The sequence below is a fragment of the Scomber japonicus genome, chromosome 9 (genome assembly GCF_027409825.1).
Source record: "Scomber japonicus isolate fScoJap1 chromosome 9, fScoJap1.pri, whole genome shotgun sequence".
In the NCBI taxonomy this organism is placed as follows: Eukaryota; Metazoa; Chordata; class Actinopteri; order Scombriformes; family Scombridae; genus Scomber; species Scomber japonicus.
The window spans coordinates 14,220,525-14,292,613 of record NC_070586.1 but is presented as its reverse complement, the minus strand read 5'-3'; the positions used below and the strand labels follow the sequence as shown (position 1 = coordinate 14,292,613).

Genomic DNA, 72,089 nt, shown 5'->3' with positions numbered 1-72,089 from the left:
CTTAAAACATTTATTTTTAGCAGAACCTTTGACTTTAATTACAGTACCTTGCTGGTTGCTGCTTTTATGCTCTTTTATATTATAGCACTTTGAGATTTGCTTCAAATGTAAAGTGTGTTGCAAGTCAAATGTTTTCTTCTTCTCATTATTATTATGATTGTTATTATTACTATTAGTATTATTATTGTTATTAATAATAAACATGGTTGTAGGGAACCAGTACATAGTTAAATGACTGACAGTTTACTGAAGTAGTAATAATAATAACTTTATTTGTATAGCACCTTTCATACAATAAATGCAGCCCAAAGTGTTTTACAACAAAAATAAATTACATGCAAGTGCTTCACATAAAAGAAACATAAAATGAGCTTAAAGCAATGTTAAGGAAAAGAAAGAGGAAAGAAATAAAAACATTAATATAAGATGGAATACACAAAAGAAATAACCACACAAAAAAACAGTACATAGTAAAAGCAGTTTTAAAAAATGGAATAAAAACAATATATAGTCTAGTCTATAGCACTTAGTTTTTTTTTTTTTTTTTTTTTTTTTTTTTAAAGCTGTCAAAATACATGTAGGCTAGTGGAGTGGAAGTATGACATAACATAAAAGGGAAATACTCGAATGCCATTTGTACTTAATGGCAGTATTTGACTAAATGTAAGTGGTTAAAAAGGTGATTAAATATCTGTAAGAACTCCTGACATTACATCAATGCAATTTCTACAAATGTAGTCCTTTTATTTAGCCACCAGGTGGCGATACGGAACCTCACATCTACTGACATTAACCACAGAACAAGATCACTCACTGCTAGGTTAGCTAGGTGGCTAGCAGTAGCAGATTTCAGGTTCAGGCTGACTTGAGCATCAAAATGCTTCTTCAGACGGTCAGACCGTGGCTGCTTCGTTGCAGGAGTCTACCCTTGGCATGCACAAGATCCTACTATGCCGATAAAGTAGCTCGAGTCGGCTCTCAGCTTGATAAACAGGCTGCTGAATATCAGGTAGGTTAGCCTGCTGCTAACGTCAGGCAGCCAGACTGTAACGTTAAAGTCAGATTTCTCCTCGCTGCTAAAGTTAAGTGTGCTAATAAGTGAGGTGGCTCACAGTAGAAACACGATGTGGTCAGCAGTTTTGACAAGCATTGACATGTAGTTAATTTGGTCTCAGTAATGTTACTGTGATGGTAGCCAGCTGGGTGTCCACTGAGGTCAGAACCTTGAGCTTTCATTTGTTGCTCAGTCTCAAGGTCTAGCATCACACTGCTGCTTCTGTTCACTGATCTTCCTGCTCATGAGTTTTATCAGTGGTGGAAAGTAATTAAGTACCATTTTGAGGTGCTTGTGCCTTACTTTAGTGTTTCCATTTAATGCTACTTTATACTTCCACTCCACTACATTTCAGAGGGACATATTGTACTTTTTACTCCACTACATTTAGTTGTGTTACTTTTCAGATAAAGATTTGACACAATTGATAATATAACAAGCTTTTTAAGAACAACACATTATTAAAGATGAAACCAGTAGTTTGCAACAGTTTTGTCTTTTGACGTCTTACAAAAAGCAGTGTCTAGTCAGGGTCACATTTCAGATGTCTACTAGTTGTTAACAGCTCTACCAAATAGTGCTTTACCTCTAAACTTCTCACATGCTTTCATTTCAATACATGTTCAAATGATCCAATATTTCTGTAAACATTAAAAAGTTAGAGAAAAGTAGAACTGAAAACAGATTTTTGTACCAGAACGTTTTTTCTTCTTACCTCTCCCATTGATCATCTCATCACCCCTCAGATTTATCTAGTGACCCTTTGGAGGGGCCCGACCCTTAGGTTGGGAACCATTGGACTAAACTAGTTTACTGTATATAAAGTAGTGTAAACTAGCTCCACCTCCGGCAGCCACAACAGTAACATGCTGCTTGAATACTGATGCTTCACTATTAATAATCTAATGATGTCATATAAACCTATAAAAATCAGCAGCTATTTTTATAGCAGTTTTTCAATCAAAAATACCCAACATTTTTGTGGTTCCAACTCTCATATCGATGCCCGAAATGCAAAACCTCCTATCTGGAAAATTATCTTGCAGACAGACTGAATATGAGCATCCTTCCCTGTTCTCATTATCCAAAGTGAAATCCGCCAATCAGAAAATCCTGCAGATAGGAGGTTTTGCATTTTGGCCATTGATGTGTAACTTTTTAACTGCTCTTCTCTCTCATATATAACAGTGAACTGAATTCCTAATATTTTTTTTTTGGACTATAAGTCAGACAAAACAAGCACATTGCCCTCACAAAAACCTATCCACTATGTATTTTTAACATTTTATAGACAAAACGATAAATAGAGAAAATAATTGTCAGATTAATAGCCCTACTCAGAAAGCTTTAATTTGAAACATATTCCTACCATGTTGAGAAAAAATGCAAATGAGAATTTTCATCATGTTTTTAGATATTAAAGATGGGAATTGATAATATTAAGGGATCATTTTAATCATTAAGCCAATCATAATAACTCTTGGTACTTGGTGTTTTAATCTCATAATTGTTTTTTGTTTTTATTCTTTTTTTACTGATGCAGCACCAAAAATAGTCACTCGATGGCACCACAGGCACATTTTCTTTACATTCCAGCTTGTAGAAAGACCAGTTTAAACCAGCATGAACATGTCTATTAAGTGATAGAGTCCCATGTTAAGTCAGTGCTGTTGCTGCCATGTTCTTTACATAGATGTGTTGAGATGGTTGTCTGTCACTAACACTTTTTTCTCAATGTGTTTTGGTTAAATTATTGCAGGCAAATTAACTCCAGTTTCTAGATCTGGGTTTCTGTTAAAAATGGTCATCATTTAAAATCATATCATCTGATAAACTAAATAAACTCTTTTTGCTTTTCAGGAGAATTATGACCGAATGCAAGTTATTGTTGATGAATTGAAAAGCCGAACAGAGAGGATTAAATTGGGTAAGTGTGAGCTCTTGATGGATTTTCCACACTATACATAGTTTCTTCAATTCAACATTGTGTGTTTTAATTTCACATGTTCAAATGAATGTCCAAATCTGGATTACATATGGTGACATATAGTACAGTGCTCATACTTGCCTAACTCATGTGATAAGTCACAACAGATAATACAATAAAATGGAACTTACTGACAAGCTTTTGTGATTTAACACAAGATGGTCAGTTCAATATCAGGATTCAAATTGTCAGTTTACATGTTAATTATTTTTATTGTTCCAGGTGGAGGAGAAAAATCCAGAAGACTTCATACTTCTCGTGGGAAACTCTTACCTAGAGAGCGTATAGACAGACTCCTGGATCCAGGGTAATGTCCTCTCCTTCCATCCTTGCTTCTTTTTTTTTATTTTCTTGTTGACAGATTAAAAATTCAAGGCTGAGTCATACCCAGCAGACCAGATGCATAAAATTTTGTAGTGCTCTGGTTTGACGTCATTACACAAACCATTGGGCATACACATCCCTGTGCACTGAGAACGGGGAAAGGGGAGGCCATTGCTGTCATTTTAATTAAAAAAAAATCTATTTTTGTGCTCCCAATTCTTCACATCTGGACTTTAATAGTATTTATAAATTATGATCCAGGACATTAAGCTCTCTCTGTCCAAATGAGTGTATTACATGATTGTATTTCTTGATTGTTGTTTTTTTGCAGGACACCTTTCTTGGAGTTATCCCAGTTTGCAGCATATGAGTTGTATGGAAAAGAGGAAGTCCCTGCAGGTGGAATAATTACTGGTATCGGACGGGTTTCAGGGTAAATGTTTTTTTAACACTTTTTAAGGATTACCAGGTTGTTGCCTTATTAAAAGTCGTTTGATATGTTTCAAAGAATAACAATGGGTTAAATTTAACTCAAGTATTTTGAATATCAAACTGGGAGAAATACTTTCAAAATATCTTTTTTCGACTATGAAATAAACCTTGATGTAAAACTGCAGGATCCACTAATTTGAATACTCCATATGTGCTGTCAGAAGATCCAAAACTGGCAAAATATGCCGATTTAGCAGTCTGATAATTGAGTGTTATTTTCATATTCATATCTTCATTGTTTTTTTTATATCTCACAGGGTAGAGTGTGTCATTGTTGCAAATGATGCTACCGTCAAAGGAGGAACATATTACCCAATTACAGTGAAGAAGCACCTGCGTGCACAAGAAATAGCCCAGCAGAACCACTTGCCATGCATTTACTTGGGTGAGTTTTTTTAAAAATATTTGCAAAGTCTTGGATAAAAAAAAGAAAATACCTACAAAAGGGTTCAAATGTTGGGGGAAATGTTGGTTATCAATAGTTGTGTAAAATGAGCACATTCAAATTCATGAACATAGCCAGTCAGGTCTCCTCTGCAGTTGTTCCAAAGTCAAAGAGCCCTGTCTGGGTAGACTTGTGGCATCACATAAGGACCTTGTTGAGGGTTTCAGGCTGCAGGTCATCATAAAAAGGATGATAAAACGTCTGTAATAGATCCAACAGCCAGATGTTATAAATATTTCTAAATATCCTGATGTGCTTGACTTCTTTAGTGGATTCTGGAGGAGCCAATCTACCCAGACAGGCAGATGTCTTTCCAGACAGGGATCACTTTGGACGCATTTTCTTCAACCAGGCCAGGCTGTCATCAGAAGGGATAGCACAGGTGATGGTTATGTTTGGTGGATCAGTTGTATTTCACATGTTGATCACATTACACGTTTACATACATAAAGTGGCATGATGGAACTTAAACCATGGCTTCATGTATAGCTTGTCTCCTTTTGGAAAGTCTTTTACTGAACCTTATTGTTGTTGTCTTGGACATAACTTTATGTTGATTTATGGACCTGTTCTCACAGTAAATGCTGAAGGGGTTGTCTGAAAAATTGTATTAGAGAAAGCAAGGATGGTAAATTTAAATGATCTGCAGGGCTGTAGGTTATTTGTCTTTTCATTGTCTGCAGCCAACAAAAATCCATCTTGCTATTGACTGCTGAGGAGACATCCTTTTTGTGTTTAAGGGGAGGAAAAAAAACAAGGCTGTTTGTTTGAGAGCTAATAAATGCAGATAGTGCTGTAGAGAAGTCAAGTCCTCTTGAACTCACATCTCCGTAGAAGACCTAGAGGTGGTGAACACACCTGAATATATTAAGACTTCATGAAATTGAATGCCCATTAATTCATGCCAATATAGTCTTGAGGCGAAACTTGTTTTCTTAAGACTTTTTTCCCCCTCCTAGTCATATTTAATATTAATACCACATTTACCACCGGATTACTGTATTAGAATTCACAATTCCACCTGTCGGTGCCCATAATGTTGATTTTAATCTCAAATACAATTCAGATATTTGCTGAAATACATCATAATAGACATGAGTATTGAAACAGAATTTCTACTGGTGTAGAGCTACAAGTGTATTTTGAAACTCAGTTTCTCTAATAGTGAGCAGGTTTTAAATGTGTTTCTTGTTCTGTCAAAGGAATCGCCCATTCATTTGAAGTCTTTCATGTTTTGTCAGTCTTAAATATTCACTCTGAATACTGAACATGTTCTGCAACTAGACTTATTGTATTTCTGCACTCTTTTAGATTGCTGTTGTGATGGGCTCCTGCACTGCTGGAGGAGCATACGTACCGGCTATGGCAGATGAAAGCATCATTGTGCGGAAGCAAGGAACCATTTTCCTGGGAGGACCTCCACTGGTTTGCCAATTTATCTTTTTCTGCAACTGTGTGATAATAGGATGAGAAAACAGTCCATTTTATACTCTTGTTGGCCCCTAATCCTGTTAATCAATAGGTGGTGTGTATGCAAGGCTATAGTTTTGAACTACTTAGAAAAGAAAGGTTAAGAAATGTTTGTTATATGTTACAGTAAATGATGGAAATATATAACGAGAGTAATGTGTCTGTTAGTATTATTCCTTTTTATTGACAATCTCTGCCTTTTTATTTACAGGTCAAAGCTGCCACTGGGGAAGAAGTTTCTGCAGAAGACCTTGGTGGTGCTGATCTTCACTGCAAGTATGAAATAATAACATTTCATCACATCACATCACATTAGATGTATAGGTCCATGGCCCTAAGTTTCTGCTTTTAAGGAAATTCATCTTCTAAAATACTAAATGTGCTGGTTTAGTCCATAGGAATACTGTTATCTCTGCCCTAACCCTGAAATCCCCCTTAGATCATATTTATATATTAAATGTGTATTCTCAACATAATTTTAGAGTCTGGGAAAAATATTCCATTAATACCATGTATTAACTGAGTTGACACAAACAGTAGGTTGTTGTGTAATTTCACAGACAGTATTTGGAGTAAGTTTTTCACTTCACATAGATCCCAGTATTTAAAATGGCATATGGTGATTAACCATCCCACCATATTTTCAAAAAGCAGCTGAGGACTGCACAGGACGACTGTAGGGGACGTGGCCTCGTGGGAGGTAAGGGGACACCAGTCAGAGTGACTTAGCGACAGTGTGAGGCTGACCCCCGCTCAGTGTAGCGTGAATAGCGATGTATAGCTGATAGTCAGAGCTAACCAGCCGCAAGTAGCTGCTGTCAGACTCGGCGTGTCCGGGTTGGAAACACAGAGAGTCTGCTGGAGCTTTGACAGTTACTAGAAGCACATTCATGGTCCTTTGTAAAAGTTTCTGTTTGCTATCTGAGTTCTAGCTGAGGTACAACCCTGCTTTTTATCGTGGTTAATGTTAATGTTGTCAGCACTGAATATCTTGTAAAGCTCTGAATATACTGTAGCACAGTTAGTTGTGTTTACTGCCAAAGGAATGGAATAAATGTTTTGTTTATTTGCATAAGCACGGTTCTCTGAGTGGCAAGACATTGTCTGTCTGCTGTCTCTTATCAGGCTTTTTAATGCTACCAGCAGCTCTGTGTGAGAGGAACAAACTGGGGCTACATTTAGCCACTGTTCTGATATTTGTACTTGGCGGCAGCTGATATGAAATAAACCTCGGAGTCTTGCCTATTTTGTCATGATTAAAGAGTTTAGCTGAACAGAATTTTCCAATCCAGACAGATGTAAATAAGCTATCATATGCCAATGTAGACCTATGTGATTAGGTGTACACTGTAAAAAAAAAAAAAAAAAAAAAAAGATTAGTGTTGCTCTTTAAATATTTTAGATGGTCAACAAATAAAAATCAACAAAACAAAAAAAACACAAAACTATTTCTCTTTTTTCCCTTCTTTATTTCTCTTTACTGTGCATTCATGAAACACATTGTCCTACGTATATAATTATCTTCTAAGGTGTGATTTATGTGCTGTGATCATCTCACTGTGATTAACTTGCTGCTTATTTCACAGAAAATCAGGTGTGACAGACCACTATGCTTTAGACGATAACCACGCGCTCCATTTAGCAAGGAAGACGGTGCGAAGCCTCAACTACAGGAAAAATATCGAGGCAAGTCCAACGATGACAGTCTTTATAAAGTCTCCCATTTTATTTTTCATTAAAGGATGATATCTGTACCTCATGTTGATGTGGAGTCTGTCTGTTTTTAAATATTTTACAGGTTACTACAGAACCGACTGAAGCTCCTCTCTATCCTGCTGATGAACTCTATGGCATAGTTGGAGATAACTTGAAACGCAACTTTGATGTCAGAGAGGTACAATATTTCTCCAGTATCCTGCACATTGCTTTGAAGGGAGAAGAAGAAAGGTTATAGGCTGCACTTGAGGAATAAATGTCTGATTTGAACAAGACTTAAATATTTTATTTTTCTCTTCTAATGTGTTGAGTAACTTTTAAAACACTTATGAGCTCCCACTTCTTCTTCCACTACTTAGTATTTAAACCTCTATTTAGATTATACTTTTCTATGATGTCCTTTTGTTTAATATGTTTACAAGAGCATTAATTAAACTGATTTGTTACAGTATTACGATATGAAAATTAGTTATTTAGAAGATGACCAAATTGACTACCACTGTTTTATACTTAAGGTTTATTATGAACACAAGCAAACCTTTTACAGGTTAAGAAGGCACTTTAAACCAGCGTTAAGCCGTCGATTCCCTCTATGGACGACTGGCTTCAATCACCCCGTTTTTGCTTTCTCTAGCAGGGCGTGCCAGATGTGCTTATTTGGTTTAAAGTCTGAGCCTTTGATTCTGGATGTGGACCTGGGAGCAAGAATTACTGCTAACTCTAGAGATGTCTAACTGTTTGTAGTGCAGAGCAGTATTGGCAGTCCAGTTAGGATGCAAGATAAACTGGCTGCTTGCTCTTTACTGAAGTTTTCAACTGTAACCACCTTTTTTTTAGCACAGTGTTAAACCTCTCTAATAAATATAGTTCAGCTCATATAACTGGTGTCTTAACATTTTTTTGCTGTTAATGATGTTTGACATGTTTTCATGGGTTTTAATTTAGTTGTATTCATTTAATTACAGGTCATTGCCAGAGTTGTAGATGGGAGCAAATTTGATGAGTTCAAGGCTTTCTATGGAGACACTCTTGTTACAGGTATGTTCAATAACATGTTATTATCTCTGCAGCTCAGATAATAATGTCCACAACATTATTATCTTGTTTTTTTGTGTGGAATCTGACATCAACATTATTTGACTTTCATTGTTTTCCCCGTTTTTCAGGATTTTCAAGAATATTTGGTTACCCCGTTGGAATCATTGGCAACAACGGAGTCTTGTTTTCAGAGTCTGCGAAAAAGGTAAATATCCTTTACACCCAAAGATAATTGAAACATTAACCTATGGAATAAAATGAAGCTCCTTTTCTACAGAGTCTTTGGAGCTATGATGCCTGTTCACACCATCACTACAGTCTTATTAGAAAACCTCAAATTTGTCTATATTTTAATGAAACATTCAGACTGCTATTGTTTGAACAATCAGAAGGATCACACAAACAACACCTGTGTAAAGAGAAAAAAAGCTATGCCACACGATTGTTTTGCATTTTCAAAACAGTGAGCAATGTACTGGAAATGTGCCTCTCTAAATCTCAAGGACTATATCACAATACTGAGACAGTTCAGACTAGGGCTGGGATGATCCACGAACAAATCATATATTGGCGATTGGAGGATTGCCAGGCGATTTGCTATTTATCAAGGCGATTTTGAAAAAAAACAAAAAACTGCGCTCTACTATGCATTAAGCAGATGTTTCTGAAGGAAATACATGACTGTTAGAGAAGCCCCGTTTACAAACAGACCTACAATCCACTTTCTCTCTTCTCTTCTCTCAGCGCATTGTACACTGTCAGCCAGCCCTGTGCTGACAGTGACAGGGTGCATCTCTTTGATCCGAACTGACACAGCCCATTTGCTCATGCTTCGGGGTCGTTCAATAGAGTAATTGCAAATAAATATTGTTTTAATGTGTGACTATTGAAATGTTCACACAAGGGCTCTCATAAATTCCTACAGTTTCGCAGGTTAAAAGTTAATGACAGCAACTTGAAGTGAGGAGGAGCAACATGTCTCCGGCTTGTCAGCGCAGCGGTGTCGCTCACTTTTGCATGCATGTGCACGTGCCCCCCCCCCCCCCCCCCCCCCCCCTGCTGATTTAATCGTGTATTGGCAATCTAGAGCAATGACAATCTACAATTTGAAATTTAGAGGCAATTGCACAGCCCAAGTTCAGATAGTATTTTCCACAGAGGTTTCCTGCTAATAATGCTGAATACTAAAAATGTCCCTCTTTAGGCAGCTTTAGTCTTCATAGATGTTTTATACTGACCCTTCACAGTCAAGGCAGTGAGTTTCTGTCATACAAGAGCTCCCAAATTGCACTTGTCTGTGCCATCTCATGAGTGCTCTGAATGGCACTATAATAATGTAGCATTTAAAAACCATGGACAAAGGACAATGATAATTTTCATTCAATATAATTCACTTAATTTGCAAGCCAATCTGCCGTGAACACAGCTGAACTTTACACAGGCTCAGGAAAGATGAGGTGATGAGTTTGTGATTATAGACTAATACGTTTTTCAAATGTATTTTGAATTTGATAACAAGCTTGACCTGGGGGGGAAAAAAGGCTTCTATGATTCATTTTTCTGTGAGGTCTCAATATGACAGTATGAGCATCGGTTATCTCGTCAGTGTTATTAGTTACTGACACAGTGCCTCAGACAGATGTGGAACAGACATGCTCACAGAGCATATCCAAGAAAAATCAATAGTGCACCTGCATTTTGAGATGCATTTTTGGAACACCCTGATATTACTTAAGACATGCCTAGGCTTCTACTATGCTTACTGTTAAATTGTTAAAAGCTTCTCCCATTGTATTTGTTTGTGAAAGGAAGAGGGACCAGAGAAAAGATGAGATTTCTATTGTTCTGTGCACATTTGGGAGCAAACTGATGAATCATTTTGCACCGAGTGACAGGGTCTAATAGGCAGCCATCTTTCACATTGTTTCCCACTTTGTTTACACTTTCCAATGCAAGGCAGGTGGCCTCACTGAAAGAAAGCCAGCATAGTAACCGCCAAAATAAAGAAAACACCTGAGTAATTCAGCAATACAAAGTACATGGAAATGAGGTTTCTCTTCACAGTGCACAGTCTTTTGTGCTTGTTTGCCTGTACAATAGTTTCTGGCAGGCAGCTCTGTGGTGCACAGTGCATTTTTCTGGCAAGACTGAAGGCCATTCAGCTCCTTCAAATTCAAAGTAAGATCTAGGAAATGCAAAGCGAGGGTGAAGCCAGGTGACCTTCCTCGCATGTTGATACATTTCTGGCCTAACTGGTCTCGTCTCAGATGAAGATGATGATTAAGGTGAGGCAAACACAGGACACACACTTAATGAATGATTATGATCATTATAATCTTTGATTCAGTCACCAGATCTCAAGCAGACTGATTGCTTGGATGACTCGAGAGCATCACTTAAAGCACCAGTGTATCAGATTTAGGGGGATCTATTGGCAGAGTACATTTTAATTTGTGTTTAATCACCTAAAAATAAGAAGTGTTTTTTTGTTATCTTAGAATCAGCCTTTTATATCTACATAGGAAGCAGGTCCTCGGCCACAGAGGCTGCACCATGTTTCCACAGTAACGGACAAACCAAACACTGGTTTCACAGCCACCACAGGTTACCTTAAACGCTTGGGGGAGGGGGGGGGGGTATTCAATTGATTACAATCTGCAACTTCACTGTTGAATGCCACTAAATCCTACACACTGTTCCTTAAAGATAGGAGTAGAACATGTCTACGTTTTTTCCCTCTGGACAGTTGTTTTTACCAGCGGGAATACTACATTCATTGAATACTTAATTTCTTTTCAGGGGACGCATTTCATCGAATTGTGCTGCCAGCGAAACATTCCACTTATTTTTCTCCAAAACATAACAGGTCAGTGGAAATTCTTAATAGATACGGCTGCTGTATTTTTCTTAGTCTCAGCAAAGCTGATGTGCAGAGCCACACAAACAATGAATTGATTCTACTTATAAGTATTGTGTGTGTATCCAAAGATTGATACATGGTATTCCTTTGTGCTGTAGAACTTGTCCAAATACTAAGAAAAACAAGTCAGTGAGCTACACTGTTGCACTGGGTCACATGTTTCTTCACCTTTTTGAGAGTTTGGGCATGTTTGTTTGTTTCAGAAACAGCTCCAAAATTATTGATGGGTTTAAAAGAAAAAATCTATGTTGATATTCTTTTACTGTGCTCTATGCGGAGTTTGTTCGATAATAATATTCTGGGGAAAAGGGAAACGTCTACAAAGACTAATAACAGTGATCATGATTTTGGTTTCAGACCCCAGTGTACATGTTGCTGATTGCTGTTATTAGTCTTTTTTGCCGTTTTCTAAACAAAACTAACATGTCCAAAACTCAGATGAAGGAACATGTCACGCAGTGCGATGGTCTCGCTCACTGGTCCATGGCACAGAAATAAGATATATCAGGCTTTGGATACACACACAACACTTGTAAGAAGAAGCTTTTGGGATTGTTGGTGTGTTATGGTCCTTTTTGTCCCCTGTTTTCTGGTTTCTGTTACTGCTCTCTATCCATCACCTCAGGTCAGATGGGAAAAAACAAGGAAGTTAATTATTTTAAGCAATCAATTCATCTAATGAATCCTGTATTTATAGATTTAATTGACTCCTGCAAAATCATATGAGATAGCAGTCAAACTGATAATATCTTAATTTGTTATTTCCATATCTTATGACATGATCTTGAAATCTATCTCAACAAGTCCTCAGGTTTGCCTGTTATCTATAGAATGTTTAATTTTAACGCATGTTCTCCCTTGACAACACACACACACACACACACACACATGCATATACGCACATCAACACAGCTGTTATTTGCAATCTCGCCGCTCTTTCTTTCTCTTAGGCTTCATGGTGGGCAGAGAGTATGAAGCAGGAGGAATTGCAAAGGATGGAGCCAAAATGGTGACTGCAGTGGCCTGTGCCAACGTACCCAAGATTACTGTTATCATTGGTGGCTCATATGGTGCAGGAAACTATGGCATGTGTGGCAGAGCCTACAGGTACAGTGTCAAGACTACAGAGTTGATAATAGATAGATATAGATATAGAGTCTTTGAACATAAAACATGAACAAAATGGAAGTCTGGTCAATACCTATTACATAAATATAAAGATCATATAGCTGTGCCTGAGTTGTGCATAATTTACATCTAAAGATTTTACTCTTAACACATGCTGTTCAGTGCATGTGAAATAATGAGCTCAGACCTTGAATTTTTATATCTAGGTCAAAGTGACCTTTTTAAAAGTCAGAAGAAGAAGCTTTCAGATTTGCATTTTTGTGGTAAAATGCATTTTTATCATTAAAAAACCATCAATTTAAATTGCATTTGAATTTTCCAAGTTAGACTGCCTCTTGTTACATTTATTATTTTTATTTTGTTCAGAAAATATCCTCTGACTGTGTTGTTTCCAGGGAATGACGTGGCACAAAGCATTATTTGACTGATGGTTTTGATTGTTTTGTGGCCAAGGCTGCTTACTTATTTTTGTCAGTGTTGTGTTTACATGTATACCTCTCATTTCAAAACAGTAAAATTTACATTAATTATAGAAATACATAGTAATATCAGATTGATACATGAATCGTTTCTCGTCTGTGTCTCACTCGTCTTTCTCTGTTCTGCTTTCCAACAAGTTAAATACATGAATAAATATCGGCATGAATGTTCTGTTAATGTTTAAATAAGCACAGATGATAGTGATTGCATTTTAGAATATTCATACTGGTGCTCACCTTTGGTTGGACGGTTTTTGAATTATTTAACATTACCAAAGTAGTACATTTCCTACCTAAGCTCTCATAAATCATATTTTGCTGTAGGTGTGATCACTTGGTATTAGATCTTCATCACTGCAGATTTCTTTTTGTCTTCTGTGGTCTGATCAGCTGCTCTGGCTGAGGAGAAACAAAGAAACTAACACTTTTATTCCGTCTTTCACAGCCCCCGATTCCTCTACATGTGGCCAAATTCTCGAATTTCTGTAATGGGCGGTGAGCAGGCTGCCACTGTCCTGGCCACCATTACCAAGGATCAGAGGGCACGTGAGGGAAAGGAGGTAACAATGCACATCATCCTTTCTGCGCTTCAATGAAAAGGCTTAAATTAGCTTTTGTGGATTTGCTGCCAAAAGCATAAACATTATGAAAGACACTTTTCTATCAGTAATGGTTTGACATAGCACTTATACAAGGATCAAATTATATAAGTGTTAAGTGTTACAGTGATAACTTATCCTGAGTAGTGCAGTCATCAAGTGGCTGTAATTAAACTGTGTCAGGTATGCTGTTATGAGTTTATTAAGAGCGCATTAATAGCTTCAGAACGACATTTCACATCAGTGCCCTGATGGTAGGTGTTTCAATCAGTGATGTTGAAGATGATTCAACAATATGCACCATTTAAAATGACAAAGTAGCAAAAACTAATTAAAGGTTAATTTTTATATATTAATGCATTTTAAATGTCAGTCAAATGTACTCTTTTTTTTCACCACATTTGTTCCACTTGTCTTTATAGTTAAGCTTTATAGATGGAAAAAATAGATAGCATTACCAGCAGTGTAAAACAAGAAAAACAAACTTCATGAAGTCACATCACTCATTTATTCTCCAAACAGATAGATAGTAATTAACCAAGATACAATCGACACTGAGTTTCCACATTTAGCTTAAATGAATAAAGTCTAATAGAAAAAAAAATCTACCCTTACAATGGTTATAATGTTTATTTTTAGTTTTAGGGAGGTGGTGATTCAACTTTATGCTCATTTTGGAGGTTGTAGTTTGTGTTGCTGTTGAATTCTGCTCTGTTTTACTGAGAGGTGTTTCTAATATTTTGTGTGTTTCATTTATATGCGTGACGGTATACTAGGAACACTTGAAAAACCTCTACTGCATTGACTCAATATTTTCATTATTCTTATCATGTTCACTAGAATTGATTCATCACTCTCAAGCCAAATAAACTAGCTTCCATGACACCACTGTACACCTTGCACACCTCAAATGACACCTTCAGAAACGTCTTTGGCATCAGTCCCTATTGCCTCACTTAGTGTTTAAATGCACATGACTGTAAACCTTTTTCTTTCAAGGATGTGTTTGGCAAACCTACCAATTCCTTTGTTTTTATCAATGAATCCACAGTTCACAGCAGAGCAAGAGGCTGCCATGAAAGAACCGATAGTGCGGCGGTTTGAAGAGGAAGGCAGTCCGTACTACTCCAGTGCCAGGTGACATTTGATAACGATTCATTTCATTTCTCAGGTAAAATGAGGTACTCATAATATGAGGGGCTGTAACCAATTGAAGTTTTTCTAATGCCAGTATGTCATTGCAGTTTAGCTCTGGTGAGAGATGTCACCAGCATGTGTATCAAATTTATCATGAAATCGTTTAAATACATTAATGCAATCTTGCTTACCCAAGACCTAATAAAAACCACAGGAGATACTCTTCATTCATGAGGAGTGGTGCTGTGATGTGTTGCGAGTGTTTTTCTTCTCCATTAGACATCCTATTGTTTTGTTTAAAATGAGTCGTCTTTGAGTTTCATTTAGCCGTTGGCCATTTTCATGGGTATATGTGAGCAGAGCATACATTAGATCATATAAGCAGTTCTTACAAAGGAAATATGCATCTCAAGGTGGAAAATTGTGTGGGTGTGTTTTGCAGCTCGGTGACAGTTCAAATAATTAAATGAGGCAGATTTTATATTAATTTTACAGGAGAGTCATGACCAAAATAGCAACATACAACATAAGGTTTCAAAATATAAAACTTCTACTTATAATAAGTGTGAGAACTGTCAAGAAAACAATAAACAAAATACATAAAGTGGGATCAAAAGTAATTTTAATAGCTGTGAAAACACAAAAAACAACAACAACTTGAACACTGTCAATCGCTTGTGCTCACTTTACTAATGAAGTTTGGGTCCTCTGGCCTACATCAGGCAAGATCAGACAAACAGACAAAAAGCCTAAATGTGTCTTGTCTGCACCAGCCGTGATCCTGTGGATGTCTCTATAAATAGAGGCTATTAACACATTTTATTGTAGAGATGATACTAGCAGGAAATGAAGATACTGACGTGTTTGGGAAAAGGGAATTTTCGAAACTGCTGTTAACTCTATTGAGCAATAATTAAGCCTAATTGAAGACTAACTCAGTTTTTGTTCCTGAATTTGGCCCTGGTATCCTGGTTGTGTTTGTCAAATGTGTGTAAGCCAATGAACAATTTACAATTAATAATTATTTTCATTATAGATAAATCTGTTAATTATTTTTTTTGATTAATTTCTATTAGTCATTTAGTTTATTTATAAAATGTCAGAAAACGGAAAAATGTCAATCACTGTTTGTCAAAGCTGAAGATGACATCATAGAAAACTATATACAGTAAACCAGCAAATATTCACATTTGAAGAGCTGGAATCAGAGATTGATTTTTAATCTATTATCAAAACAATTGGCTATAAATTATTTGCTGATCAATTAATCAACTAATCAACTAATTGTTGCAACTCTAGAACCTTCTTGCTTGTGTAGAGAAATAGTGAGAATAGATCAAAACAACATCAAAGGGTTTGTGTGTGATATGTTTGGTTTTTTGAAGATTGATGTTGATGATTTTCAGCACACTGAATTCTAATAAAATATAACAGGATGCTAGTATTTCTTATATTAAAAGTTGCAAAAATCATATTCCTATTAAAACCAAGATTATAGGTTTAGATGAAAAGATTAGTATGGTATGCAAATATCCTACTCATGGTAACTGATGATAGAATACATTAATCTGACCTTGAATAATGATGTAAAATGACAGGTTAGTCAAAAAGAAAAAAAGAACATGAAGATAAAGGTAGAAAAGACTTGATGTCAAACTTCAGTGAGCGTATTAGAATAGGAAGATGAGTGTGGGAGTTATTCAGAGAAGAGGAACAAAACATCTTGATACTCTATTAAAGAAACTGATACTAAATCTAGATAGTACAACAAGAAGCATAAGATAACATTTAATCATGCGATTTTTATCCTTTTTTTACAGACTATGGGATGATGGGATTATTGATCCTGCTGATACTCGTCTGGTTTTGGGACTGAGTCTCAGTGCAGCACTGAATGCACCAACGGTGAAGACACGTTTTGGAGTGTTCAGGATGTAAAGCTCTGCCTTCAGTGGTGTGGAGCTCACACTTTCCCATCAGAGATGGACATGTATTTTACTTCTGCTAGTCTTTGTAGTTTCATTTGTGGTGGTTAACCAGATTAACGGTAACAAAAAAAAAAAGAAACAAATCACAGTAGTGGAATTGCACAACCTTGTATGTACTGTATGGGGATGTGAGTGGATGATAGTGGATGATATACTGTTGTTGGACATTTACACTGTTAAGTTGTGCCTTACCTGTTACTGTTCCAAGTGTAAATGCAACTGTCATTATAAAACTGTTTCCAGGGATGGATATTTTTTATCAAATTATGTGAATAGTTAAATATAAAAATGTGAAAAAAAAGAGAGCTCTCGTTTTATTCAAGACCATTGTTGTTGCCAAGTGATACAATACCTGATGGAGGAACATCTGAGTGAAAGTGTTCATAAGGGGGCGCTGTTTAGCTATAAATATCTTTCGTACTACAGTCTAGAGAGGGTTAGTATAAGCACACTTTACATCTGTTAAACATTGTAGATGACACATAGTGTTCTGGTATTGACAGAAGCTGTTTTTAAGTTTCCTGAAAATGTCCAAGTTCAGTGCTATTGTCTCTTTATGGACAATCACTGCATACACTAAGCCAGACTTCTGTTTCCACTTCATGTTTTTAATTGTGCAAATATTGCGTTATAACATGAATGAATAGGAAGTGGTCTTATAGATGCCACAGTGCAGGCACTGTACTCTATCAAATCTGATCCACAGAGGAAGAGCACTAAACTTTACCAGCTGGCCACCCTTTCTTCCCCTCCCTCTCTCTCTTTTTCATTTTGTCAATTTATCTATTTAACTGAACATGCTGCACACAGTTGGTATGCTCACACATTAGTACAGACCATCTTGAGTTCACTCTTGCAACAAGTTACACTTTGTTTTTCCCCAAAGGACTTTGAGGCGGAAGATTTTGTGCAGATTTGCATTTCAATGTTTGAATGTCGTCTTATGAAGCCAGCTGGTTAAAACGCTTAAATGGAAACCCTTCATGCATCTCAGTGTATGACTATATGATTGGTACATTGAAGCTGTGGAGAGCCTCACCTAAGGGAAAGCAGAAATAACTCGGGCCATGATGTGTGTGTGCCGCCCACACATGCACACATTCTCCACCACCTCCTATACCACCAATTTTTAGAACTGCTTTGCTGGTTATGCCTTCATGCTCTTCTACCAAATGTCACTATGGGAGGTATTGGCAAACCGCAGGAGCTAGTTTTAAAACTTTAAATTGTATTGAAAAGCAAAACTTGGCAGAGATGAGACATGATGGTTCATAAAAGTCTTCACGGATGATTTTCATGGTATGTTTGTCCAAACAGGAAAATACACCTGTGAAATCCAACATGTTTATCAATCGAGGGTAACTACGATCATTTATGATAATACCTTTCTGATCTAATCTTTGAATTATCTTAATTGCTGTAATAATTACTCACTGGGTGGCTTCCAGGTTCACCATTACAAAAGGGGGAGGTTGTCTTTTTATCTGGCCAGAATATCTGGCAAGCTTTACCTCTGATGTAGAATATTTTGGCTTTGAAGTAATACAACACTTACAACTTAGATGGTGACAGCCTGTCCCAGCATACACGGGAATAAAAGACTTTCGCAGCAGGTTGCCAGGCACACATGGAGATATACTCTCATTAACAGCTGTGTGCCGTGAGTATGTCCAAACTGACATGTCTTTGGACCATTGCAGGAATCTGAAAGCTACTAGAACAGACTCACAAAACTAAAATATCACAAATTTCTGAAATCAAAAGAGTGAAAGGCCAGAAAACTTTCCACAGAAATCAATTTTGCATCTGTGTGTTCTGCTGCATATAAGCAACTTCAGTACACAACAGGCTGTCTCTATCAGGCGCAGTGAAGCTGCATTTCTAGCTGTGCTGATTACTGCAGTAAAGGCCAGCCATACTCAATGGGTTGCTATGCGTGGGTCGTGGTATCCAGGGGATCTGGCAATCTTTACTATTTTGAAGAAAACTTTAGAGTAAATTGACTGCTGTCAGCTAGTTATCACTACATATTATTTATTTCAGAGTGTGTTGTCGTTGTTAGTACTCCACAAATACAGGTCTAGATCTAATCTCAGAGTGTTTATCATTTTTACTTGTTATTGTCACAGTGAGGATTTTCAAAAATTGACCATAATCATTATCACCACACTTTTTACAATTTACAATTAAATTTTTAATTAGACTAAATTTGTTAGACGGTACTAAATAACTAAAATGGGGACAAAACAACACTATAATAAGCCGTGGTCTTGAATAATATGGTTTTATTCTTGATTTAAGATTTGCTTCATCTGTTCTCTAACCAACTGACCTTCCTGTGGAGGAGGACAGGGCGTCTCTTTTCACAAGCATATGAAAAGAAAACTTCTCCTTTTACATATTCCTCTTACTCAGTAGTCATGCAGACCTTTATGATATGGCTTCTGTGAAGCTCTTGTTCAGACTTTTTTTTTTTTTTTTACATGATATACAGAGATTTGGTTCATTCATATTCTACAGTCAGCAGCCTAAATGAAACAAAGCCTATTCACACTGTGACAATACTCTGAATTAATTTACCAGATAATTTACCCAAAACAAAAGTGTGCTTTGTTTTGCGTTAGTTTGATTTTTAAGCATTTGAAAGGCAGGTCAGCAGCAAATTGTCATAACCTGAAATTAAGCATACTTATCCTCCTGGAAATGTTCTTTATTCATGTGCTAACAATTCATAATGATCAATTAATGTCAAATGAACCTGATTCAGAAGCTCATTCACCCTCTGACAGATTTACATGGACTGTTATGACTCATGTTCATGTCACCCAGCAGCCTAAAAATAATCATGACTGAGAATTTGAGTCAGGCTTAATGTCCAGATCCTGGAGGGAAATGGATTATTGTCTGATGGAGACAATTGTAAAAAATTCATTTTCTTAAAAGAAATATTTTTCCCTCCCTCTCTCTCTATACGTGTACGTGACATCATATAGAGGGATGTTTAAAATGAACATTTAACAGGTTTACTGGAGAGGTTATGCATTTATTTAGAAGAAAATGTAATAGTTTTGATTTTAATACAGTTGATTACCAAATCTTACTTTTTTGCCCACGATAAACTTAATGATTCCAACCGTTATACCATTTATTCTCTTCTCTAGAGTTAAAAAAGAGTCTGTTTTGTTGCAATAGGCAGCTGCAAATTAAAACATTTTTGAGTGAACGTGTCTGAGTTCAGAGGGCTGAACAGGATCGGATTAGGTCAGATCATGTGTTACCCCCCCAACTTTCTGTCCCGGGTCTTAGCATGAGTAGCGGCTGCATCCTCCGGAGGCAGCTGCAGTCTCTCTCTCTTTCTCTCTCTCTCTCTCTCTCTCTCTCGGTCTGTGTGTGATGGCCCGGACGCCGATGTGACGAGCCTTGTGCTGCAATCTACGTGTGCACTGTCCCCTGGACTGACAGGGCCGGAGGTCCAATGAAATAAGTCGACATATTGAGGTTGTCAAATCAAAGCCAAAGAGGAGGCGCTGTCCCGTCGTCGTCTGAATTACGTCATGCACAAACAGCTGGTCGTTGGCAAAAAATCTGGAAAAAATGTAGACCAGCACAGCGACTGAGAACTGCACCCGGGCTGTAGCCCATCACAAATCTTTTTGCTTTTAACGATGTGGCAGCTGGAGCGTCTGGGCTCAGGATGTAGCCCTCCGCGGCTCCTCTTGCTTGTTTACACCTCTCTGTGCGCTCTTGGAGGTGAGTGCTTTCCATTCAGTGTGTGTTGCTTTGATTCACGGGGAGCTGTTCCTTTTGTCGGGGGTGCTGAAATCCTTCTCAGAGAAAGAGCGGCGTTGCAAAGCCCGCTTCTGGTTTGGTTTCAGTCTCCTGAGCATCAACAGCCGCTGCTTTTAGTCTGTGCTACCAACAAAGCCGTTTTCACCAACACAGACTGGCTTCTGACGCATGGGAAGGTTGCTGCTAATTATGGCACGCAACACATTGACAGATGCTCAGGTTGTAGGCTACGATACTGAGGGCTGAATGTGTGGCCACAAGAAGACACACCAGGCTGGACGCTTTCATTGTTGTTGCCTTTGGTTGTTTGTATATTTCTTTGTGGTTGTTGCTTTTTTAATGAAGGAGAAGACAAGTTCGGGCACTGGGCAAAAAAATGTGAGCAAATTCATAAGGGGACATTTGAGTCAAACCTTGTTCTTTCCTGCTCTAAACTCAGTTTAATTAACTTCAAAATGAACAGATTGTATTGGATAATTTGCCAGTATTATAGTTCAACCTTTTTTAAGATATAGTGTGGCTCCTTTTTTATCATAAAATATGACAAAGAAGTATATGTGTATTATTTTTGCTGTATATTTATTTCCTTAAACAAATCTTATGTAGACAAAGAAGTGTTCTTTGCTGCCTTAAGCGTGAAACAAAAACCTCAGAGCTCAATTGTGGGATGACAATGAATCCATACCTACAGCACACACTGTACTGGCTGTGGTCACTGAAGACCTTAAATATCTGTCTGAGGATGTTGCAGTCCCCTGACAGACTTGTTGCTGTTTTGCTTCATCAGTTTTGGTAAATCCGGATTTAGTTGAAGACCAAAAGCTCAATTTCCTTCCTTGCCATGCTCTTTCCTGGCTCAGGTTATTCTTTCTGGGGATATATACATGATAGTGAAGGGGAACAAAGTGATGTTTGTGTGCTGGTGCTCAATAACTGATGTTAATTTAAATGGTCAGTTTTTGAAATAAACAAAGATAGAGATCCATAAATAGATGTGGGATGGATGTCATGCAGCTCTGGCATCGACATCTCTGAGGTTTGAAGTGGAAAGTCCATCTTTACTGCTTTGTATTTGATTTTTTTGAGGTATTTATTGTTCTTGTTGGTGTGAGCACAGGAATGCCAATTGATGCCAGTTTTACATCAAATTCTTCTTTAAAAAAAAAATCATTGTTGTTACAGAAGGTCCTTTCTTTCACAGCAGATGATCATGCTAATAGAGGAGGAATTTAAAAAACAGCCTTTACCTACGATGTTCCAAAAAATAAAAAGTTTAAAGACTATCCGGTCTTAAGCACTGAAGGATAAATCTCTAGTTTAGGTGACAAAAAGCAGGATTATGTCTATATTAAGCCTCTAACAAAGTAAAACAGTGGTTGGGAGGCGCTCATTGAAGAGATTACTGAATAAGAACGCCTGTAAGCACTCTGCTGCCTTTATCTTAAAATGAAGTGTCTTTATTTAGCTGGCAAACAAACAAGCATATTTAGATATTTCGACATGCTCACACCTTCTCATTATGTGTGGTTACTGTGCGGGTGCTGGGTTGTCATGGAGGCATGTGGTGTGGATTTCTTTTTGGATAGATTTTTAAAAATCAGATTTTCATTATAGAGGGGTTTGAATATGGGCATATAGCTTTAATAATCTAATTATAGCTTGGATATGGATACTGGTCATGTATTTAATTTGTTGCTACAGCCTTAGTTGTTAGGTTTGAATGGCAGCCTTTTATGTCTGTTGTGTGTAATTGTGTCTACACTGTATGTGCCGTACATTATAAAACCTTATCATAATTGTGGCATGTCTGGCAAACAGAAGGTTGTACCAATTCATAATACTGACCACTTAAAATCCATTGACACAAGTAGCAATGCAATTATATATTCTTTGTCTGTATACACCCAGCTGTGTAAGGGAATAAGTGATGAGGAAAAACAACAAAAATAATCAACTGTAAAATTATTTAATAGCTATGTTTTGGTACACTGACTTTTAAGCATTACTACATACTGAAATGTGCTGTAACTATTTACACCATTTATTCCCAACTTTTTATTTTTATTTTTTTTTGTTGTTGTGGTTGTGACTGCTTAATATGAAGCAGTGTCTGCTTGCAAACCCCCTCGGTGCATGTATTTGAATTGTGAGCAGTTCAGTTGAAGAGTGATTTTCTCTTACGGAAACATTTTGAATATTTTTTGTGTGCTGAAGAGGTAATACCTAAAAAAAAGAAAGTAAAGATTGGAGACAAGTCTGAAATCTACTCAGCATAATTTTATGTTGCAATTTTTGCAGTTTCTGCCACCAGGAGTCACCTTATGACCCCCTATAGATTAATCTCTGGAGACCTTGTGGGGGCTCTGAAACTTATTTTAGATGTAACTGGGGCTATGTTGCCTTAATAATATGGTGATGAGCAATTAAAGATGTCTTCTGGATGTTTAAAATCCTAATCAAGTTAGAGTGTGTTGATGACCTTTAGTAATCTTAATTAATGTTTCTATAGTAGCTGCGAATAGGAAAAAGAAGTAGAACATATAGTGTGGGTGGGTGCCATACTCTACCTAATGAGATATACATACCAGCTTGTGACATGTGAACAGTTTAACCTTAGCCTCAGTCATAGGTATCCATGTGATAAAGAGGCAAAGAGGAAGCATAATGTAAAGGAGGCTCACATTTTTACGCAGATAGTGGACCAGAGAAAGGGCTGGCATGAAAGTGAAATAAAGGCTGGGCACTTTGTATGGGATTAGGTTTTAGCTGTTGATAGCAAGATTGCTTCATTCTTCTGAGTTTCTGCACCTTAGTATTCAAGGTTGCCTCCATAGGTGAGAGCCAGCGCGGGCTTTGAGGAGTGATAATAGTGTGGGGGAGAGGAGCAGAGCCATTTTCTTTTTTCACTAACACATATTAGAACACACTGCACATTCAAGAAAGCCTTTCTTTTACGCATTCATGCCTCGGCACCTTGTCACTGTAGGTCAGTTGGTTTTCTTTCCTCTGTGTCATCATCGTGGCAAAAAGCAGAAGCACAAGCAAACATTCACCTTTAAAATGACAGCATCACAGTACAGTGAGCTCACTTAGTGTCTTACTACAACTCTTAAATAAATTGAGCTCATACTGTTTCAGAGGTGCAGGCGTTTTCATTGCATCCTCAAAACAGAATTGTGCTGCTTTCTCTTTTTTTTCTTCTATTTTTGTACAAATTGCACAGGTGAGATAATTGTTCCCCAAAAGAGAGAGAACAGAGAAAGACATCGCCACGGGTTTTCCAAATGCAGGAATGGTTGACATGCATGAACACAAAGGGACTGTTTGTGCTACAAATGGAAAGCTTTCCCCTGCGCTGAGACATCAATGTGCTTCCACATTGCTCCCGTGAAATACTGCTGCCTTCTGTCTTATCTACATGTTTATGATAACACGTATCTAAGAGATGCAGTGCTGTCTATGCTAGTATAGCAATTAACTGACTCACACGCAATTTCCTCAAGATTTTGCCCACCCGCTGGGCGTGTTCGATGCCATGCCGGCTCATGTAGGTAATATGGCAGATTACACCTGTCACTTGTTCTGCTGCTTTTATATGCAGAGCCTTTCGTAGATGTAATCCTTGGATTTGACATTATGCGGGGCGTGAGTGAGCCTGCATATACTGTATACATCTCCCTTAGCTGCTTAAAAAGGAATTAAAGTCTGTGATCACATATTTAGATGATCTAGCTCAATCCACACAGTTTGCTGGGTTCAAGGAAAAGCTCGTCATTATAGACTTAATACATTGCCTCTGTTCTGTTTTCAAAAACTGTATTTCTGACTAATATGAAAATGTTTGTACCTGTTGGTGGATATCGCTCAGTACATTCAGAAATATTCAGGGACACTTTTCCTCTGCTTCTATACCCTACAGACTGCCTTTTTGTGACTGAATACTTCACCCGTACGCCTCGTAAGCTGAATGCTTTCAACTCCTTTGCCAGTGTGGAACTGTTCCACTTCAATGTGCCTGACGACACCATGATGGCCGTATGGAACCTCATCACCTTCAAGGAGCAAGGGGGCACGTTTGGAGACAGCTGCCCAAACCGCAATGTGACTGTGTAAGACTGTGAGAATGAGTGTGTTAGAACAATTTTATGTTTTATGTTTGTGTTTGGCTTGCAACTTTCCTCTTAGCGTACTTAGAAGCTGAAGTCTGCTCCCCCTGTGAGGTATAAATAGATAATAGTAAGCATCTCATATACTCCACCTTAGGGAAAAAAGGTTACAGCAGCTGGTTAAACCTGAGCGGTGTCAGATATTACTGGCAGCCTCGACATATGGAGTAACTCCTGTTGCAGCATTAGCCGTATTTAGCTTTTAATTTTAATCTATATTTATCATACTGGTAAGCAGCGTTTGTCATGAGAGCTTGAAGCCAATCTGAGGTGACTCTTCAGTATCCCTATGATGTTGTGATTGATGTGGACATGGTTATCACATTTATATATTTACGCCTGGGTTAGGATCATTAATGTTTTGGATTTGAATTTTTCATATTTTAGAGGGTGAGGAAAATAAAGGTTGTCATCTGTGCTCAAATGCCTGTTTTTATGAAAATATTAGGCCTAACATGGATTGCATTTTGGCTTTGTGATTGATAGGTACTTCAGGTCCGGGGCTCCTCCTGTAATCAACCCCCTGTACACACGTTTCCCTCGGGACACAGTTGTCCCAGGATCCTTTGCAGTGACTCTGACCTGGACTCTTCCAAACCGTACAACAGGAGCATTCAATGTGACCAGCCCTCTCCCTGGAGACTGGTTCCTAGCTGCACATCTACCCAAGGATGAAGGCAAGATTTCAGTCAAGGTGAGACTGCACATTTATCTCAAATACACATCATAGTTTTATTTTAGGAGTGGAATCTGTGAGTTGTTATTGCAGGTTTAGGGTTAGCGTGGGTGAACCACTAGATTTATTCTTTAACAAAACAAAGAGTCTACAGCCATACTAGCAGCTCTGTGAAGCTGTAGTCCAGCACACAGGCCCTTTGAGCTACAGTACATCTGCACGCTAACATACTCACAGTAACAATGCTGGCATGCTGATATTTAGCTGTTATAATATTCACCTTCTCAGTTTTGGGTGTCAACATACAAACATTTGCTTATTGGCACTAAATAAAAAATGCAGCTAAGGGTAAGAGTCGTAGCTCTGTCAGTACATAGAAATAGAAAATAATAAGTTAAATTAAGACTTTTAACCTAATAATGGCACCTATAAAATAAATGATCAGCTATTATAAGTTATTGTAAGTAATCCTGCAGGGGATATGAATGTCTGAACTAAATTTCATGGTATAACATTTAATAGCTATTGGTAAAGGTTTCGAAAGCGAAAGGTGATGTTGGTAGTGCTACATGGAAAGTCAGGTGATCGCTAAAGTTAATAGGAGTCATCCTCTGGGGACCATTAATGTCTGTGTAAAATTTTATGGCCATCAAGCCAATAGTTGGTGAGATAATCACTCTGGACCAAAGTGGCGGACACCAGCATCCCTAAAGCCACACTGCTAGCATGTCTGAAAATGCAAATCATCTCATCTGGCATCAGCTGGTTAGAGTGCAAAATGAAAAACTTGAGTTGTACATCACTCACTAATGGAGAGTTGGAAAGACGGAAGCTTATTTATGTGAAAGTGTTATATAATATAACATTAATGAGATCTACATCTAAGATATTTTCTTCATGGTTACTTAATTTCACTTCAGTAGATAGGGGAAAAAAAATCAGATGAAAATGATGTAAATAGTCATTGGGATTAGTATTCCAGTGTGTGCCGCACAGCCTAAAGAGGCATAGCAGTGTCAGAGAGTTTTTCTTCATCTCATCATGTTCTCCTGTTTGGCCACATAAACACCTGCTGATTTCCATTTCAGGCAATTTATTTGTCACTGGCATTGTGTCTGGTTGTGCTTCCTTTGTGGACTCTGCTGGCTGGCAAAAGTGCACCTGGAATACACAATCAAAAATATCATCAAAAGTTGCCATCAACATTGCATGTACAAAAGAATTGGTTTGCTGTGGGGGCACTGGGAATAGAAACCGCTGTGGCTAAAATGTGACCAGCTTCCAATGACATACTGTATAGATAGAAAACATATAGACTACTTTCTTTTTTCCAAATTCTGCTCTCTGAAGCAATTTTCTAGCAACCAAGATGTGATGTTTTCGATTCAGAAATGAGACGCGGATAGAGGCGATGCAAGCAGAACAGGCTCACACTGCATTCCTCAGTCTCAATCAACAACTGAAATGAACGCAGCGTATAAGGATTTAACAACCAAAAACAGCACTGTCAAACTGTATTTAATGTCAATCACTGATATCTCCATATGTATCTTGACTTGTGTACACATTATTTGCTGTCAGCTCCGTTGGGGTTTTTTCATAATTTACTCAGTTTTCTCTTAAAATGACTCTAAAAAGGCACCAATTTTCTCAAAAAACAAAACTGAATAGCATCCAAACAATTTTCCCCTACTTATTGCTATCAGCTCATCGAGTACATCTTATCCTTATTTGAAGTCATTACACATCATACAAAGCTCAGTGTAAATGAGGAAACTGAGGAGGAGGAAAATGATGAGAGTTGTAAAAGATATTAAATGTTTACCCATCCATCCCACCATCTTTGTACTCCTTGGCAATGGTTGCTATGACTTCACTCATCACATTGTGGGGCAAACAATCCCTCCTGTATGAGTGACTAGTTAATACACTGAACTATGATAAGCCGTAGTTTTGGAACATTTGAATAACAGTCACTGGTTGTGGTTAAATTAAGTAAAAATGACTGCAAAAAATATGTATGATATACTACAGTTCTGAGTCAGGTTAATAATTGAATTCATCATTGATCGTTCATCGTTCTTTATTTCATTCACTTTTCTCAAGATTTTACTGTTTTATGATGTTAATAAAAATGGAGGGTTTGACATATAGACCATTATAAATTAGCCTTTTATTAAATTCTGGATATCAGCCAGTCAGTGTTGTCCACTAGCAGTAAAATGGAGCTCAATCCATGGTCACAAATATTTAAAAACTGACTCTAAAAACCTGCTATTTTCTAAGCACATATTACTTACCAATTCAAATGTTCATATGTTTTTATTCTTATGATAAATCCTTGCTTTGTCAGCATTTAAGTTGAAATATTGAGAGGTTGTCCCTTTTTGTCTCTGTCTGTAAATGGGATAATTCAAAATATTAGAAACACCTCTCAATATAATGTTATTCAGTACAACACTTCCACCTAACTACTGACTCTAAAAATGAGACTTTTTGTCAACATCTTACTGACAGACTGTAAACAAAAGCTGAACATAAGATGGCTTCATTTATTGCAGCAGTATTGCGATGTATTGCGTTATAGAGTGTACAGGTTTAATAAACTGGAAGCTCAGTGTATACCCTGGAGTTTTCCCCTAAAATTGCCTAATCTCAGTGGGTCACTCTGACTGAAGGAGCTAGAAGAATGCAATTAGTCTAGTCAGGGTTTCAAAGGGGAGTTTTACTGTTCGTTGGCCTGAATGGAGTTTTAGAGGCTTTGACATCCTGCCAACGCCGAAATGCTGGTAGAAAACAGATTAATTCCTATATCTTTTTTTTGGTGTGAAAACAGTCAAATTTAAAGCTACTGGATGACATCAAAAGCTGTCTGTGCTTATAGTCTGAAAACATTGGCCTTCAAAAAACCCATATTGGTTGAGCCTTAATTAAAACACAACCTCCTCTACAAGACACATGTGCAGGTCCAACTTGACAGGCTGTAATAAATCAAAGGGTCACCCCCGCACCTCCCGGACTAATGGCATGCCACAGTAATTGTGACTCGAGCAGGACGGGTTAGTGATCAGTTGACAGGAATGAAGGACCTCATTTGTTATTCACACCTGTCCTTTGGAATCAGGTGCAAAAAGGCTCTGTTTCTTTTTTTAATAACAAATATAGCAGTAGATCATGTGTAGAAACAACGTACGGCCTCCTGGCTCTAAGTCACGCTGCCCCCTCGGCTCATCTCACAGTGTAATGCACATCAAGCGTTAATGGTTCAGAACAACATGTGTGAAATAGTGGGTGCATGTTTCGCTGTGTGGCAGGCACGGAGGACGGAGTGATATTAATCCGGGAAAGCTGACAGGCTTTATGCACACAGTCCATTAGGAATTTTGAGGCAGTCTGAATGATATCTAGTCTCCTCTTTACCAGCTCTTATGAAATATTGGTGAGTTAACCACTAAAATACCATCTAAACCACTGCTGTGTTATCTTCGTAGGGTCTATCTGAAGAATGCCAGTATCTGTTCCAACCTCAGCTCATTGTCCAAAAGTTGATTGGGATTTCAGTGCTGTATCCTGGATACTTCATCGACCAGATGATCCCCGTCCACAACAGATCTGCACTTTATAAGTAAGTCTTCTAATGAAGCTTCCATACACAATAGCAAAAGTCGGGGGAGTTGGTTTTAAAATGATGTGCTATCTAAGAGAAAAATAAGGATTTTTGCACAATCTGCTCTCCCACTTCTCCTCCTCCTCATCTGCTTCGTGAATTATGATTTTTCCTGGAGTCTTCCCCATAAGCTTATCTTGCATTTTCATTTTAAAAAGATTTGCAATTTCCAAGTGAGTGCCAAAAGTCTGTGCGCTTTTATTAACTTTCCCTTCTTTAAAAGTCACCTCAGTATTGTGAGCAGAGCAATATGACTTTTTTTTCAAGGTTTATGTTCATTTTTTGTGATCTTTTCGATGTACCTGGAGGCAGAAGAGTCAATATTATGTGGCACTCAGATGTTAGATGATGATTTTAAAATGTTGCTTCCGTATTTAAATATCCCACATATTTGCATCTAAAGTAAGCTGTTAGAGGAGTCAACCTGTGTTGGAGATTTATGATCATAATATACTTGGAATATAAGCACTGATCTTTGCAATATAACAATATTTTCATTACAAGTGATTTCTATGACCATTCATTCAAATAGAACTTGCATTTCCGTTAGATATGAAGTTACTGCAAACGTATGGACTTAACAAAACCAAAATAACAAAGCATGTCCCATCATAAAGGTCATTTTTATAATACATAATATTTTCTTATAGTTCTTAAGATAAAATGTTTGGACCTTTTGTAAAATTAATTATTTTTGTCAACATTACATTAACTTTAATTCATTTTACATATAGTACTGTTGTATACTGTGCTGCATAATGTAGTGTATAGAATAATGGTGTTATTTCTACCTGAATCATTTATCTCTGACTCTGTGTGTACTTGTGTCTGTGCTTGTGCAGAGTGTTCATCCCCAATTATATATCAAAGGTGAAAGTTCAGCTGGTAAACTGCAGCACCAAGAACAAGAGTAGCGACAGTTGTCCTGTGGTGCTGAAGATAAGAGCACGGGCGCCGCCGGTGCATAACTCAAGTGCCCTCGACTGCAGGGAGTGGAACCCTTGTGAATTAGACACCCTTGTTCCTGCCTGGGAACAATGGTACTACATCCTGGTGGAGAGATATCTAGGAAACTCTGATGTCTACTTCCGCATCGGAGTGCAGGTGACAGGTGAGTGTAAGGCAAATTGTGACTCATGAGTCTTCAGATTATTCTCATTATTATTTCTGAATGGTTGAAAATCTATTTTTTTTCACTTAATCAAGTGTTTTACAGCAAGTTAAGTAAACCTTTCTCATTTAAATCAGCTATAGTCATTATATTTATTATTATAAAAACAAATATCGAAATATCAAACAAAAAACAATAAGCATACTATTGATTGGGCATTATCAGTCTGGCCATGTGGGAAGAGGTATTCATTTATTATTCATGTCGGTCACTGTGAACAGGTACATTTATACAATTTAAAGTGAGCCTATATAACTCTGGCTGAACAGAATAAAGCCATAAATGGCTGTAACAAGCTAATATTAAATGGAGGCAAAAGTAAGCAGTCATAAATAACAAAGCAATATCATTCAATGTCATTTTTGCTAATATTTGCTGAGTGCATCAGTTAGTAAAGGGTGCAGACACTAGTGCTAATTACTTTAACCTTTCCTTCTTACCATCTGGCTTTAACGGTATTGTAGGCTTTAAGATCATGAAATACTATTTTACATTATTCATCATAATATAAAGAAAAATAGCCCAGGAATATATAATTTCATTACATGGATATCAGTTTTGAATTAATTGATATATCGTTGGTTTCTATTATAACCATGTCCAGTTTAAGGATCAAGGGTCAAGGATATTTAGATACATGAAAGAGAACGAAATACTGTATCCAGGTCCCGATGATTTTAATAATATATTAAAATGATGAACATCTACACAGTCTTGTAAAAATGATTAAATGGCAGAAAGCAATAAAAACGAGTGCAACAACAGACTTGTCTTACGGAGAAGAAAGGAATAGCATTATAGTATAGTGTAGCATAGTGTATTGTATAGTATAGTATTATAATAGGAATGTTCATCTATTTAGTATACCTCATTAAGTCTGTGAAAGGTCAGAGACTTGACCTTAACTCGACCACAGTGTTAATACCCCATAGTTCAGATTACCGATATCTAAGATATCATCCCACCATTAACATGACAAGTACCAACACTAAGAGCTGTCTGTATGCAATAGTTTGCATGCATTGATAATAATATGCTACATGAGATTCATCACCATCGAAGGCCACAGAATTTCAAACTAGTAATGAGTTCCTGGTTTTCCATTGTGGGTCATTCTGTTTATTTGTCTAATCACTATGTGGCACAAAGTCATGGATAGGTTTTAGATTTATAATGTTTTATTGACTTAAAAGACAAGCACAACATTTGAACACCTTGATGTTCTTGCCTTTTGTTTTAATGTGAAAATTACTTAAAATTACTTTCCTTTACAAGTCCCATCAGGGCTTTTCATACTGTGAAGTGCAGAACGTTCCTGTAAATCAGTTTCCTTTTTTTTAACCAATTTTGCCAATTAAACAAAATTATTTGATCAATCTTAGAGGTAATGTGCTGAATTTTCCCCTGTCTCTCATCATTTTCAAATAAATTGCTATGATGTTTATCACCACAATCTACGAGCTGTTTGCTTCCAACGTTGTTCATTATTTTCCCTCCTGCTGCTTCTGATGTGTAATTTAAGATGATGCTGGGGTGGTTTTCCATAAACCTGAGAACTCATAAATTAGGCCAAGCAAAAGCTCAAAGCAGATCTCAGCAGCATATCATATCCAAAAATCTAACATTATAAAGTCAAATTATAAAGGATTGTGGTTTTCAATTTGCACAGGAGCTCTTAAAATATTCCCAGGTGTTATTTCGTCCTTGTATCAAAGCAGGAATCACCTAATGTCTTTGGAAGCATTTCCAAGAGGCTCGTGCTTCTTACCGATGTGGGGCAGAAATCGAATTTGGATTTGTGTTTTGATTTGAAAAAGGAGCCAGACACAGTCGGTCCATTAAAAGGCTTGTTCAAGAAAAAGAGTGGAGCCCAAAGTGAGGAGATTCATAAGCGATTGCTAAGAGGCCAGTGATATCACCCTTAAGTGCTACATGCTGTTTTTGGGTTGTGGAGAGTCGAGATATTCTTTATACTCCCTCCACAGGGATGGCTCACAAATCTGTGGGAAGTCCACTCCCATGAAGCAATCCCCTCCCTCTGTTCGACACTGTACAGTGCACTTTGTTACCATGGCAACACCGACACTAATTATTCACACTCTGTCTTTCCCCCTGCCTACGAGGCAGATCTTACTTGACCTTTTGTGGATTTAAATTGAAGAACACCTCAGGTTCAGGGAAGAGATCATTTGGAGTCCTCACCTTCTTATTCTTTCTTGCCAGTATTGGTTATTGTTGTTATAAGCTTCCTCATAAATATTTGCCCTTACTTGAATTCAGTACAATTTACAGGTGTTGCAGCCGCTGGCTAGACAGGTATTGGTAAAACTAGGCTACACTTTATTATTTATTATTGTTGTTCATTCAGTATTTTCACTGCGGGTGTCTTGCCCTCTAACTAACTTTAATCTATATACTGTAGCACCTTTCATACAATAAAATGTAGCTCACAGTGCTGTACAGTGTGGGATTAAAAGCAAAATACAATAGACACAGTATAGCATTAAAAACAGAATGCATTAGTAAGTGAGTACAGCATTATAAAACAATAAGAACAGCTTAAAATAAAATCAGAAGTAAGCAAAAAAGGTAAAGTAGATACAAATACAAAAAATGAATATATTAATTAAGATAGAATTAAAAATCCAATGAAAAGGCAGAGAGATATAAAGAGTTAAAAATGTACGATATTAACCGAATGCCTGAATAAGTATGCCTTCTGTTGTTTCTTAAGATCTGGCACATTTAATGTACAGTAACTGGACAGGTTGTTCCACAGTCTTGTAGCTAAAAGAAGCTTCCACGCTTGTTTTGTGGAATACTTTTAGGTAAAGGAGCAGCATCAGAGGTTGTAAGGGCTCTTGTTGGTTGATAAGGAGTGAAAAAGTCAGAAATATAAAAAGGTGATATATCATTTAGAGCTTTGTATGTGAGCAAAAGGACCTTTAAAAACAATTCTAAAAGAAAAGGAGTGAGACCGCATAGAAGATAAGATAGAAATAATGTGCTCGCTGTTCCTGGTCTTTGTTAAAAGCCTGGGAACACAGTTCTTGAAGTTGAATTAGTTGTTAAAGAAGTAGTTTCCCATCAGGCCAGTGAAGAGGGCATTACAATAATCCCACCTGTTAATGATGAAAGCATGGATCAGTTTCTTAGCATCCTGCGTTGTGATGGATAGACTTCAGTTAACAGCATTTCTCAGGTGAAAGAATGCCGTCTTGGTCTCGTTGCTGATACGGGCTTCAAAGCTTAAATCAGAGTGTGCAAAATGAAGCTACATCTTTGGATTATGAATGCTATAAAACCTTATGTTTACACCCCCTATTCTCTCCCACCCACTCACACATACATATACATAAACATGAACTACTGTATATATTTGGGTCTTTACTGATTTTACACAGATTTTTCTTGTTTCTACCAAAGTTAAATTTGCCTTGAGCCTACATTTCTTTGGTATCTCGGTATTTTTAGGAGTTCTTCAGCTGCCTGAACGGACATCAAAATACTTCAAACCCTTTCAGAGACAACACTATGCAAACGAGGCTGAGCTAGAAAAGCCTTTGAAATCCTTTCCCCTTGGGGATTGGCGGTATTTGATGGTACTTTGCCAGTTGCCATCAATGACCATTTTGCAGTGAGTTGCTTTGTGTTGAGTGAAAGCATACTGTTTGCAATTACTGTGAATCTTTGTCTCATTAAAAAGCAGTGTACAGAACAGAACCTTGCTGTTTACATTATGGAAACCAGCCGAAGGGGATCATTTCAAACATTTGCAAACGACTGTGTAGCATGCATAATAACGCAAGCGAAATAACTGACATGGTTATTGCCTGTTTGTTTGAGATGTGCCAGGGATTGGCTGTATGACTTCATGATAAGGATTATTACATTGCACAAGATGCTGCAAGATACATTTTAAAAACACCCTCTGAATCGAACCATTGAACATGCTCAGCTCACATTCTTGATCTTTTCTGTCATATCTTACTTTTTTGATTAGATTGCTCCAAGTCCAATTTGTCAAAGGACCAATCACAACCCAGCTCCTCGATGAATATGCCACAGTCTTTTGGAACAGCGATGGGTTTCTCCTTGTCCGATACGCTCTCAATGGCGGCCCTTCCCAGCTTGTTGCAGAATGCGAGTCACCTGCATACCTCGGAGGACAGCATCATTTACCTCAGCCCCACCGCCGACACAAACAAGTGCTGGCCCATCCGTCCGACTCTGCGCAATGAGCTGGACACCTTCTCTGTGCACTTCTATGTCTTCTTTGGTCCAAATATATCGATTCCACCGGACAGGGCTGCTGTGTTCGCCATCAACCTCATGCCAGTTTTAGACAGCGGAGGAGTCCTCAACATGGAGCTCAAGCTCAACGTGGTGAGTGCTGCTGATGACACTGTTGCTGCTTGTTTTAAAAGCATAATGTATTCAAATTTAAACACAAATTCATAACAACAAATTGGGAGTGTTCCATTACTCAAATTGCTGGACAGGAACACCATAAACTCAACCAAAGCAATAAAATGTTCTGTCTTTAATAGTTTGCTTTTGCATAGAGAACAAGAAAGAAGATTCTTTTTTCAATGGGCAGTTATATGTAAGAAAGAACGCTTTGAGTGAATTGAATGTTTAATTTGATATCTTGACAATGTTTGAGAAATCTAGGTATTGCTGGTTTTCTGTATTACTACTGCACTTCAGATATATCAGTCAAAAATGTTCACTAGTCATCTGCAGGATACTTTAAGGAGACATTTTGTTTTAAGATGTTTGGTAGGGCTCTCTTGCCACCTTCTCTCTTCACCTGCTGCATGATTTGCTATTGCAGTAGATAAGATTGTAATCAGAGAGGTAAATATGCAACAGTTAGCGTGGGGAAATCTCCCAGCGAGCAAGGGTGAATAATTGGGCTCTCAAAGTGTCTGGCTGAGCTAGCCTGCTAAATATGGATGCTCATATGGTCATAGTGTTTGCTGTAGGAACTGAAAAAGTTCACAATGAAACAGGCGCCAGTGTTTGTGGCTGGTGACATATGTTGCTAATACAGCCAACCAACAGAAGGCAAAAATCAGCCAAGAAGGATTTGATGTGTTTTTGTTAGGCTGCCTTTCAGATATTAATACATTAAGAATGCACCTGCAGTGCTTTGGAGGTCTACAGGCCGTCAGAAACTGGAGAGCTACAGGCTGGCAGATGGACTTTTAAACATTTTATTCCTAATAGAACGCAGGCAGGTGATGTTGAAATAACAAGAGGATCAAGCAGAAAGCACAAAAAGAAATCTTTGAATGTTCAGTTCAAAGGAAAATTTTTGGTTAATATTTTTGGTATATTTCACTGTCTGCATGGTAGTTAAATTGATATCATTTGTTGCCTTCAGTAGTCATTGGTCCAGAACATACATAGGTTACAAAAACAGAAGCAGGAGGATACAGCCAAGAGGAGAAAATGTATCTTTCTGTGGTTTTCCTTAGCAGATGGGAAGAACTCCTCATCTACGTTTGCTCAAAAGTCGAGAGCGAAAGTTCTTAGAAAAACAGTGCTGGTTCAGAGCAACAGAGGTGCGGAAAGCAGGTGTCACACAGCAAGTTTATGCAGCACTTGCAGTATAAATTGCTGTGTTGCAGCTGCAAAAAAAGCTTCAATGCAATTGCTCATTTAACCAATCAAACACCTGCTAAAATGCAGTACAACATGTACATATAGCTAGTTTAGAGCTGATGCAATGTAGCCTCTATGCTGTTTGCCCCTGCTTCCAGTTTTTGTGATACGCTAGGCTAAACACATCTTTCATTTCTACAGAGCACGCAGAGATGAAATTGATAATCGATCTTCTCATCTAACCTCCCGCAGGAAAGCAAACAGGCGTATTTCCCCAAATGTCATAGGAAAATACAAATTGTTATTTTTTTAGGAAATGACATTAATTGACTGAATAATTAATTGGATGGTTTATTGATTAATTGCTTGGTGTGACATTGGGGGTAAATGAATGCTGTCACTTCGCAGATAGATGGGAGGTAAAACCTAAATGGTGACACTGGTCCTTTTCTTCCTGTTATCCTCATGTTTGCTGTATGTGTGGTCCAGTGTGGAGCAAGTCTGAACACCTGTGTGTTAGCTCTGTAATAGAAGCCTCATCTGGGTGTTTTTCTGTTGCATGCATGGTGGGATAGACTCTGTTCACACCAACCTGCCAACCTATGGCCCAGTATAATCATAAGTGGGTATAGTTGGTTAGATTCTGTAGATGTCACAGAGAGAGTATGCTGTGATTGTCGTATGAGCTGCGAGATGTATTCTTCAGAGAGGCTGTCATGCTATATTATTCTATGGACAGATTTCTCCCCCCTCAGCGATGATCCGTCACTTGCTTGTCACAGGCGTAGAATCCAGTCAGCCGCTGCCAGTGGGAGACTCTGGCAGATTTGCAGGGCTTTAGGAGACAATAGCTGGAACTGCTTGTCTGCCTTGCATCAGTCTCTATGAAAGGATGTGAAAGGAATGCATATGGCGTTTATTTCCAATGATACCTCGACTGGCACTGGATCAGTTTAATCGCTTTAGATCCATTTTTCAAAGTTTTCTTTAGGTAGGGCTTATGCAGAGAAAGAAATTGTAAGCACTGTAATAGGCGTTGTTATTCCTTGTCGGCTCTTATATGTTACAGTTGCTTTTATCACAGTGATACTTGTTTGAAAAGGGGTTGTTTCGTTTGAGCCGAAAATGTTGAAATGAAGCAACTCGAAGAAAACCAAAAAATAAAAAATAAATGTTTGATATTGCTAAGCAGCGCTCTTGCAAAACCAGTTTATTTAAATCACTTTGTTAAATTTGAAAAGTTTATATGTTTTCGAGCCAAACTAAAACTCATCATGGAGTTTGTTTTAATTACTTTGGGTACTGGGATGTGCTAGGATAGGCGCTATGCATAAACAAGCTAGCTTCATCCGTGTTCTTGCATCAGTTGGCATTGTGTCCTGCCTGGCACATGTTACTAGCAAAACACCAACACGAGTACAGAATAGAGATAAACTGGCACACATCAAACATGAATCATTTTTTTTCCCTATCTGTAGCATTTTTGTGATCAGAGTGGAAGCATCTGCTCTGTAGTAATGTTTTTTGAATAGATTTAAACTCAGAAGTTGTCAGAAGTAGTTTGCTTTCAATCAGTAACCTTGAGCGTTGCTTTGTTAGAAGTTAGCACTACTGATTGAATTATGCTTCTGCCACTTACATTTCTCAATTATAACTAACAGCTACATAATGGATCAGGCATGTAAATCACAACATTAAATGTGATTAATGTAAGAATGCTCACAACAGTGTTACAAAGTGCTTTACAAGTGGCAGCAATAAATAAAACCCAAACGAAATTACCATTAAGAATTCCAGGCATGGAAATTAAAAAACGGAGCACAAAAAAGAGGCAGGCACAACAAGTATTGAGCATAAATTAACAACAGATCACATCATGTTCTGACAACATAGAAATGACTGAAACCCTCTCTCAAAGCCTCTCTCAGGCTCTGGGAAGCAAAGACACAGGTTGTTCAGAAACGGTCAGCAGCCTGGATGAAGGGAAACAAGATGAGATGAAGGCGCAGGATAAAGCAGACAGAGCCGCAACAGTTATCAGTGCCATCTTGATTTCAGTTCTACACAGGCAGAGTGTATCAAACAAGGAGTTTCCTGCTTCAGATGAGAGATTTGACAGGGATCAAACATATCACAAAACACTCCAGCTTCTGTAATTTGACATGTTTCCTGGTGTTTCCTGATTATAGGATACCAATAGGATGTTATTGGTGTAGCAGCACATCAACTCTGATTCTGTTGGCTGAGTCTGGTGGATAGCTGGAATGAGGGAAATTAACTTTTTAACATTTTACTGGGTACATAATTTGCCTTTGCCGATTTATTCAGAAGGCGTAAGGAGGTAAAAACAAACAATATGGATTTGAGTCAAGTCATACCAAGTAGTGGCCTGAATAAGGGCAGATTGAGGAGTTTTTTTTCCTCACCTTATTTGGGATGCCATTCTGTTCTCCCTAAAGAAAAACTAATTTGAAGGCACAAAGCCTCATGATTTTATCTGCTTAAAGCAATTTAAGATGACACTGCACTGCAACAACAGGAGTGCATTCAATACAAAAGAGCTCAAAAATAAATGAAAAGAAAAAGAGAAAATAGGGCTTGTAATGGGTGAGGAAGAATCATTTTAGTGTGTCTTTGATTTTCTTATTCTGAGTTTTGGTAAGAAACCTTGTATCTCTATTTCGTCATTTGTATTAGTTTTTTTCATAAATCAATGTGATTGGTCCTTGGATTTTTTTTAATTTCCTGTAAAGTGACAGTTTAGGACATACAGTACGAGGTTTGCACCCGACAGTGACAAAATTAGAGTTAAAGGACAGGTTCACAATTTTTCAAGTGTGTCTTAAAACATTTGTCAGGTATCCATATGAACATTGAAACATGCTTTGCTTGCTGTAATCATTCCTCCTGTTCATACTGGCTATTAGAAGACCCCCCCCCCCCCAAATGCACTTACAATGTAAGTGATGGGGACAGTTATTGTTTTAGCAAAACTGTTTTTATAACTACATCTGGAGATAATATTCAGCCCTCTGAGTCAATGAAGTTGAAATGATATCTTCCATAGTTAGTCTTTTTAGTAAACATTTCCCTGAAAATAGAAAAATTTTGCCCCGACTAAGGCTGCTATAGAAGGATCATAAACTAAAGAGGAAATTTGGCACTAAAGAGACTGTAACCTTAAAAAATATTGCCTTGCTTTGACTAATTTGGACAGCTGATGCCTCATATCACCTTACAATAAACTTTCAAATACATTTTTGCACAGAAGGAGGGCTGTGTATTTTGTTCCCTATCACTTTTATTTAAAGTACATTATGAATGGATCTCTTAGTGGCCAGTAACCTAACTACTGTTTTAGAAAATACTTAAAAAATTGTGAAACTATCCTTTAATATGAGAAGAGACCACGATCATAGACTTTGAAAAAAGGGGTTTAAGAACTATTGCCATTATATTCTCATCTGTATTTTCCAGACTTTTTCCCAAAAAAAGGGTTTCTTGTTCAATCTCAATGTTCATCTCATTTTAGGAGAGTTTTGAAATAGAAATCTACAATTTGCCTTCTGATCATACTGATTTAGAATAATGGCACCACATCACATTGTAATAGTACTCAGAATATCGTACAGGGATTTTGTTTGCACACCCTAGGATATCAATACAGGTTGACACAAGGCAGTATTTTTTTTCATTTTGGTTCTGTGTATGCCCATTACACTGTTCAAAAAACAGTGGAGTCCTAAAAAGGGAGTTGAGTCATATAAACCCTCTGTGGAGCTCAGTGTGGGCCAGGAGGAGGAACGACTTTGAGGTAATTTATTTCCTCCTGCCTCAGCTGTGCCATCGTGTACTGTGCCTTCACAGTTATACACAATAAATAAGGCAGTCTTTAAAAATGACAGTACTGGTGGTGTTTTGTTTTTTTTGGATTTTTCGCATGGCCCTCAGGGTCACACATGTACAGTACAGTACAAGGCCCCTTCTCAGTAGAGTTTTGTGTCTCTTATATTTATTCATTTCATTATCGATTCTGGATTAAAGGATAGGTTCATCATTTTTCAGCAGTTTTTTTTTTGCAGGATTCGTCATGTGTATATCTTCCAACATTGTAATCTTTTTGGTATAAAATTCCTTCTTTGAGCTTCCCTTGACAGTGTTTCCTTGTTGAGCTGCTTTGTGGGATAGTAGTAAAAAGACTATAATAAAAAATAATATGGGACTCATTATGGGCAGATATACAGTAAAGAGCAAAAACAGCATCTTTTCTTTTGACTTTCCAGCCAGAAATGTTGTTAACAGTCACTTCATAAAGAGAGTCTGGCTTAGGGGCCTCGGTAGTCTATCCATGAGTGTCTCTCACTCAATCCTTCATCTTCGTACTGTGGAGGAAAGTCTGGACGAAAGGGGGGAGGACGAGGGGGGGGGGGGGGCTATGTTGAAGTGCCAGTGGGCGTGATTGAGTCTTACTACCAAGAGAGTACAGGCCAGATGGTGAGTTTAGGAGGCCTGAAATCTCAGCACCTGGCGAAGTGTTGTTGAGTCATTGCATTAATCAACAACTCTGCCAACTCCCTGCATATACATTATGCTCATTTTGTGCTAGGGGGGCTGATAGAAATCTTATTTATTCAAGAAATAATTGCCCAGACTTATCCCCTCCACGAGTGTGTATTTCCCTGTGAACACAAAGCAAATGCTTGTAATGTGCTGAATCTTGTATCTGACAAAAAATGACAGTTTCAGGTTTAGGGACACTGTGAATAAATTAGGAGGGTTTTTGAAATTTATGAAGTGTCAAATTTGGTGCTTAAAGTGCACGCTCAGGCTTTATGAACACATCAGGTGTGTCTTGCTTCTATCTGTACTCCTGTTGTTCTTTTACCAATACAGCAAATTAGACTGTACTGGTCTCCTTTCACCTGGCAGCAGAATGAGCCAATTTGTATAAGCATATGCAGTTCCCAACGCTTAAATCATTCTCTGGGATTTTTTTCTTAATGCATGAGCATTGATGGTTTAAGGTGATAAACTGCCAAAATCTTCATTTAGATGCCTCAGGCTGTCGGAAGGAAACCAGTTTCACTTGATTTGTTCGTTTTACAGTTTACTATCTGATAGCTGTGAGGAAATGAGACCAGAAGTAATCATGAACAGTGTGAACTCACCAGCGTGATGGCAGCAGATGGTTGATGGCTGGATGGATGTGTGACGCTTGCTTGTGTTTCCTCTTGCAGTCTACACTGAAAGGCGCTAATGTCACAGTGTTTGGCTGCCTGAACCACGGCATGCCCCTCTTCCTGCGGGAAAACTCATCACTGAAATGTGAATCAGGTATGTCAAATTTAACAAAGTAACCTATTTAACAAGATGGCTATATTGATAAAATGTGTATTAATTTCATATAATCATTAGAATGAATTCATACTTTTTCTTTCACATTTGACAATAACTTCTTCAACTCTTTCAAATTCCACAATTTCCTCTATTCATCCACAGGGCTTACATTTATATTAACAGAACATTGTATTTCAGTTTATTCACTTGAATTGGTACAACTTCCACACCAACTGACACTTCAAGCTCAATTTATCGTCCACACACTACAGACATTCCAACTCTTTTCTCCTTTCAAGGCTTGAATTTCGTTAACTTCACTCAGTGCTTACAATTAATTAGACTAACGCTTGAACTCCTTTTGCCACGTCCATTTCAACTGCTATTTCACTACCGTTCCTTATTTGTATTTCGAATCCAAAAGCAACATTTTAGTAGCGATGGCTGTGGGAAATAGGGGTGCGGAGGATGCTGCAGCACCCCCTGGCAGAAGGGGTTTAAGATGCATGCATGTTCAAGACTATAAACCCTCCAAGACCCGCAAGGCTGTATATGAAGCTATAATGGGCTCAGTTTTAAAGATAGAGTGAACATTCTGGTACAATATGAAACTGCATGACCTAAGCCAAAGTTCAATTTTGGCAAGGGAAAAACTGGCATTGCATTTTCATACATCTCACCTCAAGGTATCTTAACCAAAATGGGTTTGATGATTGGGTTTGATGGTTACCCCCTTTATAGAAATGCCCACTTTATTCTAATCCCATACAGTTTTGGGCAAAAGCCATGCAGTTTGTTGCATGTACTACAAATGTGTTATTTTTGTCTATTCTAAAAATGGTGTATTTGAATATTTCTGCATACTGGGGTTCCTAAACAGTCTTGGAATTGCATACATTTGGAACGACTGGCAAGCTGAGAGATCATTTTTAAAAAAACATTTGACCTCACTGAATAAAATAATCTATTGTGACCTTTAGATAATCATAGTCTTGTGAAACTTTTCAACAAGCTTCACCCTACAAACTAGAGACTTTGGGCATTCAGACCATGTATGACTTTCCCAGGTATACTGACAATAAGGCACCTACCCGAAATACAATGTACAGATTTATGACTAGAAAACTTGACACACAGCTCTGAGCTGCAAATTCATCTTCAGGTTTCCAGCTTTCAGATGATGAATACCACTTCTCTGTGGCATACACTGTTGACCTGCTATCTCCCCCTAGAGATCCCTTGTTATGCTTAAAAAGACAAAAATGGTCTATAAAATCTAATTTGCATCTAATTATTGTTGGTTATGTTCATATTTTAATGATATTTTCATTTCAGTAAGTGGTTAATAGTGGATCAGAGGTTATACTGTACTTTCATCGAGGAATATTGCATGTTCATCAAAGTACACAACTTGCTTCTTGCACAACTCATGCACATTTTACAGCCCCACGCCCCAACTCACACATATCGCATCATCCCCACAGCACCCCCGCCTTGCCTTTTCTAGTGTTTCTAGTGCTTTTTTTGTAAGGGTGTAGGCTCTTTCATTCACAAATTCTGTTTCAGGGCATTATCTGTCATTACAGAAACAAAAACCTGCTCTACCATTGTTTTCCTCTATTGCAGAATCTTCGGCCGGCTTTTTCCTTTCTGTGAACGCCTCTGCTAACATCACCAAGCTGAGGATCCCTTATCCACAAACAGGCACCTGGTACCTCAGTCTGCGCTCTCTATGTGCCACTGAACATGGGTGAGACTGCCTCTGCCCTTATTTGTTCCTCAAAGGTTTGCATCTTGTTTCACGAGACAACACATCAGTACCTTAGGAATTATTAAAAGATAAATATGGCTCCCTTTGCCTTAATGAAAAGATAGAGTCCTTAAAATGAAATAAAATTGGGAAGAATGTATGCTTAAGAGCATTTAAAATCCAGAAAGTCCCCAAAACATAATTTACAAGCAGAAATTCATTAAAACAAGTCATATGACGACTATTAATGAATTTCTGACAGTCCATAATCAGTTCTTTGGCTTGGTTCCAGTCTCCCAAAGCAACCACTCTGAGACAATATTTGCTGTCAATTACTGGAAGACAATTGGAAAAAAAGGACATTCAATATTTCTTAAAAACTCATCTTCATATAAAAATCCCTATTTTGTTTACCATAATTAATAATTCAGTACTCTAATGAAGACACCATGCTTGCTGTTTATACGGTGCAGCCTCCCTCATTCAGCCACATCCTTTCCCATCTGTCACCCAGCAGATACATTTGGATTGGCTTCATAAATGTATCTCTGGTAAACACCTAGCATATGACATGGAACAGGGTTATATTTTGAACTTTAAAAAACAGATATCTCATGTAACCACATTTTCATGTTAATAAATATGTTTTTGTTTGGATTTGTGATTATTTGCACAGACCTTATAACAGGGTACATTCAATTCCTGCATCTATTGTGTGTTTCTCTTGTTCAACATAACAATATGAAATCACATTGGAATATTTTCACTGCAGATACAATGAGTCTACATAAATTGTGACATTCAGATTTTGGTGTAAGACTCTAAGAGTCAATGAGCCTTTCCTTCTTAATTTGTACCAACATTCAACATTCACACAGGTAGAAACACTATATTTTCCACATCCAGTACTTTGAGTAGACCATGTTGTTTTTTTTATTAAAGAGCACAGCTCTTATCTTTCCTTGAATAGAAAATGTCTGGTAATCTCTATACATAGGTTTTCACCACTCAACTGTACACTTGAATCCATAGATGAATGCAATAAGCACATACTCTTTTTTTGAGGGTTCTTCTAAGTCATTGTGAGAAATGTCTGAAAGAGAATGTGGGGGAAATGTTTCCATTAAGTTGTCCATGTTTTTGTAATGTTATTCACAAGATCTTAAGCATTAGCTATTCAGCAAATTGAGTTGTTTTGATGAACGCTTAATAGCTTGAAAATGGGAAAAGAACAAAATTAAATAGATTTTTTTCCAACCCACTTGGGATTTCCAATTGAATCTGAATAACAGATAATAACAGATGGTGTGGGACATGGACTCATTCTCACGTGATAGGTTTGCCATGATATGGAAATGTGGGAAAGCTTTCACAGTGCTATTTGTTAGATTACTGCATGGTAAAATAAATCAGGTCTTGTTAGAAAGGAAAATAGATATGTAGTGTGAATGACAGGTGCTCTTCAAGGAAACAATTAAGTTGATTGATAGAACTTAAAATATAAAGAAGTGAACAGCTGTGTCAATTAAAAGATGGGTTCCTGTAAAAGGCAGAGAAGCACATTTTTCACCTCCTGGAGTTTCATTCTCTGTGACTGATTGTAGAATCTAACACAAAGTGGCAATGCAAGCAGTTTTTCTTTCAGCACATGTAACGTTGAGATAAACAAATTACATATAGGTTCATTGAACAGCTGCATAACAATCTACACTGTAAAAATACAAAAATCAACCATAATCATTAACAGGTCATTTAATCTGAGCAAAACATTGTGCCGTGAATATGTATTTAAAAAAATAGAAAAAGAGCATTAAGATGAAGTGGTTTAAGAAGGAATGGACAGTTTATCCTCACTATTGTGACAATTCAGTGTACCTAACGTAACCACCTATCTATGGAAGATTAAACTATCACAGTAACACTCTTGGATTATAAATCACAGACATCATTTGTGGGAAATGACTTTTAGAGTTGTAAAGTTTTCTGACATCTGACATACCTAAAATAGTAATGCTAGCATTCCTGTGAGGCTACACTTTCAGCTTTGGGCTAAATGCAGAGGATCACCAAAGTCATAAGGACCCCTCTTCTGGGGACTGTGAATGAATCTTTATATCATCTTATGGCAATCTATCCAGTAACTTTTACTATTTTTCAGCCTGGACCAAGTTGTTTGATGGACTAATGGACAGACATTTCCATTACTAGAGCCATGCCCCTTGCATGGCTAAAAACAACCGCAGATGAATAAATACATCTAGCTTGAGTGCAGAATGTGTAAATTGATTTCCATTTGGAAGGACGACCTTCACAAATTTCTGTCTTCATACTGGAAAAAAGCACCTAAATTTATCAGTGTTTTGGTACTGATGTTATTCATTCTCCTTTAATATTCTGCTTGTCTGACTTTTCCAGATTTGAAGCGTGCACCAATGTCACTGCCGAGGTGTATATGCGCTCCTACCTGACACCATGCATCAATGACTGTGGGACATATGGACAGTGCAAGCTTCTGCGCACCAACAACTACCTTTATGCCGCATGTGAATGCAAAGCAGGTAACAATTTACTCTAAAACTCTGCTGCAAAGCATTCAATTCCCAGTATTGTCAGTATTTTCCAGGCTTATATGAAGTCTTTTTCTATTAGTTTGTTGATTTAAATTTGTCCATAATGCGGGTGTGAACTAAATTCAGATTAGGTGGTCTAATTATATCTACTTTTGATTTTATGTTTTTGTCCGTTTTATTTTCAAATTACATCCACATTCACAAAACACCAGCTATGGAAGGCAATTACTGACCGAAACAAAGAGTGTTGTTTGATTGATGTAGAAAAATAATTGTATAAATATGGTATGCACTCAACATTGCCTTTAATTATTAATCAGTAATTAATAATTAGCAAAAAGTGTGATAATTAATTAATAACTGGAAGTGATTTTCAGTAGTCAAAAGCTTTTTTGCATACAAGATAAGATAAAAGTTTCTGTAGGGAAATTGGGTTATCACCGCTGCAAAGGATTTCTAATTTGTCGGAAAATATATCATGCAGAGTGACAAGAAAATGGGAAAGAGCAAGGTGGGAAACACGGGTCATTTTGCCCGAATTGGATTGAAAATACAGAATTTAAATTGTATGTGCCACTGCCCAATGAGTCATACAGCACCCTGTTATTAATCTTCTAATATAAGCCTTTTTGATAAGACAATAAAACACACTCCTAATTACGAACAGCTTTTCAATAAAAGATGAGCTTAGGAAACTAAACAAAGCGTGTCCTCGGAGGCTTTTTTAAAGTCCTGCCTTTGATCTTCTTTTATCAGCTCTGGTTGCTCTTCAGTTCAATTCATTGTCATACTTCATATATGTGTGACTGCTTCCTGGCAGGGGCTTTGCATTCAGCTCTTGCCATTGGCCTGTCTCAAACCCTACATTCAACAGTGCTCAAATATTTAATTCATACTGTCTTATCCAATCCACCACTTGATAAGGATCCAATTCAAGTGGCAAAGCAGTGATGTTTTAACATTGGAATTCACACCAGGAGGTTCTATTGTTCAGGATAAACAACTTCACATATCTGTTTTTTTTGTTATTCTTTATTGAGAATTGTGGGGCTGATGAAGGATACGTCTTGTCTGGAGATAAATATTTTATTCATTTTAAGAGATACTGTAAAGGGGATGGGCTTTTGAACCAAACTCATTCATCTATACTGCAGATTTTTTTTCTTGTCTGTTCAGCCGAAAGATTTGAAACTCTCCTAAAGTTTGTTTAAAGTTCAAGGAAGACCGAAACAACTCTCTTTCCAGTCTTTTCGAACTTACAAAGGCTGTGAAAACAAAAGCTTTCTGCTCTCTTAGATCTTGACTTTCTTGTATCAGCATACGGTACTGACTGTGTTTGTGTGTATGTTAGGCTGGGATGGCTGGGGATGCACAGACAACTCGGAGGCCTATTCCTACAGCTTCCAGCTCCTCTCCACCCTGTTGCTCTGTCTCAGTAACCTGATGTTCGTCCCGCCAGTGGCCATAGCAATCAGAAGCCACTACCTGCTGGAGGCTTCGGTCTATATCTTCACCATGTTCTTCTCCACTGTGAGTGACTGCCACAAAATCAATCAAAAGTGGTGCCTGCTAACCTTTGATATATATCTGGGTGTTACACCAGCACAAACTATTGGATTATGTGCAGCTGCTCATTTTTTTCTCATGAGACCTCAGCAACAAAATTTTTTCATCACTGAAATGATCATGATTGTAATAGAAAGAAATATGCTCATCATGATAAGCACAGCTCTTCCTTTATCTCTAAATGCATGTTAGTGAGATAAAAGTACCCTATGGACTTTTTGACCGCTAGAGGAGCTGTGGAGCAATGTTTTTATGAGTATATTCCTGTTTTGTTTGTATTAAGTATGCACACAAGGACTCATGTGAATGTGAGGCGGGTGAATATACATTCTGCCACTGGTGTCACATTATTCTGCAGATTTACAGTCCATTGCTGTAAAGTACAAAGAAACGTAGCAATGGACAAACAAAGACAAAGGAGAAGAAGACTGCAATGTAGCAATCATGGATGTAAACATTGGACAATCTAACGTATTTGGCTTGGCAAATATATGAAGTATAAAGAATTCAGCTTGGCAAATATTTTATGAGGATGGAAGAAGGAAAGATTTGGTTAAATGTGAACCAACCAATATTTAGAGGAGTATAATTAGTACTTTCTTTGGACTGCCCTGGCCAGCAAAACATGTTTGAAAAGATACTGAAAAGGTGACTCACAAGCCAAGGGTCTAGTGTTTGTTTAGTTGTGGTTGAAAATAATCACTGTGTTTTTCAAAAGGATATCTATTAACTAGTAATTTAAGCATGTAAAAGCACAAGATGTTTTCAGAAAAATTTGAAAACAGAGCACATATTGTTTTTGAATTAAAATAGAATATCCAATTGGGGCTGCATTCAACCCAAACCAGAAGGACCTACTTAAGTCTGGAAAAAGTTGGGCTAAACAAGAGGTTCTTGTGCCTGTCATGCCACATATGCATTTCATGCAACTGAACTAACAGATCGGTTTATGTTGGTTTGGTCAGGTCTGTGTTGGTATACTATCTCTTGAAGTGGCTGAACCTGGACTTTTCCACCATTTATCAATTATTTTTGGCAAAGTATATTAACTGTTAAAATTTATATTGTACATATAGACATCATAATATATGTTATAACCATTATTTACCATTATAAAAATGTATTACCATTATTTTAAGCAAGCTTCTCTGCTGGCTTGCTAACTAGTTTTCGTGTATATTTAATCACAACATGTAGTTTCAGATTTTTGGATGGGAATCACAACCAGAACAGATCCAGCTGGTCAAATAATAGTTGGATGTTGGGAGAGAAAAAAACTCACCAAGCATTCATTTATTAGCAAAGAGTGCATTTTCTACTTTCAAAGGATTTGTTTTAATTTCCCTGAACCCATTTCTATTAGCAGCTATACTATGTTATTTTCCTGAGACATCATCTGGTTGGTCTAATTACTGCCATTTCTCATTTTCCTGGCAGTTCTACCATGCATGTGACCAGCCGGGCATTGTGGTCTTTTGCATAATGGAGTATGACGTCCTGCAGTTCTGCGACTTCCTTGGGTCACTCATGTCAGTGTGGGTGACTGTCATCGCTATGGCAAGGCTAAAGTCCATCATCAAACAGGTAGGTTTGTTCTGTAACAAAATACAGTAGTAGTGATTGGAATGACAATAGACTATTTTAGTACAAGTATAGTTTGAGAAAGAGCAGTCAGACCAGGTAATGTTTGACCTGATGAATGATGAATGAAAATCCATTTTGTTAGAATGTGTAAGCTTGTATTTTGGATGTACGCTACAGCATATGTTCGGCATTAAAGACATTTAAGTCATGACAAAGTGTAGACGGTGTGAGCAAGCAGATCATTTTCACTTGCATACAGGTCACTAGAATGTCAAAATCTAAATTTTTAGATAAATTGTTAAACATATATGAATTTACCATCTGACATTTTAAAAAAAGCTCAAAACCTGAGTGTCACATTTGTGCTCCCTCAATTCAGTACACAGAATAGCCCATGCCACTTGTGCGGACTTGAATCAATCGCACTGCGTGATGTAAAACAATACCACCTGTCCCAACGGCACTGTTAACAATACAGACCAACGTACACATTATTGACACTAATTGTTGTGACTGAATCCAAATAGAAAATGTACTCTATTGTACTGCTAACTCTTAAGTGGTGAAAATATAAAACAATAATTTTACCACAGCATTTAAACTACCTGCTGCTGTTTAATCATCAGCTGACAGAGATTTAACATCATACCTACCACCTCATATAACAGTAGGACAGCAAAGCCAAGAGGAGTACAGCCAATGTCACAACCTTAACAGTAGTCCTGCTCACACTCAAATTGGCCTGGTTATCTTTCCAACCAGGAACAATGCCAGGGCAACACCAGATTTATTTGAGCCAGTCAACAAAATTTCACATTCATAGGACTGGAACCAGACATCCTTTGACCATAATGCATATCTCCTGTCATGTGGTGCAGCCTGGCAGCACCCAAGCTCAGAGCTCCATGTTTGTGGCCGTCAACTTGAGATAAACAAACAAGCAAAGAGGGATTAGAGGGCGGAGAAGGTGAGTTGTAGAGCTATGAAGGAGAGCTATAAATGAGTAGTGCATATGCCTAAATTATTAGTCCTAAATTGAACGATCAGCGTGGTAGAATCAGTGATGCGTGGTGCTAAATTCTCTGGTTGTTGACATATTGCGGTGGATAACAGTAAACACTAACAGGTGCACCTTCTCCCTGGGTCACTCCCTGGCTGCTCACCAAGATGGAGCAGTCACAGGGAATGTGTATGTGTGTATATGTGTGTAAGTGTGTGTGTGTGTTCATGTCCATAAATGAGACAGAGCAAGGGGAGGGTGAAACGAGGGAGAGAAGTGGGAGGGAGGGAGAGTGTACGAACATCTGGTGTCCTCTAGAGTTTTCATTTTTGCTGAGCGCTGCAGTACACAGTCACTAATCAAATCGCACATGTCAGGACTGGCAAGTGGAACTGTGTGCGCTTGTGTACAAGAGAGAGACAGTGTGTGTGTGTGTGTGTGTGTGTGTGTGTGTGTGTTTGTTTGTTTATGTCCATGACCAAAGCAGCAGCAGAGGGTGAAGGATCCAGGAGCACCTGATACTGTGTATACTGTATGACTTTTGGACTTTCAAAGGTCTAAAAGTGTACACAAATATGTTAGCAAAATATCTGCAAGGACATTTTATGGGTCACATAAGGGAAGAGCTTCAATCGTACCTGGCTGAAGGTTATTGTGTCCAAATCAGCTTAAAGGATAACAAGATACACATTATTACAACTTCAGTCTCATCTTTGAAATTTTGGCTCTCTTTTTCGTTGGTTATGATAACATTGCACTCACTAAAGTAATTCTTTAGACCCACGCACGGTAGCTTGTGACCATTTGTGCATGAGTATGTGTGTGAATGGGTGAATAGGCGGCAAAAAAACTATAAATGCTTTGGACAAAAGCGCCATATAGGACAAAACAATTGTGTGTGCAAAAAGTCAAACGTGAACCAAAAAGTTTGTCTGTGTCTACTTTGTTTCCTCTTCCATCTATGTTTGTCTAACCTGGGACATTGTTTAAAACATTTGATTGTTAGTCCTTTTCCCATCAGACTTAATTATCCTTAAAATCAATACAATATTTATCCTATTAGAGGAGATTATGTTTGGATAAACATTTACCAAAGCATTATTGTACATTTTATAAATCCATCATTTTTAGAGGTGGACAATAATTTGTGGTGCTACAATAATTGTTATTCATTTTTATATGATTAAACATATAACAAAATAGAGTAATAGATAAACAAAGGGTCCAACAAATAAGCAAGCTGACCAACAATCTACAGTGCAAATATGCAATTTGAACAGACACCTTGATGTTGATTTAAATGCAGAGCAGACTAACCAATCACACAGAAGAACAATATAAAAGGCAGCCAGTCATATAAGTAGAGCTTTGCAGAGAGCATCAGAGCAGAAAGCTGTGAAAGTGCATTTGATAATGCAGGTTTCACATAATGTTTCAATATTAATAATTTACACCTTTTAATGTGGTGAAGAAAATCTAAAGTCTTGTATGTTATATGTAGTGAAAGACCATGAGAACCAGTTAAAAGCTTTCCAAAGTTTGTAAGGGGGGCTTTGTGCTTAGTTGCTCTGCATCATACACTACACTGTTCACAAAAGATTAAACATACATGCTCAAATTATATTTAATTATTTATGGCCCCGTTACACTGTGTGATTTTGGACTGTCTGAGACTACAGTAAAGTTTACAGTCCTGAGAGAAACTTGGCAAAATCTTTGGTGGTCAATCTAAAATCTAGATTGTACTGTAAGACACGTCCAGTGATTAATGTGGAGGTGTGGCAACAAAAGACAGCTGCATTTTTAAAATATCAAAGCAGTGCAGATGGATGACACAAGCTCATGATCTTTTTTTTTCTTTCTATTAACAGCATAGTGCTATGATTCACCATACATTTAGGCACAATCTGACATACTTCAAATATACAGTCTTACACAGATTGCCAATACACTATTTTATTATAGGTGTCTCACACAACGTGACAAGCAATAAACTTACATGATGGTTGTTGTTGTACAGTCTACAGAAGCCTTTAGTGTCCCTTGTGAGGCGGTTTATTGCCACATTGACGTTAGACGTGTTATAATCCTCACATACACAAACACAGTATAGGTCTATATTATGTTGATAAGCATGAAAAAATATACAGCAGATAAAAATAGGCTACCTACATGAATTTGTACAACCTCATCTGCCACAATGACAGATAATGATTCATTACAGCACACCCCCCTGCCTGTGAGCAGCCATGCATTCAGCCATGCCTACAGACAGTACATGTATACATGCATGTTTGGGTGCTACACTTTTATCCAGCGGTGCAGTATGACTGATGACTGTTGCTGCACAGAGTCCTTGGGCTGCACCACACTGCTGCTCTCCTCCTTGCTCTGTGCCAATTAGTCCTGTTCTGCAGGCAGGTCATCCCCTCCATGCCTGAAAATCCCCAATTTCTCCTCACGTTCCCTACCAAACAGAAGAATGCAGACCCCAGGCATTCTGGGCAGGCTGAAGTTTTCCCAAAGCAAATATAGCACACATTATTGATTTTTTTTTCCTGCTCAATTTATCTCTTTTATATCCTGTGGCTTTATGTCAAATTGTGAGCTCGACAAAAAAAGTTAAACTGGTATTATTTATAGAATGTGGCCCTTTATTGTTAGTGTTTTGTTATCTCTGCTAGGTGTGAGCCTGGAGGGGATCATGCATTTGGTCCTGTGTCCATGTGTGTATCTGTCCGCTGTTAATCTTGCATACTACTGGACCATCAGCCTATATTTTTTGTGCACATTAATGTCTTTATGCTCAAGGACCACTCGTAGTTGCAGTGATACACAGTTTTTGAAAACCCTATTTTATAACGCCGTTGACTGCTCTGTTTTATATCGCCACTGACTGCTGACTCCTCACTCCTTTTAACCAACCTGTAGGGCTCACAAGTGATCAACAACTGCTTCAGTGTAGAATCTTGTTTCCTCTAGGGACAACCAATCATGCCTTGTTGCCACGTTAGATCAATCAGTGCCAATTTTAAGGACCTTGAGATCAGGCTGTGTTGTGAATTCAAATAAATATTGATAAGATTCCCTATGAGCTTATACCTTTGTCCTTTAAGCAGTCCTTGCCATTTTATAATGTGTTACGACATAGCAGTCACATTTTGGCCTTTGTCGCGGTTAAAAACTGACATCCAGAGAAAAGTTCAGTCTCATCTTGAATTTGAGCATCTGGAGATTCATTTCATACCTGACATGTTATGATCCACTAAAGTTAGACATGAGATGAATAAATCCCTGTTTCTGTTATCTTTTCTGCCATCTTCACTGTATACACCTGGCAGAGATCTGCACGCTACTAACTGATCTGTACCCCTCCAGTTTTCATTGTTATAAGGTGGCTTACACTCACAGAGAGGGAATTCAGTTTATGTTTTATGTTTTCAAATGTCTTATTTTTTGCCATTTTTGTTTGTCATTTTTGCTTGAAAAATGACAAAAATGATTCAACAAACATCAGGCATTGCCAATTATTTTTTCTACTCAGTGGAGATCATCAGCACGTTGAAATACCAATTTTGATTTTAACAGAGCTCAATAGACACACTTATTTTCTGTGATGACATCTTTCTCACTGATGTATGACGCTTGTGTGATGATTTCATGATGTTTTGCTTTTGCCTCTCTTAACACTGATTTGCATGCCATCAGTAAAAGTCAGGCTGGCATTATGTTATATTTTTCTTATTGTCACCAAATCACACAACAGTGCATTAAAGCATCTCTCATAGTTGTTGATTTCCCTGCCCTGTTTGTGGAACCAGTTGGTTCCTACTGAAAACAGCTCACAAATATAGTTTTATCTTTTAAGGCTATATTACTTTAAACAGCTGGGCACTGTGGTAAAGAGGGAATTTGTGGGGGACTATTGTTATTCCCAACAAATGCACTAGGGAGTATATTTTGGTGCACTAGGGAATATTGGTGCACTAGGGAGTATTTACACAGTAAACTACACTGTCTATGATCTTGGTAATGATGGAACATGTCACCCATTGCAACTGAGGTGTTTTTGGACACATAGTGTTAAGAAATAGGCTGCATCAGGCTTTAGCTACACAGAAAATACTTGTCTGTAGAAACAATTCACTGTTGGTTTTGATCTTGTCATGATATTTGTTGACAATTAGAAATATTTGGAACATTTTAAGCACTAACCATTTCTATCCATGGTTATCCCAGTTCAATTGTACTTACTGTACTTTTCATTTTTCACATAACCTACCTCACTGAACTGGCTTGCACTTGACACATTTCTCTTTTCCTGCCTCTTCAATCTTTTTGTGCAGCCCTGTATGATGGCACCAGCTGAGCATGTTGAGAAAGGTGTAGAGCTTACACAACCAAAGAAAACAGAACACAGGTGCAGAACAGAAAAGATAATGAAAGCACAGTCCACATACTGTACACCTGGTGGTTTAATAATCATTACAAGGCATTTGTGACATAACTACAAAGCTTCTGTTACCATTTTTCTAAAATTTCAAAGATGTGCTGTTTCTTGACCAAACATCTTCTTACTGGAGTTAGTACAAGGCTAACAATTTTAAGGGAGAAACATTATTGATCATGTGTTTTTTTCTCAAGGTGCTGTATCTGCTGGGGGCCATGTCTCTGTCCATGGCTTTGCAGCTGGACCGTCACGGTCTGTGGAACCTGCTGGGACCCAGTCTGTTTGCTCTTGGCATCATGGCGGTGGCATGGGTAAGAACAATTCATATATTTACTCCAAAGCAATAGCACTGTAATCTTTATCTAAAAGAAGGTTTATTCCATAATGAGTTTACTTGTATTTGAAAGCAGCCCCTTGAAATTAGAAATTAGAAATCAATCACCTCTGAATCCTGTATTAGGCTGGATTATTTCTCCTCTGAAAATCTTACATGCAGTCTAAAAAAACTGCTCTACAAAGGCTATTTTTATACAAGATACAATATAATTATTTTTAATACATAATGTGTGTTTGACATTCATGGACAAGCTTGTTGAAACATGCGGATGAAGAGTGTCAGAGCCATCACTCTATTGTTCCTCGTGTCACTAAGTGTAAAAGAACTTAATCCGTCATTTAGGCTAACATAGGGCTGGAACATGTGCATGGCTAAAAACTGTGGGTTTCTGACCAATGAAGCTATTTTACATTAGCATGGAAGGGGCTTTAAAAGTTTTGCAGCCTGCGGGTATTAGTCATGGGTTGTAGTTCCATTATAAGTCAGCTTGTACTTTCACTGACTCTTCTCCGAGTCATAATGTGCTCCCTGAACTGAGAAGATAAAAAATAATAGTCTTTCAGGCAAGGTTCTAGAAAGAAAAAAAAGCCTTTAACACCAAACCTCTGACATGAGTGTGAAAACATGGTTTGTGGCTTCCTTGGAGAAAGCTTTGCGTTGAATAAAGTGTGGGAGTTGTAGCTCTCAGAGTTTTCTTTCTGTGAACTGAGGAATCTTACAGAAACTGTGGAAGATGAAGTACTGTTTAATTCCACCATGTAAACCCTTCAGCTTTAGCGCCAACGGTAGGAGACAGTATATTTTACCATAGATGAGACTCTTTTCTTCTGAGATTAACAACAGTCCTTCAGAATTCAAGCACAGCGCTACTGTTTCATTCAAATGAATCTTTTTGGAGATTTACATAAAGTCATTGGCTTCCACTATTGGGCTGGTTTTCTTTAGGCTTTGGAGCATTTGGAATTCAATTATAGATGGTTTGTTGATATATGTTATTGGAAAGATATAAAATGCAGATATCATGGTCTAGTATACTGTGACAATATCTACAGAATGGAAAAGGAAGTAGATCCACACTTATTCAGCGCAATGTCAAAATGATGAAATAGAGAAGAATAATCTCTGATCATCCCATGGCAATAAACCACACGCTGACAGGCTGAAGTTATAAGTTTTCCCTAAAAAGCCACTTGGATCAAGTGATAATGTTGCAGTTTTTTAAAGACAAACCTGGGCTCACGCTTTGATTACGCGACATTTCATTATTTATCAGCTGTTCAGTAGCGTGTGTCTGCATTTCAGCATTCCCTCCTCAACGCTGCACTTCTGAATTTGAACGCTGCACATTTTCTACAAGGGCCCTTTCATTTCAACTTGTCATGTTTCTGCAAAGCCTGGCATTCTGAATGTTCCCAGACACAACTGAATTAGATCAGTCAAGCGGAGGGCATAGAGCGTCTGCTGCTTTGCAGGGATGTCGAGCACAGTAAGAGGAAGGGGAGAAGTTCAGATCTGTCATTGCCAAATATCCCTAATTCCTCAGACTAAATGAGGTCCCAGACTTATGCACGAAAAGACCATCTGAAATTGTTTGTCTTCACCAGACAAATGTGCAGTTCCAAAGGGACTGAAGCAATAAAAACACAGTTCATGTTTTTCCTTCACTTGGCTTCACATACTGTAGATTATTAATCCTTAACCTAAAGTGTATACAGCATAATCATTTAATCAGAACCATTTCCCTGCTAGAATGCATGTAATTATTTTTGTCATTTATGAATGGCTTACACTTCCCTCGACGATGTAGGGATTCTTTATTGTAATGTTATGGGAAGAAAATATAATGCAAGCAATCAGCGTTTGTGAACCGATGAAAATAGTGAATGAATGCGATAATCAAGAACTCTCTGAATGCTGTTTAGAGAGAAATTCAGTGTCCAAGTCTGTCTGTATTGCATTTGCAGAAAGAATGAGTAATTTCTCAGACATCATAGCCAGTTACTATCAAACAACACAAAATATATTATATTTAGTGGACGCTAAAGCAGTGACTGGCCAATCACAGACGAGCAATTTATCAGTCGATTATGATGATTGTGATGGGACTTTATGTTGGAGTAGTGGACATGAATACAAATTTGAATCGATAAAACCAATGCAGATTTATGAAGTGTCCCATCCCCCTGTTCCTCAAATCAAAGTTAACTGCCTGACTCTCTCCCTCACTAAAGTCCCATTGTCCCCACTTTGGACCGACTCCTCCTTTGTGCTCCCCCACTCTAATATCCTGTTTTTAATGTGAAATATGCACATCAAATTAAGAAAGCAAGATAAGAAGACTTGCCTTTTAGATGGCTCTTAGTTCCTGAATAATTTTATAGAAAAGAATAGATTTGTAACCGTCATTTCACAGGAAGGTTTCCTTTTTTAAGTTTGTCTTCCTGCATATTTGTGCTATACATTACAAGCCAGAAAATCAATGAATATGGATTTTAATTGAGAAGTTTCTCAAGGTTTAAAGAACTGTGCAGTTCCTGTAAATTTCAATCAAATGTAACTTTTCCATTTTTTCTGTAGTAAGTAAATAATGTCCTGGCTGTTTATTACAAACTCAGATGATTTATTATCAATATCATATTATTTTTCAACAATAGATCCTTAACGATAAATCAGCTCCACTGGTATACAAGATACATTTAAAGGACCAGTGTATATAATTCAGTGGAATCTAGCAGAACAGGCTTGGCAGACATGGAATATAATATTTATAAGTATGTTTTCATCAATGTAAAATCACCTGAAAATAAGAGTTGTCGTGTATCTGTCAGCTCAGAATGAGCCCTTTATATCTACGTAGAGAGCAGGTCCTCTTCCATGGAGCCCACCATGTTGCACTGCCATTTTTCTACAGTAGCCCAGAGCAGACATGCCATCAGTGGCTGTAGAGAGGGCCTTTCATATTTTTTGTGAGGTTCACAGCCAATGTAGTTTCTCCTACACACTTGGAGGGGGGCGGGGAATTCAATGCTAGATGTCACTAAATCCTACACACTGGTCCTTTGAGTAACAAGATATGGTAGTACAGATATATATGTCTTATGTATGTATAAGATAAACAATATTTCTATTAACATAGTTCGTCCACAAGAGAGCACTGACAGGAACATACTTCAACTGTAAATAGTTTGATATTAGCTAGGATAATTATTTGACTTGGGATCTGCACCTGGTTTAACTGGGTGGAGCCTATATACAGACTGCCTTTTTGGGGGCATCTATGTAGTGTGCAGGCGATTTTTGTTAAATGTCTCACTCAGTATGATACATTTTTGACAAGAACTGAATTTTTTCAAAAACGTGTTTCATGTTTATGGCTTCAAAAATCCACTATTGGTCAGACTGTAAACCACCAACCATCTACGATGAAACTAGTGGGTGTGTAAAATAAAGCATAATAACAGAAGAGGCTTGAACTATATTTTGATATTCTAAACCTTTGAACAAAAAGGCCTAAATGACAAATCTGAAAACATTGTTTTATGTGTATGTTGGCCTGGCAGACGGTGCGCACCATCCGTCGGCGGCGTTGCTATCCACCCACCTGGAAACGCTGGGTGTTCTTCCTCTTCCCGGGTACTATGATCGCCACATCTGCCGTGGCCCTCTACGCCTTCGTAGAGACAGAGGAGAACTACTTCTACATCCACAGCATCTGGCACATGCTGATCGCGGGGAGTGTGGGCTTTCTTCTTCCACCTCGAGCCAAGCCTGACGCCAAGGTGACCCCGCTGAAGCGTAGGCGAGGCTGCGGCTATCAGCTGTGCGTGAATGAGCATGAGGAGCTGGGCCTGGTGGACCCGGCCATCATCTCCATCAACAGCATCTGTACCAGCTGATGAACTCTCTGCTCTCAGCCTTCTACCTTAGAGACACTTCATTGCCTTCTTTTACTTGGGAAATTCACACACGGGAAAATAAGCCACAGAACTTGAAAAAGCAATGTAAATACTTTAATGCAGATGTGACACATTGGATTTCTTTTTCTGTTGTTATTGTCATGGTAATTACTATCAATACAACTGTAATTATTATAATTATATAGTTAAAGTTGTTCTGATGAATTGTGGGTGTACAGTGACACACTGGTGTTTGTGAATATGTATTTAAAGTCAAGCTGAAACGCTGCTGCTATCTGACGGTGACTGTAAAACTGCTTCTGTTGGTTATTTATTGGTGGTCCTGTAAACAGGCCAGTTATATTACTGTTGGGGTACAGATAGGGGGGAGATAAAGGGGGAGGGGGGCATTTATCAAGGGCACTGCTTTTTTTGAAATTCTTTTGGAATATATCTTTTGCACTGAGACACAAAAATGTTATTCTGTAAATTTTTATAACACTATAAACTACAGTTGGCATCACAAATGTAAAAATCTAGTTGTCATGTGGAATGTTAGACTGTCTTTTGCAATTGCAGTGTATCGCTTTCACACGAATGTGCTGATTGTTCTCAATGGGAACAAATCCAAAGTCCAGCTGCCTGTTGAAAGAGAAGGGGAGGCAGGATTATTTCAGAGACCTCAAACCAAGACCTCACCTCCCTGTTCTTTTCTGACAGGACTTGTGTGACACCACATTCATAAACAATAAATGTTTTCTTTCTTTGCCTCAGTATTACTGCTTTTGAAGCTTTTAAATGTATAGTGCAACTGGGTGAACCTCCCACAAAGACATCACATTGCAATTCCTGGCCTAATGGAAGCCAGTGGTACTCAGACAGTGAGATGAGATGCTGTCAACAGCATCCTCCCAGGAATAGACCAAGAGATAAATAATTTTCTTACAAAGCAGCAGTATGAAGGCAGCTTCAGAGCACACTGCTGATATATGTAGTCTCTCTCGCTGTCTCTGTCCTTCTCTCTCTCTGTCTCTCTCTCTCGCTGTCTCTCTCTCTCTTTCTTTCTCTCTCTCTCTCTCTCTCTCTCTCTCTCTCTCTCTCTCTCTCTCTCTCTCTCTCTCTCTCTCTCTCTCTGTCTTCTTAAGAAAAAGCAGAGCTGAGAGGCTTTTATGACTCCTTGCTTTATGCCTAATTAGGTGTGATCCATCAGAAGCTCCTCAAGATTTATCATCCTGTGTGCAAGCCTTTAAATTTTTTTTTTTTTAAATCAGATAACATAAGAGAAGATGAAAGAATATGATTTTTGTTTTTCAAGTACACATGCAGCATCCTAGCCTTTAAATTACATAGCTAAAAAAAATGAATGAACAGAAATAGCCTCGTTTGACATTTTGGGAAATATTGTTTGCTTTGTTGCGGGTAGTTAGATGAGAGAATTGTTACTACTTTCATATTCGTATACTAAATATGAAGCTACACCCAGGAGACGGTTAACTTTGCACAAAGGAGGAGACGGCTAGCCTGGCTTTGTTGTCATATTTCTTTCCTTGAAATACAACAATTCATTTTTTCACTAAAGTTTTTGTATGAATGAAAGAAACGAGATATAAATGGTTTATTAGGTAAGCTTCAGAGATGCTCACCTAATAAAGCTGTTATAAATCTTTGAGCTAAGCTAAGATAACCAGACTGTAGCAGCTGATTCTTCTCATTTAACTCTTCTCATTAAACTTAATTAAGAGTTGAATCATTTTGAAAATGTCACTATTCCTATAAGAATATTCACACAAGCATAACCAAAAAATTGGATGTTAGGAATGGTTGGTCAGGCTGAGAATCATAAACCAGTGAAAGAAAAGTTTTTACTTCACAAAGTGAAAACTCACCCTGACTGTGCAATCAACATTTTATATCAAGCCTTGCAAGCAAAGCATTTATTTACAGGGTAAGATGAAGGAGGGGGAAAAAACCTAATTCCTCATTTTTACCAGAGCAGCCACTGCTGTAGCTAATCATGCATCAATTCTTTACTTGAAGTGTTTTTGTTGAGCTCTCAAAATGTGATCAAGGAGGTCATTGCAGGGCATTTAAAGTCCTCACATTAAAGTGTCTGCTCCACTCTGTCTGTCCGAAAAAAGATTTTGCCAAATAAGAAACATTAAAAAGGAGCAACAGGACTATTACACAATAGCATAGCGTCATGCTTTTATAATAATTGTGTTGAATCACCCTCATATTGTATTATATTAAGGTTTATATTTTAATCTGAACAACGTACAACCCACACAACACTGACATTAAAAGAGCTATTGTTGTTTTTTTTTTATGTCATCAAAAAGAAACTGGCCCTTTCCCCTTTTTTAGTCCAATCAGATCATTTAAGAATCTAAAAAGATATTAAAAGCAGAAATGGATATTAAAAACAGAAATGATGTTTTATTGAAATGCTAAATAAAAACATGGGATAAATCAACATTAAAACTTTGTGAAGCTGTATATGTTTTCAGGGCATTTCTCACTCCCCTGCCACTTCAATGAAAAGCCAAGTAATGGAAATTCTGGTAATAAGAAGACTCCATATTCCAAGTGCAGAGTGCACCCCTTGGCAAGAATAAAAGGCCTGTGACTGTACTTAATGAGACAAATTAGACTAAAATGACAAGGTCTCAGATATTGAAATTTCAAACAGTGAATATCCCTGTACTTCTACCACACATGAAATCAAAGCAAGTACCTTCTTTGTATTCATGGATTCTTGGCTAACATATCTAACAGGATTATTACTCTGACACACCGTAACCTACAGCACTTGAGCAATTTCAGCTTGGCTTATTTGCAAAGCTCAAATTGCTGTTTTTCCTTGGGTAAATCCTAGAGTCTGAGAATAGACAGAGCTACTGTAATGGGCTGATATGTGATGAGCCACACCGTGTCAAAATGTTGATTTGACTTATACTGCTCTACATATTGGCATTGTTGCTAGTCCAACTAATTTTTATTTTAAAACTGTCTTTCAGCCATTAAAACCTAATTAAGAATGAGTTTTTGTAAATCTTCATCACTGTTTTGCATTTCAGTTTACTCAAAGTGCCAGAATGATCTTGACAGAGTCTGTGATCAAAATCAGCCAGACATGCACAAAATTCATTTTTGGTTTCCGCTGTGCACAAACTGTGATTTTTCAACACATTCACAAGATATCATATCAGAGACTTGTATAGGAGCTATACAGTACACAGGATCGTCTTGAATATAAACTCTCTTAGTTTTCTTCTCTCTTTTCTCTCTCTGTCAGGTATGTCAGCTTTCAGTGTTCATATAAGCTTTCTTTCTTAAATAACCTTGCAGAAAGGACACATAAACACTATTATACCGTTACTGTATATACTACGTGGCTACATTTAAAATGTCAGAAATAGACACACGAGCCTCACTATAGTAGATATTTGTGATATTTTAGACCACAGTGAAATAAGTCTATCAAATACCATGTGAAAAATGTCATTCAATTTGATTCATTGCAATTAAAAATCAGCCACACAGACACACATGTCAACTCATTATCTGTATGTGGTAACATTACAAGAATTGAGTTAAAAAAAATGTGAGTTTAAAAATCCAATTAAACAGAGTTCTGAAAAGGAATAATAGCCTGTGCTTGTATATGTTGCAGGTGACAGAAAAAGTGAGAATCACTGAATGCTGCAGAGGGAACACTTGAAAATTATTCCAAACGTGTACAAATTGCCTTGGCAAAAAAAACAACAGTTTAGCCTTCAAATTTATTCAGTTTAGAATTAATGTACCACCTCAGTGTGAACAAAACTGCATGTTATAAGCTTCCCTGGGCTGGAACTTATGAGAGAAATGCATTTAGAGCGCCTGTATCCAAGGTCAACACACAAAGATGCATAATGTGTTCCAAGGAGCAGGAATGCTGAAGGACCGATGATGAAGAATTAGTCATATTTAAGCATCTTTTCCACTGACAAAGGTTTACATTTGAAGAACTCCAAAGGATGCATTTAATCTACAATGTTTGTCGCCCACCATATGGCATGTTGGTCTATCTGTAATGGTTTGGACATCCATCTGGTGAGAGTCATCAGGCCTGATGTTTGTTCTGGACAATTGCATAGCAACAAGGAAATATGAGGCCATTATATAGGGCCAGATGCACTCTAGGGTGCAAACAGTGTCCCATAATGATGCTGGGTTAGTCTAGGTTGAGTTAGTTTAATACAATCTGATGAAGAATCAGTTACATGTGGGACAAGCCGATTTAATTATAGTGAATTAACAAAGACTGTTTTTGTTTTGAAGTTGAGTTGTATTTTCTATGGAGAGGTCAACCCTGTGCCATAACACAACCATCAGAGGAAAAAAACACATTTCCCTCACTTTCATCTTGGTACCGCTTACTTAAATTCCATCTTTCCCCGAGCCTGAAACAGTAACAAGCCTCATTTGCCTCATGAGCCAGACACCTCTGCATAAAGTTGTGATTTAAATATAAATGAGAGATTAGTGAATGTCCATGAGGGAGATTAGAAGTTAGAAGAGAGAGAGAGGGAGAAAAAGAAAAAAAACACACCCAGTGATGAAGTTGTTACAGCTACTCTAGCTCTATCAGTTTGAGGAGGCAGATGAGCTCTTCTTTTACTGCAAGCAGCAAAACAGCACAGAGACTGAAGGGAATGTAGAGACTCTCAAGTTTTATCTGTCACTGAGTTCAGGCCTGCAGGTTATATACTGGAGAACTGGGGACAAGCAATAAACAAGAGATGGATGTCTACTCAACACTCAACACTCAAACCTTAATACAATATTGTCAGTGGGCTGATCCACATGTGTATCAATTCTGATTTGGGAGATGAGTAACTTTGTTTGTTATTTTAGTTACAGCTAACACAATATTGTTTAACCAGATGCTGTCTTGTCTAGTTATCCCTCATGGAAGCCACTTCATACTGTACAGCCACTACCTGCAGGTCTGGTCACACAGTTGTTCCCAGAGTACAGCAAGTCGATATCACATATAGAAATTACCCAGCCAAAATGCTATTTTTCCTGTTGTCTCTCAAGACTCTTTGTTGCCTCTGTGTCAAGTTTGATTTAGGTATTCACTTGCTGCAGTTTTTTTGTCTAGAAGTTACTTAATTGTTGCCTTTTTGATACACTTAATTTTTTCTATAGTATATGTGCAGATAAAAATGTAAAAATATACCTCCAAAGTGTAGAAATAAACACAATTACATTATATTTGAGTACTGATGATTGCTGAAATCGCACCAGCACATTACTTAAATCAGAAGTTATCTTACTGCTTTCCTAAATCAGCTGAAATTGCATCCAAAGTTATGTCTTTGGCACTGAAGTTAGTCATTTGGAAGCCCTGTGGATTAAGAAGTCTGACTCCACAGCCAAGGCGGCCAGAATTATTTCAAACATCATCACATTAGATTGCACTGAAAATCTTATATAGTACTATTTGATGAGAAAAGTCAGTTTTGCACCAAATTACTGAGCACAAATGCTATTTAAGACCTGAATTTTTTTTTTTCTGCATAATCCATGATTAGGTTGGTATACGCAATTTGGAAGTAGTGTGCGAGGCTGTGAAGTATCAGACTCAAGTACTAAAAACTGACATAAAATAAATCAAACATGCATCAGAGTCTGTGCACTCATCCATAGGATTCACACATGAAAAAGAAGCAGTGGTCTAATTAAGAAGTCTTTTTTGACACGTGTGCATGCTGAATACTGATGACTGAACTGCCATGACCTATGAGCACTTTAGTGCTGTTAGACTTAGGTAAAAATGAAAGTACTAGTGTAAAATGATTGTTGGCAACACATAGATCATGATATAAATAGGTATCAGGAGTTCTTATTAAAGCAGTAAGCGTTTGATCAGTCTGAATCTGTTACATACTGATCATTCAGTGTCACATAACATTTAAGCAAAATAGGGTTTTACATTGGATCCTTAATAGAGTGGTAAAGAAAGGGGAGAAAACTGTCAAAACAGGGCAGATCTGAATAAGTAGCTTCACATCTCTGATTTGGCTCCGCTCTGCTCCTCCTCCAGACTCCTGTCAGCCCATACAGGACCCAAACACATCAAGCAGACAGCCTGGCAGTCTGATGGGACCAGAAAGGTCATGCTACATTTCAGATGCTGTGTTGAGAGGGATGGCTGAACGCTGGAGCTGGGAGATTTAATAAAGTCTGTCGTGGGTATATACAATGTGTAGCCCTGCACAGACATCTGTCATAGGGGACCAAATGATGACTGGCTTTTGAAACTGTGAAAAGCCCTAGGGTTTAGAGTGTACTAATGATGCTCGCAGTTTAAGATGCAATGGTGTCACAGCCTCAAAATTAAGGACTCTTGTCCTTGTAGTTTAGGCTCAGATGTAAGTGCTAAAGACAGCGTGCTGCTGGTCAGAAGGACAAGGGCTCTAATTATCACTCCTCAATGTCAACACTTTTGTGAGTGTTGACATGCCAAATGTTTTACTGTTTTCAAAAGTTTGCCGCAGTGTCATTTAAGTTAACGTCTACAAATGCAATAAGGGCCTTCTTAAAATAAGCATTCATCATTTCCTAACTGCAATTAGCCAAAGTTAGGATGACATCTGATGTCTTTTAAAACTGATGCAAATTTGGATGATATGGTAATTCCATCTTCCCATTTTGGTCCTGCACACTTGCTGACACTGTACCGTTCATTATTGGAAGCAAGCACAGGAAACAAGTCAGGGAGTGTCGGTCCTGATATATTTGGACGTGATATTACCATCCTGGAAGATGGATCTCTCCTCTGTTGCTCTTTCTGGGGTTTCCATTGTTTTTCCTTATTCAAACTGAGGTTATATTGATAGAGGATTTTAGTTTTTAATGAGCAATCTTTGCTCAAAATTGATTTGACTTTACTTCTTTCTTTCTGTCTTCTACTTCATTTTGGAGCACTATGTTAAAGGTCCCCTTCAGACATGTTTTAAGACCAAATACTCTGCTTTGAATAATAATATATAATGATTGATAATAATCTGTGTATGATGTGGGGTTCTCACATAAGAAAGTTCCATTACCTGGTTAGTTATTAAAATCACATCTACTTCTACTTCTACTTGTTTTTCATTATAAAAGTTTAACTGCTGTCTCTGACTTTACTGTGAAGTCCATTCTCAGTGTATGTGTATGTTACGTGCCTCTGTGTTTTTTTTTTTGGTTCTGTCTTCTTTTCTTCTGCCCTGCCAGGTACTGCCCTCCCCCTTCCTCTGCTGATCGCCGCAGCTGTGCCCAGTTTGCCATCAGCCTCAGCATAAAAGCTCCAAGGAGAATTAGTCTGGTGCCAGTGGGCGTTGTGGCTGTTTGGTCTTTGAGGTAATTTCTGAGCTGGTGCTCCCGTTTAATCATAGTGTTGTTTCTCAGTTACTTATTTATTTTTATTTTTTTAACTCTCTCAGATCAGCTTCCTTTCATTTAATGAAGGCAATTTTTTATGCTAATTGTGCCTGGATTTCAGATGTTCTTCTTCTAAGTTGTTAATAAATACTTGGTCTCGTACTTTTGATTCAGTTGTCCTCTTGTTTTTCCCCCGGGTTATCTCCCCTCACCCCCCTAGACTTTCTCCGGGTTGTAACAGTACACTTGAGGTTGCATATTGGTCCAGGATTGGCAGGATATTTGAAATGTTGTGATACTTGAACTTTACTTTTGGTTTTCAAATAAAGTCTTAAAATCTCAAATGAAATCTAGTCAGTGTAATTGAAATTGCAGTTTAGCATGCAGTTTAAGTTTTTCTTGATTTGTTGTCATGTACAGAGAAGAAGAAAGAGATGATGTGGTCAAAAGCTCAAACTAACTGGACCTTTGAGCTCATTTTGTTACACTTGTTCCCAAACGTGAAGAAGGAACTTCCATGTCTAAATGCACAAATCATGCTTTATCTGTGTGGCAACATGCTGATATGCAGCATGATGTAATTTACCCCCACTGTTTTTGTTTTTTGATTTAAAAGCATGATGCTGTTAGACTGCAGCTTTACCAGAGGTTCTTACACTTTATAATTGCATGAGAGCTGAAAGCATTTCCTCCTGGTGTACGGTAGTTATTTCATATCATGAGACACATCTGGCCTCCTGGTTGCCTCCAGGGGTGTTTTGCATTATGCTAAATCGTCAAACCTATCAGTACACCACATGTAGGCTCTTGCCAGCTGCTGAGTGTTATGAAATTATGAAAATCACTTTAAATTATACAATTAAAAAAACTAAATTAACAAACTTTGCTAAAAAACTTTGTACCCACTGAAGTTGTCATTCATTAAGGATTAGTTTGTCTCACATAGTTTGTGAAGTAGATATAATTAACTCCTTCATGGAAACATCTCTTGATGCATATTTTTCCTCCATCTGCCAATAATTTCTTTTCTTTCTTTAACAGAAACTATTCAAATAGTGTGAATTTACTGCATATATCTGCCATAATAATCTCTGTTATGATTCTGCCTGTGTGGATGCAGTGCTTGTTACAAGAGTCATAAAACAAGCACCCTGAAGATTAAATGTGATATGACATAGAGTGTTGTTTTGGCTCTTATCATTCACTGCCGCCTTCTGGACACTGAGGTCTGATGTGACCTGTGCTGTGATCTCTTCACAGGGTGTCTGTCACTAACATCAGTCTCATTTCTCAAATTTGGCCACTGAGGCTGCACTCTCATGGCAGGCCTTCAAAAAATTGTTAATTTTTTATTATTTTCATTTTTGCTTTAGATGTGTGTTTTTATGACTCTGCTTTAGATGTGTGTTTTTATGACTCTGGCTGGGTTTTCCTGCCATGTCAGTGGCATGTTTCCCTGGATGGCAATGTTGGTGTAGTCTTTTTGTTCCTACACCACTGATCCAGACTAATAAATTGTTGGGTGGATGACATGAAATGTATCTCAGTGCTACCATTACATTTACATTTCTGATTTTGAGTATGGCATACTTAATGTTCTCCTCAAGATTAATTGTACAAATTTTGGTGATCTTTGACTTCTTGTTGTTGACTTTTTATCTTGCTCCATCATCAGGTGAAAATGTTCATGCGTCCAAACAAATACTGTCAATAATAATGAACTGGAAAATGGGCTGCATTTATTGTTGCACCTCTTTAGTCTTCTAACCTCTCAAAGTGCTATACAATACACATCAACATTCACCTATTCACACAAACATTCATAGACTGATGGCAGAGGCTGCCAAACAAGTTGCCAACCTGCTCATCAGGATTTAAAGTAATGCACTTTCACACATAGACACACTCACGCACCACTGGTGCAGCCATTGGGAGCAATTTGGACTGCAGTATCTTGCCTGAGGACACTTCAACATGTGGACTGGTGGAGATGGCCACAGCTCCCCCAATAGTAATAATATTCTCATTAGCCTCAGCAGCACTTAATGATTTTGTGCTCATAAGCAAATGGTAGCATGCTAACACAATAAATTAACATGGCGTACTTGGTAAATATAACACTGCTAAATATGTACATATTAGCATTGTGAGCATTAGCATGCTGACATTAGCATTTAGTTCAAATCACAGCTGTGCCAGACACAAATAGACAAATACATGACCATGCGACTTAGAAATGGTAAAAACTAGCTTTGTGTTTTGTCTGAAAACAACATTCATCTTGTTTGTTTGTATATCTACTTTATAATATGCTAAGTTATATACCATAAGTTATTACCAAAATGAACTGATGAGGGTGACATACAACAGTTTCTGATTTAATTACTTATGCTGTTAGACACCAATCAAATCGGCTACTTTCTTTTCCTTCTTGCGTCTCATTGTCCTTTCACCAGCTATGTTGGTTTGACATAGCTGAACGACATTACTTTGAATGATTTAGAAGGTAGTCAAACAACCTGCAGGATGTTTGACTATGATGTTGGGAAAAGAGAGGTTCTGTTTGCTTATGGCTTCAGAAACCAAGGTGCCAATTTATGGATTGTGTACACAGGGCAAAATACTTTGAGCATATCCTTATAGAGTCTGAAATTACCACCACTGAAGCACACATTCGTTGTATTGCATTTTCACTTCATTTCACTTTATCTTATTTCTACTTATGTTTATATTATGTTAATATTATCATGTTATATATTGTTTTGAGATCTACAAACATGAAATGTCTACTCGCTAATGATGAGAGAGTTGTTGATTTGAATAACTGTACTGTGTGTGTGTGTGTGTGTGTGTGTGTGTGTGTGTGTGTGTGTGTGTGTATGTATGTATGTGCGTGTGTGCGTGTGCACGTGTGTGCGTGTGCACTGCGCGCTGCTGCTCCCATGGTGCTAAAAGTAACTATGTCTTAACAAGCTCCACAGCCAGCGTGCAGTTCCACTCCTGTGGAGAGGAAGTCATCCTGATTGGCTCATTCTTTGCTATAAACCCACAGTCCTCCCAATTAGAGGCTCCGAATATTGCTTTGGGAGGTGAGGGACAGGGAGCCCAGGAAGTTGGGTCAATCACTGGGTCGAGTCCAGTCATCTCTGAACAGCGTGTTTCTGTTTCTGTGGCTTCAACGACAGAGTAGATGGTGTACTGTTGTTACACTAGAAATGTACAGTGTTTTGTAAAGCAAAGTTCCTTTTAGTTTTTGACAGAAAATGTGCAGCAATCCTGGAAATCAGTGAGCTGATGCCCACACAGTTGCAAGTTAAGAAAATCAATTTTTTCGTGAGTGGAATTGTGCCAATGCTGAGCCAGTAGCAATATTTGCTTCTGCTGCAATATGGAGCGCTTTTTTGGCATTAAAATGGCAACATATAAAAAATTGGGTCCATTCCACATTATCAGCCTGCATGCAGACCTTGATCTCCTTGTTCACCTGGAATTGGCTCTCAGTGATGTTTAGGGTGTTTTGTGACTTTTGCTGAGCGTGTGACACATGAGCAGGTGGAAATAATGTCGGAAGGCAGCCAGAAACAAAAGAGAGGAAGTGTGTGGCACAGATAAAATTCAAAACAAAAAATGCTCATTAACAGCCCGTCAGGATGACCACTCACATGACACAGTTGCTCAGAACTGTAGGTGGCAGATGCTTTGTGAAAATAGTATAGGTTTGTTTAGTCAGCCTGCGCACTCTTATTTTTGTCACAAACCTATAATTTGGCCTGTGTAAATACTCCAAAGTCTTTCCTTTGGGATTACATTTAAACCAATGGTTCCTAACCTTTTCCACTCTCAAAAACAAAGGAGTGTCTAAAAGAGGCCCCTCCAGGGATATGCCCTAGGCGTTATGAGAAGTTCAACCAAAGACCGGTCTTACCTTCTTAGAATAATTTATTAGAATACATTTTAGAGTTATGAATATGATGAACAATACAGGAATGCCAGCAGGCAAAATGTGTCATTTTTAACTTGGATATAGTCTATAGTCTATTGCTTTGAGGGAGATTTGTTTTCACAGCATGTATCATGATCTCATGGGTTTCGTAGTGTACTTCTGTTGTTCAGTCATTTGGTTTAGCTTATTTATATTGAGGTTGTGTACTGTAAGTGTTTTCTGGGCTTTGATTATCAGTCTGCTCTGTGTTTCCCTTTTGTGTTCCTGCACTCCTCCCCAGCCCATTTTTTCCCTTCACACCTGCCCTGCATCATTTTCATTAGCCCTGCCTTGCCCTCAGCATCCCACTCCCCGCCTTCACACTTGCCCTGTATCAGTCTCATCAGCCCTGCCCTGTCTCCAGAGTCCTACCAGCCAGTCAAGTCCCAACCTGCCCTGTGTAGTCACCTGTTCCCCATCAACATATTAGTTCTGTCTGTATTTAAGTCTTGATTTGCACTTCAGTTTTGTTGGATCCTTTATCTAGTTTTGTTCAAGATTGTCAAGTTTGGTCATGTCTGTTCAGTTCTACTCTTTTGGATTTTTTATGCACATCCCATAAATATAAAAATAAAGTCATTTTCCTACAGCCCTTCTTTCTCCTTTGGCCTCTGCACTTGGGTCCATCTGCTCTGCTCTCTATTACAGCCTGCACATATTCCACACAAAAACATAAAGATATCCAAATATTAATATGCTGATATATACACAATATTTAAACAAATACTGTAACATTGATGCCACTGCCTCTATTCCAACCCATGTGCACGTATGTATACGCAAACCCAGATGAATCTGGATCTTTATGACAATGTCAACGAGGCAGTTTGTTTAGGACGGCTAGGCAGAATGGACAAAAATGTTGCTAAAAGAAGTTCTTTTCCTTTGTAAAGCCCTGTATGGAAATATAATTTGGTTTAGGAAAGATCTTGATTTGAGTCAAAATTCCTACTTTGTTAAGATAAGGGCACCTTCATTATCATTGTTGAATAATAAATACTTAAGGCTAAGTTAAAGATTTAACTTGAGACCACTGACATATACCATACTATACTGAAATATATCACCTCGGTTTTAGTATCATCACAGCATGAATGTTCCTATGGTGACTTGAACACTTGCTTAAGAGGCAGTTTGATTAATATGTATTATAGGGAGACATTAAAAATGCATTTATTGATGAGAAGGCAGCAGTATTCTTCACAGGGACAGTCAACTAAAATAGAAAGAAAGTGTTACAGATGTAGGGTGAAACAGACCTAACATTAAAACATAGCTTTGTTTTGTTGTTGTCCAAGCTGATAAAGTCTTGTCTGATCCAATATTTTAAACAGTTTTTCCAAAATGTTTAACCGTCATTGCCACAACAGTAAAGAAAAAGCAGATGGAGCATTGATAGTTTGAGTGATGATGAGTTTTACTTTTATTTGGAGTTTTAAATGTTTAATTGAGAAAGATATGTTAAAAAGCTTGTTGTTGAAAGATATGTTTTCAGTGTGGGGTGCTCGGATTAAAAATAAATGGTCTGGATGAATAAATGTTGCAACATATCCAAAAACTAGAGTCAGGTAGAGAATATTTTAGTGTTTTACTGTGATTTACTTTGTGTCCTTGCTCAGAATCCTCCTCACAATCACATATTGAGACTATATAAAGTGTCCATCATGCACAGCACAGATTCCTTTCAACAGTCACAATCATCGACCAATCTGAATATCTTGTTTAAAAAATTAACCAATACATCAGAGCATGCAGTCATTTGGTTCGACTGGATTTCAGTTATTTTTGCTGGGAGAGCGTGAGCAGTGAGAATAGATAATTTCACTTCATCTGCTGTGGTAATGAACACAGGTGCACCCCAGAGGTGCATCCTTAGTTCACTTCTATATTCACATTTCACTCATGACTGCCTTGCAAAATATGATAGAGACCACATCATTAAATTTGCAAGCAGCAAAACTGATAGAGGGAATTCAGAATAATGATGACTCCTCTTCACAGAGAGGAGTATGAGTGACTCACAAAATGATGTACTGAAAATGTAGTTTATTTAAATGCCAGCATGATGAATAACATCTTTCCTGACTTAAAGGCAAACAGCACGGAGCACACTCTTGTTAGTTTCAATGGTGCTAGTGGATTTTTAAAATATTATTATGTATTCAAAAATCCAGAAACCTAAAATATCTTAACTGTGCAGCCACTTTTATAAAGCCTGGTGTAACAGTCAAGATATCCATGTAGTAGTCTCTGTAGTGATGAGGACTGGAAGCATACAGACAGGGTTGTAAAAACAGCACATTAAACAGCTCTGAAACAGCGTTACCATCTGTAGATGTCATTTA

At 37.9% G+C, this 72,089-nt stretch overlaps 2 protein-coding genes across 2 annotated transcripts; both read left to right on the top strand.

Annotated features, from left to right (window-relative positions):
• Nucleotides 1-797: 797 nt before the first annotated feature.
• mccc2 (methylcrotonyl-CoA carboxylase subunit 2) lies at nucleotides 798-17,070 on the top strand. The gene is made up of 17 exons (XM_053325823.1): nucleotides 798-1,009; nucleotides 2,915-2,981; nucleotides 3,264-3,348; nucleotides 3,697-3,798; nucleotides 4,115-4,242; nucleotides 4,572-4,684; nucleotides 5,614-5,727; nucleotides 5,984-6,048; nucleotides 7,359-7,458; nucleotides 7,571-7,666; nucleotides 8,454-8,526; nucleotides 8,655-8,731; nucleotides 11,326-11,392; nucleotides 12,397-12,553; nucleotides 13,499-13,613; nucleotides 14,704-14,789; nucleotides 16,610-17,070. The coding sequence occupies exons 1-17, from the start codon at nucleotides 878-880 to the stop codon at nucleotides 16,725-16,727; spliced, it is 1,695 nt and encodes a 564-aa protein (XP_053181798.1). The 5' UTR covers nucleotides 798-877; the 3' UTR covers nucleotides 16,728-17,070.
• Nucleotides 17,071-24,101: 7,031 nt separating this feature from the next.
• On the top strand, nucleotides 24,102-58,346 carry tmem8b (transmembrane protein 8B). Its single transcript, XM_053325507.1, has 13 exons — nucleotides 24,102-24,117; nucleotides 24,486-24,675; nucleotides 25,219-25,426; nucleotides 28,900-29,033; nucleotides 29,918-30,186; nucleotides 34,250-34,632; nucleotides 41,094-41,190; nucleotides 42,820-42,943; nucleotides 45,359-45,501; nucleotides 46,865-47,043; nucleotides 48,517-48,663; nucleotides 54,308-54,424; nucleotides 58,011-58,346. The coding sequence occupies exons 1-13, from the start codon at nucleotides 24,102-24,104 to the stop codon at nucleotides 58,344-58,346; spliced, it is 2,343 nt and encodes a 780-aa protein (XP_053181482.1).
• The last annotated feature ends 13,743 nt before the right edge of the window (nucleotides 58,347-72,089 follow it).

What these genes read in the sequence shown, in the direction of transcription:
- mccc2 (XM_053325823.1), top strand. Translation starts at nt 878, where the DNA reads ATGCTTCTTCAGACGGTCAGACCGTGGCTGCTTCGTTGCAGGAGTCTA. An exon ending in AACAGAGAGGATTAAATTGG is followed by an intron (nt 2,982 to 3,263) that starts GTAAGTGTGAGC and finishes TTATTGTTCCAG; the next exon opens with GTGGAGGAGAAAAATCCAGA. An exon ending in TTTCAGAGTCTGCGAAAAAG is followed by an intron (nt 8,732 to 11,325) that starts GTAAATATCCTT and finishes ATTTCTTTTCAG; the next exon opens with GGGACGCATTTCATCGAATT.
- tmem8b (XM_053325507.1), top strand. An exon ending in CTATGTGCCACTGAACATGG is followed by an intron (nt 42,944 to 45,358) that starts GTGAGACTGCCT and finishes TGACTTTTCCAG; the next exon opens with ATTTGAAGCGTGCACCAATG. An exon ending in TAAAGTCCATCATCAAACAG is followed by an intron (nt 48,664 to 54,307) that starts GTAGGTTTGTTC and finishes TTTTTTCTCAAG; the next exon opens with GTGCTGTATCTGCTGGGGGC.